The sequence below is a fragment of the Botryllus schlosseri genome, chromosome 13 (assembly GCF_051294905.1).
Source record: "Botryllus schlosseri isolate E-star chromosome 13, Bs_hap1, whole genome shotgun sequence".
NCBI lineage: Eukaryota > Metazoa > Chordata > Ascidiacea > Stolidobranchia > Styelidae > Botryllus > Botryllus schlosseri.
Window position 1 is genome coordinate 6831812 of NC_137248.1, and position 72089 is coordinate 6903900.

The following is a 72089-nucleotide window of genomic DNA, read 5'->3' on the forward strand; positions in this document are numbered from 1 at the left end:
GACGACACATTTGGGTATGATCACAACAATTATGGGGCCCAAAATTGACAAACAATTTTTTTAATGAAAATATAACGACACGTTTGTTCCTTTCTATCTAGAAGCTCATCTTGAAGTTATTATGGAAAAATGATTAAATAGGCCTAAATCACAGTTGAAGAAGGATTTTTGTGAAAATTTCGAAGTCACTGTGATTGACTTTACTAGTCCAACTATTTATTTGCACACAATACCCAACATAACCTCTATAAAGCAAAATATTTGTATCAGTTGGCTATTGGCAATTTAGTAACTAAAATGAGTCTTCACGGCAAGATATTTCATCTCAGACGGCCATTCTGTTGATGTGAGTTCTACTAGTCATGAAGCAAAACTGGTTCGTGATTTTCCTAATTTAAAAAATACAAATTAGATAATCAACTATTTTGTAAATTTGCAGTTGCAATTACAGTGCATTCTCGTTATCGTGTGTTGGCCTAAACTTCATATATTTTGGTGAGTCGTGATGCGGAAATGGCTGACGCCGAAATGGCCAATTCAAAAACCATTGATCTCTAAATCGCGCCTATTTGAAAGAAGTTGCATAAATTTCCAGAAAAATACTCTATAATTCGAGCTCGCCTCCCAATTGGGGGGTTTGGGGTGCGGCAGTTACGGTCCTGGGGATACTATAATAGCGTTACCATACGTCCTCTTAGGATTTGTTCTCTTTTTTGACTTTTTTGAAAGTGTCCTCGGAGGACGTCCTTTTGTCCTCTTTTTTGAAAATTTAGGTCAGATTTAGAGCAAACTCCGATCACAAAGTGGGAAAAATTCACCGGTTTTTGAGAATTCTCCTCCGGTTTTGCAAGTCTCAAATTTCTGAAAAAGTGTCCTCTTTTTAGATTTCCAAAATATGGTAAGCCTATACTATAAAGCTTATTGTCTTGATAGCTGGTTTCCCAGACGTGTGCAGCTTGTCGAAATGGCCTTGCTGTTGAGCTAAGCTTACAGTTATTCCGAAATTCGACGTCTCTTGATCGAGTGTATGTCTTCGTGTTTTTGTCATAGAACCGATTTAAAATATATTCTTTAAACACGGTGACTTTCTCGGCACTAACTCATAAAAAGAAGGGTGGTAAACATTAAACAAATATTTAGTCCTCCGAACCATCTTTGAATTTAAACTTTCGAATTTATTTTTTTGACATCCTTTATGGGTGGTGATATACTCATAAAAATCATCACGGGCACTGTTTGACTTCTTTTAAGAATTAGGGATTTGGAAACGCATCACGTAACAATTTGAAACAAAGACCGTGTAATGCGTAATGTAACAATGGCAACAAAGAAGGTTTGGTGACTTTAATTGTAATGACTAGGGCGGTTTTTTTTGACATGTCAAAATTTTGTCAAAATTGTAGCGTTAGGTCAAAGTTTGTCAAAATTTTTCATGAAGTCAAAAAATTTTTGGCGTCTGCATTTTGTTTGTATCGTAGATTTTGCACTGTCGTGGAACTTATGATTTAATATTTTACCGCTGTTAGCCTATTTTATAGGCCTACCGTTGTAAACGGCTAATCGTCTGCTCATTGTGAATCATAAACGCGGTCAAATAAAACAAATAATAGGTAGACATGGTGTTATGGTCAACGTACCGCAATATCCTAACTGAAGAAACTTCTTGTGCATTGCATCATTCTTATATTAAGAAGCGCATGATGAAAAACTGTGATGTAGACAACATTGTCAGAATGAAGCAACACGGTGTGTCACCAGCACCAGCAGTGTACGCACAACTTGAGTGTTGTCAGCCAACAACTGCTGCTGTTGAACGTCCTTGGCAAGCTTCTTAGTAAGGACGTGCACTTTCTACCCAATAATGTAGGAAAGTATCTCTCGTTGTACTACAAAATATTTTAATTATTTCTACCATAATACATATTGTAACCACTGGAATTCTTCATAGGGTCAGATTTCGTTAAAAAATTGTTTTTTTTTTCATGTAAAAAGTTGCCTGTTTCTAAGCCAAAAACGCTTGTCCAGGCCAAACTACTTCGTTAGGACAGTCAGATCCAACCAGGAATGAAGATAAGTGGTACAATTTTAACATTATGTGGGAAAACACCTAATTTGCATACGTTAGGTCAAAATTCAGTTTTTTTAGGTAAAAAAAAAGTCAAAATTTGGATTTTTCAGGTCAAAATTTTCTTTATTTTAGGTCAAAAAAAAAACGCCCTAGTAATGACATAATTTCCTACATTGACTTTACTTTGAATCTGGATTAGGCATGTGGGGCACGTATGTAAGATGCGTATTTGCGGCATGTTAATGAACAGGCTTGATGGTAAATTTTTGGTTCAGCTTATACATTCTATGGTTATAGTCCACGCAGCAACATTAAAAAGTAGGTTTTATATTTTCAATTTCAAACCTTTCGCGGGCCGCACAGAAAAGCTCCACGGACCGCACTTTGCCCAGGCCTGCCTTATAGTCATCACTGTGACCCACACCCGTCTTACCCGATTTTTTGCGAAAGTCTTACGTTCCCAGTATCGAGGTCAAGTTTTTTATCGAATATTAATACGTTGTCTAGAACAGTGGTTCTCAACCGCCGGTCCGCGGACCGGTGCCGGTCCGCGACGACATTCCTGCCGGTCCGCCGAGTATATTACAATTTTATATCTTAAATTCAAGATGCAATGTAAAAGGCTTTTCCATTGATAAAATAACTAAAACATCAAGTTTTAAACTGATTCAGAACTTTGTGAGGTAACATTCCGGCTGGAAACATGTTCGATTTGACTTAAAGTTCCAGACGTGTCATTTGACGACATCCGAGCGACATAAGTATAGACCCAGTACGAGTTGACTCATCGCTAAACAGCGCAGTTTGCGCGAGCATTCATCTTCAATTCATTCATTTTGTGCAGGACCGTAGCCGGGGCACCCAAAACCGCCCAATCGGAGAAGGGCTGAGCTTGAAAATAGCCCGGAATTATTTTGTAAATGAACATCAGGGTTGTAACCAAGTCACAAGGTTCCGAGTCGCAAGTCAATCTCACTTTTATAGTTTTGACTCGAGTCAAGTCGAGTCATTTTCAATTCACCACCGAGTAGAGTCCGAGTCTAAGTCACTGAGTAGACTGCCGAGTCCGAGTCATCGTGTTTTGACTCAAGTCCGAGTCCAAGTCATTGTGTGGACTGTTCAGTTTCGAGTTAATGTCATGTGAAACCCACTTTTCACAATTCTACTCGGTGATATTGAATGCTTCTCATTCATAATGCCGTATCCTCATTTCTCTCATTTTCAACAGTTTCTGGTAGCATTTTCAAGTACCGGTACTGATAGACGAAATAATATCAGTGTGATAACTTTACTCTTCTTCGAAATTACAATGAAATGCCTGTCTTGGTAGACCCAGTCTTGAGTCATATTACTAGGTCCGAGTCGTACGCAATGACTCGAGTTCAGGTCGAGTCGAGTCGAGTTGAGTCATTTTTCATTTGAAAAAAAAAATGACTCTCGAGAGTCATTACAACCCTGATGAACATAAATCATAGCGTATTTTTTTGAAACTTTTTCCAACATTTTTCAATTTCTTTTCGTGCTTTGCACAATTTAGTGTCACTAAATGTCTTGCTTATTAGGTACCCTTCTCCGAGAAATACGCATGATTTATAGAAACAGGCATTTGGGGGTCAGCCATTACCGCGCCACGACGTACCAACACATAATAATGAAGATTAGGCTAACATCTACGAAAGGCGTGCCAAAAATTTGGCGGCGAGAAAACCGATTGAGTCATGAATGATGGAAAATTTTCGCTATTGGTGCGACTAAGCTACTCAAACTCTTTGCATACACTGAGTACAACGAATGTCTTCACAAGTACAGGTGAAATATCCACCCAACGGTAGGGAAGTTTGGCTTATCGCCATGAGGAGACCAAGACCAACGCTTTTTCGGCAGGTAGCCTGCGGCCGGCCTAGTTGCTGTAAGGTGTTTTCTGGCGTCACGCATTGTATTTGTAGTTGCCAGAGTAGTCTATGCGTCTGGTGGCAGTGGGCAAGGAGCAAGGTAGCACGACAAGGTGCTTGGTGCGACTCCGAAACGCTTCTTGTCTCGATATTGTCAAAGAGAAGAATATAATTCGAGTTGGCGTGGTCGGGTAAGCCCACAGACTTCGATGCGAACGACTGTAAACGACTCTGGACGGTAGCACGTTTATCTGGACAAGGGCATTTTACATCGACTCAGCAGACTGACTACCATAAAATCACATGGATGGTATCATTATCGAATGTGACTAGTCACATTCGATAGTATCATGAAGATAATTATTTACGATCAAAACCTTCTAAATGTCACTCTCTAGCACCATATAATTGCAAAAAACGGTTGCATGCTTTACATTTTGGCTTCATTTCAATTTTGAAAGTTCACCGGTCCGCCAGACATTTTTTGAAATTTTGCCGGTCCGCGAGGTGAAAAAGGTTGAGAACCACTGGTCTAGAACAAATTCTCAAAAAAGAGGACATTTAGAAGTCCTCCGGGGACACTTTCAATTTAGTGAAGAGGACGTATGGTAACCCTAGTAGTAATTCCTTACTTAGCCTGGTGTGAAGAATGTGTGAAGGAGTTTTAGTTATCCCTGCTGGCGCATGCTTCTACTCTAGGCTTACCATACGTCCTCTTTTAAGAGGATTTGTCCTCTTTTTTGACTTTTTTGAAAGTGTCCTCGGAGGACGCCCTTTTGTCCTCTTTTTTGAGATTTTGTCCTCATTTTTGAAAATTTAGGTCAGATTTAGAGTAAATTGCGAGTGATATGCCGCAAATTAGCACAGAAATGAAGCTCCGGCGGGTATTTCGGAGTGAAAAACGGTGATTTTAGCTCTGAGCGAAAAGATGACCTTTTTTTTTTTTTTTTTTAGTCATCCACCTGGCAATGTGGAGAGAAAAACGGTATTTTGAGATCTGAGCGGGAAAGATGACCTTTTTTTTTAGTCAACCGATCACAAAGTGGGAAAAATTAACCGGTTTTTGAGAATTCTACTCCGGTTTTGCAAGTTGCAAATTTCTGAAAAAGTGTCCTCTTTTTAGATTTCCAAAATATGGTAAGCCTATTCTACTCGGGCGGATCATACAGATCACCGCCCAATCACATTCCGTTGAAGTTCAGAAGTATATTTCGAGAAATCTGCAAGCATCCCGCAAAAAGAGCATTTACAAGCAACTGCAATCCATAGATTGTTAATAAATACTCACCACAGAACAAAACCTAAACACCCACAAAACATTCGAGTCGACCAGAGAAAACATCAATGTAGTATCCTTACCGAGAAACGAATTGGCACTTTCTACCAAAATAGGCAGGACATATTTACAATTGCGCAACCTTACGGGACTGCAGTGGACAACGTTAGAATGACAAGCAAAGCATACATATCGTGAAGGACACTCTTCAGATACCGAAGGTGCAGGCGTTCAATATCATCACTCGGATCGAACTACGATCTATGTGGCTGTAAACATGAGCCACGCTTGCAAGCGAACAAAGCAAAACAAGCATCCCATTCCAGCAAAACTTCGCACTAAACAAAACTGATTCTTCAATAATAACCGCATATTATTACATTAGAATATCGACAGGTCCTTCAGATCTCGCACAAATACCTACGCAAGAGGCGACAACACAAAGATATAACCTGCGGACCAGAGGGTAAAAGAATGTTAAAATTAGGAGTATGACAACAATAAAATAAGGACGATCGTCTCCCCCGTCAAAGGAGGACGGGTGTTAACATGGTTCCCGGCCAGACAGCCCAGTAAAATCGAGAGAAGAATATATAGAACATATCCCACCCGTTAATGTAACACTGAGTGGGCCACACAAAAAACTATTTTCCTGCCTGTAAACCCGGTACAACTTTCCGCCGGTCTAGCAGCTCATAAACGTCAGAGTTAGTCTAAATAAGTGTAAGAAAAGTCATGTATCAGGGTATATCAATTGCAACGCTCGATCGCCTAGTATGCCGGATTAGGGCCTTTAAAACGGTAGGCAAAAATAGGAACGAAAGCAGACCGTGCATTCGAAAATACGTCGGATATACACCCGATCAAGCACAATATTATTGTAGATCTCAATTGAGTTCCGAGATTCCGTTCCGGTTAAGTGTCTCCGACTCTTCGTCGGGCGGCGGAAATTCGTGCGTCGCACCCTGGGCTCGCCCCTAGTCGATCAGCTTGAGAACTTTGCCGATGGCGATGGTCCTGCCCTCGTCGCGGAGCGTGAATCGGCCCATTTGCGGAAATTTCTTGAAAGTCTCCACGCAAATCGAGCCCGTCGTCTGCAGGCGCGCGATCACCGTTTGATCCTGAAACAGAGAATCATTTCGTGGACCGATGAGATGGAAATACGTGTAAATGTGCGGTACAAAATAATGCTTGATCGACATATAGATAATTCCAGCTTTCTAATCAAGACTTAATGGTCTGAAATGCCCTCTGTAGTCCAATGTCCGGTGTTCCTGAAAATGCTACAGGAGAATTGGACAGTGCAAAACGTGCCAAGTTCGGGGTACATACGATTTCTATTCTCATGCTTATCAGGGTCACCTCGGATTTGATATGTACCGAACTTGATTTTTCTTTGTATGTCTTTCCTACACAGAATTTAATTCCTATCTTTCCAAATTCAATAATACTAATTCATTATTATAGTTTCAGTTTAGTCCACTGGTTCTTAAACTGGGGGAAAGAAACATCTGAAGGGGGGCGCGAAACTGCGGTTAACTGAAAAAATATTTCATTCATCATTTGCATCCAATTCATGCTTGTTACTATGTGTATAGTCAGAATTTCATATTTAAGAATTCTCTCATCCATCAAACTATCCGTTGGGATTGCCAGCGTTCTGGTTGCATTTTGTCATATGGCGATAGGGTGGGGCTGGGGGTGCGACATTTTTCACTATCATCAAGGGGGGCATGTCGAAAAAAGTTTGAGAACCACTGCTTTAGTTCAACTCCCGTATCAACGATAACCAGAGTACTTGATTGTTCAAACATCATAAAGCCATAGAGTGAGATATGATCTTCATATAATTTGATGAATATATACGTACAGTACCGTAATACAGTATTTTGGAAGTGATTTTTTTTCAATACAGTACAGAAAGCTACTACATGTTTCGCATCTAAAGTGGAGAGCGTAACGGTAGCGGAAGCACCGACAACTAGCACCCTAAACAAACCTGCTTAACAAATTTCGGTTTCCCTTTCACTCTCTCTCCAGTCTTTCGGTCGAGTAAACAAATCAAAGCCTTGATTTCGACTTCTTCTATGCACCTGGATCGAAAGCAGTAATTACAAAAACATCGGTCATCCGTAGCTAGGACACCGGTTTATTAGATTTGACATCAAAGGGATATCTGTCAGACAGTACACGAAGACTTACGTATGAATATGAAGTATCGCCGAATACCCAGCGCAAATGATCGACTTGTATTCAATGATTGCGATTTGTGCGTCAAAGACGCTGCTGGTCGAGCAGAGACTGTCTGCAGTGCAAAGCACAAAACCCTGAAATTCAACAAGCTCGTAATCGAATGCTATTTCCTGTGCGAAAATGTGATGGGAATTCGATATTTGTCGTTATTCCCGGTAAGAGCGATACACTGAAAGTGGCGGGAGATACTGATTATACATAACGAAATCAATAGTATAACATGAGGAACTTACAACGAACACCTTTAAACCGATAGGATAGTCAGACCGTGTAAAGTGAAACCAAAAAGATTACTGAGGACCAGATAAATACATAGTGTGCACTGCGTAGTGACCTACAAAAACGACCAAACGTCATTCAAAAGTAAAACTTTGCTGCATCAGCAGCAGGCACTGTTAAATGCCTGACCGACTACCTGACCATTAACTAAAATCACAGTTTCATTACAAATGAATCTGACGAGTGCAAGCGAGTATCGAGCTTAGGATTTTCTTGGGCTGTACAGTCAAGGCAAAGGCTGACATGTACAAAAAACCAATACACCGATTCACACATACATGTCATATCGTGTCGACTTATGCTTCATTTAATGATCAATATTTGCTGGTATACACCACACTGTCCATTGTCTACACACACTTTCGCATCTATATTATATCACAACGAAGAGAAACTGGATCAATTACCTTTGACACTTCCTCTTCTTCGACATTATCGAGCCTTAGTTTTACATTCTCTCCTGCGATTGCACGGTCCGTGTCCACATCATCCGACCAGATGCTCAACACTGAAAGCACAGCATATTGCAGTCGAGAAGGTAACGAGAACAGTTAACATGCGATACCTTTCACTTTGCGTTTGTTCGGCTGCATGATCAAATGCATCGCCTTCGATATGGAGCCCGATTCCAATTTTCCTAACACAATGGTGCCCATGTCCTTATACTTGTCCACGATCGGTAGCCTGACCGGTCCGTCCCCTGTCCGCTTCATAGAAGGCAGTTGGTCGAGATACGGGATGAGCGGCAGACCCTCGTACCAGCCCTTGTGGTGGTCGTCGGACTTCATCAGGTTGGCGCCTAGAAAACCAAAGCGCCGACGTTACAAACCTTCAAAAAAGTTCTACAACAATACCGTCTGAATATAATCATATAAAACAAGTCCAAAACTACCAAGACCGCCATATAACGAGAATTTCAATCATGAAGTGTCAATAATTATAAGCTATCTACTTATTATCAACATCTTATAAGTCGGATAAATCGATATGCTTTGGTAACCACAGCGCCTTGAAAATGACAGAACAAAATTGTTGACATGCACTGTCACCTGACCATCGGTTAGTTGACTAGGTCTACAGAAAATAACGAAAGCCGTGTATACGATTTCTCGACGCCCATGCTTCAGTGAACGAAACATCGACCGTCCCAGAAAAATACTCTTCAACCGTTCTTGCTATTCAGTGAACAGTGTTCATAGGAATAGAATGTTACATATTTTAGCTCTTGATGTTTTTGTATTATATCCTAACTAGTGCTAACAGCAACAAATTGGCACCCATTAGGAGGTGGGTACTCAAAGTAGAATTATAAGTGACATCGTAAATGTTTACTCAAGTACAAGTAAAAAAAATCACATATTCTAGGCCTAGTTCAACTGAAAACTTTTGAGCAGAAGTAGTAGCCTGAAATTATAACCATCAGTGAAAAGTGCAACTAGGCAAAACCTACTTGAGTACTCCGGAAGATAGGAGTTCTTAGCAATTGATCACCTCAACCAATTATTGAAATTACACATTGCTTACCAGTCAGTCCAGAACAAGGCATGTAATGAATATCGGTCTTTGGATTGAATCCAATCTTCTTCAAAAACGGCGTAAGCTTCTCCTTACACTCCTCGTACCTTTTCAAGCTCCAGCCCACAGTGGAATCGTCCATTTTATTAATCAAAACCACTAAATGCTTGACGCCGGCCGTTTTCGCCAACATCGCGTGCTCCCGCGTCTGCCCGCCACGCTCAAAACCAGTTTCGAACTCGCCCCGCCGAGCGCTAATCACCAACACCGCTACATCCGCTTGCGAAGCTCCGCCGATCATGTTGGGCACAAAGCTACGATGCCCGGGCGCGTCCAGTATGGTGAAATGTTTGTTTTCCGTTTCAAAATATGCACGGCCGACTTCCACCGTTTTTCCCTTGTCTCGTTCTTCTTGGTTGGTATCGACGACCCAAGATAGGTACCATGTTTCGCGGTTCTTTTCTTTGGCTTCACGTTCGTACTTCTCAAGGGTTCGCTTGTCCACCATCCCTGTAAGATACATTATCTGACCGCCGATCGTAGATTTCCCGGCGTCTACATGACCGATGAACACTACGTTCAAATGATCTTTTTTCTTCTCGTCTTCTTCCTCTGGTTCACTCTGCTTGACAGGAGCTCGGACCGGTTGTGGTTTTGTTTCCTTGACAGGCTGTGTAACTACAGGCGCTGCCGTTTCTTCCGAATCTTTTTCCCAATCATCCTGCTGGCTTGGTTCTTCAACTTCACCGACCTCATCAGGTTGGTCTGATTCTGTTTCCGTGTTATTAACGGGCGTGGCTTCGTTTTCAACCTCTATCTTTTCAGGGGTTTCCATCGGCATCGCAGTTACTGTTTTTTCAGTTGGCTGGGGGGGTGATGCGGGTTTCTGGAGGAAAGAGGGGACGAACTCGGCCGCCTGTACGTTGGGTACGAACGGTTTGGCGTTTATGTTCAGCGTATCTATGTTAGTTTCCCAGGACTCGGGTACACTTGCACCATTCATATTGCGGATTTTGTTGGAGTATTTGTTTATGGCAATAAACTGAGGTAGTAAGTACCAACTATATATTCTGCATCAAAGAATAATAGTATTGTAATATTTCAAAAGACTTGAGCATGGCTCAAATACTGCTATTTTTGCCTTATTAAAAATTTCAAACTCACATGAACATACATGGACAAAAGGACCTATAACTACATGTTTATTGACACATCGCCAAATTACTAGGTACCGGTAACCATACTGGAATCTCAGTACGTTTAGCCTAATATTACATGTGAGCCAGAGTGGAATTGGTGGCAATTGTCACGCGCAACTTTCCGTTTAATTCCTTAATTATTCTATGGCAGATACCCTTCTGTCACGCGCAACTTATTGCCGAAAACAACCAGTGATTCCAGTCTGGCATGTGAGCAGCGATGATTCTCCAAATTAAGAAATATAATTTTAAAAAAATAGAAATATAAACATGGTAGTGCGAGGTGTGAGCACAGGTCACCGACTCCATACAGGCTCGGTAACAGAGCCATGGTGATTATTGATAGCCGTGAAAGTTCATTGAACGTATTTGCTGCGAAAACCAAGATAGCGTAATGGTGAAGCGTCCGGCTTCTTGATCGGTAGGTCGTGGGTTCGATCCCCGGCCGGGTCAGACTAAAGACCTGATTAGTAACCCTGGTATCCATGACTTCCCTGCTTGGCGCTCATGCATTACTGGGATAGCATGGAGGGGTGGTGCATGACTTCGAAAGCCGTAAACGCTATATCTGTAAACTTCCTTGTCCAGCGGCATATGCACAATTGCACATCATGCACTCATGGTATGCATATGCACAGATAGTGGGTATCAGGGTATGTGTATCATGAGCCGGTGTATATGCCACAAGAAACAGCAAGGAAAAAAATACTACCGTAAACCGGGGTAACTTTGGACAATTTTCAACAATTCTGCTTTGTATCTCGGAAATGCTGGGGTGTAGGGGGGGCAAGTTTTGTGTTTTTTAGGGGTCATGGAGCATAGATTAGAATTACCCAATCCAAAATCTTCATGGTCATAAATAAGTAGGGCCTACCATATTTTTGTAAATTATCCGTGTCCAAAGTTATCCCTGCATGTGGGGTAACTTTGGACAATGTAGTTTTTTGTATGCCAATACACTCAATTGTTTATGAAACCTCGTAAATGAGGCTTATTTGGTAAGAGTTGATGAGAGCAGTGGCAAAAACTGAAACAAAATAGTATATGTCTGGCCTATTGCATGATATTTACCTAATCCCCCCCCCCAAAAAAAAAGTATATAGGCCTGGTAGTTTATGAATGCTAATGGACTCTTATCTCAATTTTCCCTCATGCCTTCGCCAATTGGAACTTATAAATAACGTATGGTGATAAGGGGTATCCCACTGGCAGTGTCAGCAATCGACAGTGAACGTTAATGTGATTTATTGCCGATTTCAAATATATTACTGTTCTTTAAAAGATACACTTTCCCTTTCCTATCTCCTCTGATGGATATATTTGTCGTAATTTACGATATCCCATATTTAGCAGGCGCATCTTTAGGAGTATGTGATAAGTTTTTGAAGTAGCTTACACCGGATTACAATCTCTCAGCTCATTGCCGACCAATTTTTTAATATTTTGGGAAACTCTTATTTATTAACCTTCTCATTCCATTTTAAAAAGCCATCAGACCGGTAATAAGGAATATAGTTGACCATACACTTTGACACAGATGAAGCAGCCACTTTCCAGAGCTCTAAATATCACATTTTCCATTGTCCAAAGTTACCCCGTTCTGATAAAATTTGACGGGGTAACTTTGGACATCACATTTTCTTGTATTGATCTGAGGATGAGCCCACTGAGATTTTTGCCATGGATTAAGACTGCTTAGAGGTATCTGCTACCAAGTTTTCAATCGATGAATCACATGCTATCTATGTTTGGTTGTAAGAAGTTTAATGGTCATTAATTTTGATGAAATTGACCCCCGCCATTAATTTATCAATGTTGGGTCAAGTTTATCTGGTAGTGAAATGAATTCACCTTCTATTGAGACTACTTGTGGTACTGTTGCCACATGAAAAAGAATTGGACATCCAACGGCAACCCTTTTCCATCAATAACCATTTAAATCTTTCACTGCTTAGTGTCCAAAGTTACCCTCAAGTCCAAAGTTACCCCGGTTTACGGTACGTCCTTTCCTTTCCTTTATTTGGCGAATAGGCCATAGTATGGTAATTTACCATTCATTTATCGGAAATAAAAGTGGCTCAGATGATAAATGACAAGACCATTCACAACAGGTGATGTGACAATGGTCAATGACATTAGCGACGCCATGCCGTTGCAGATAAACATACCAGCGGTACCATATACGGCATACAGCAGATTTCCAAGGTTGTGATGTAGGCCTAGTATCACCTCAATGGGATAATTATTCAATAATAAGAAATTAAGAATGATGTCCTACTATATAAATCTACAATAAATTTCCCTGACAACGACATTCATTCATGAATCACATAAGCAGCCTTGCTCTTGATAACATTCTCAAAATATGCGATATGTGGTACCGTATATATTGCGATCCTTATTATGCTCAAATTTTCATGAAAGTTTGATATCAAAGTAAATTGAAAGCTGCATGTTTGGTTTTGTTTGAAGAAAACGTACGGTAACATACGGTAATAATATATATACATATGCTCACTCGAAGTCTCAACATCCATATTAATGGAAAAAAGTCGCGTATAGTGTAGTTCATAATCAAGTAATTGGACACGTAATATGCAATTATAAATACTCAACTATTCGACAACACGATAGCTGCGCAGCTTTGCCTGGTAACAAAACGGATTTTGTGAAGCTACATGACTTCTACATCACCCACCATAACCAACTTGCCAAGTCAACAACTCGAGCATGCATTGAAGTGACGTAGAAACTTAAGTATTAACTCACTAGAACTCCCTAAATATGGGTGGAATATACATTATTACCGTAACCGTCACATGGCCCTTCGCCACACGACATGTATGTGTATCCATATTGACGTAACGTAATAATCAGACCGTATCCAAAGGCGTTCTCAACTCCGGGTAACTGAGAAATAAATACCATTCTTTTCGGCCCATTTACATTGGTTTAATCAACCCCTCTCTCTCTATACAGGTTAAAAAGCTCGACAGGAGCCGAGATATTTAAATGATCAAGCTATAGCGATATAATGACATCAAAATATCGACTGCTCGACAAGTTCTTAGCATGGAGGTCTTGCTAACGTGAATCACGATTCTCGTCACATAATTTTTTTTTAAATCCATGCTGGCGTTTCAATTTACCCAATGATTTCACACGCCGCCTCATTTATTTCGTAATTTCACATATTTGAAGTCGCTCATCTTTTCATCCAGATGTTCATCCTCTATATTCCAACCTATCTAGATCCCTGGCACTTATTTGTACACACCTTGGTCAAGTAATCATTGATGACTGTCAAGTACAAGTAGCTTTCTTGAAGACATATCAAAACTATTTGAAGCATAAGACCCGTGGTATAAAAGTAGAGGTAGATTTGTTTCAATGCGTAATAGACTTTGTTAGTCAGCAGCCAGTGACAGCATACGCAAGAATCATCTTAGCAATTAGCACTGACAGAATAATGGCGTCACAAGTAGGTGCAATTCTCCAAATAATATTTTGTGACACAGGAGCTTCATCGCAAGATTTTAATACGAGCTTCACTCCAAAAGTAAACAAAACGACACTTTCTACTTGAAACTATGCAGCGTAAATTGGTGAAAGTTGTTTGGCATCAAAAACCGCCTAAGTAGGCCTAGATGTAGAAAGAGCTAGGCCCGGGCGAGCTAGAAATTGCCAAGTTTATGTATCAGTTCCATTGCGGTCAATGTCCCTCAAATTTCAACGACTACTTCACCTCGGAGACAAAAGCGCACAAGTACAGCACACGCGCGTCATCGAGGAACAACTACCATATGATCAGGACTGAATACAAGAAAACGCATTGCTCTATCAAGTATCTCGGACCCCAATTAATTGTGGAACAGCATCTCGCCGGCTATCCGACAGTCGTCGAGCATGTCCGCATTGAAGTCGAAATACAAGCAATTTCTTCTAAATCAGTACTAGCCAGTATCCAGGATTACCGGACCACGACCTAACATCGACCTCGCCCTCCGCCACCTCATTTTGTCGCTGGCGTCTTATATTCTCTGCATTACTTTTCATTCAGTGTGCATGTGCATCTGCCTCATATTTACTTCGCCTAGGCTAAGGTGGGTGTCTGATCTCTATGGCTACTCAAAATTGTTTCGACACCTTCCTATCTTCTCATTGTATTGCAGTCTTGTGATGTTTTGAAACATGAAAATATTAATAAACCTGATTGATGTAAGCGTAATCTGAAATCTTCACCACTTGAGTAAGAAGTGCAGAACCTACCTGATTAATAACAAGGTGTAGTTCATTACTGAACTCCTGTCTAGGTTGAACAAGTAGCATGCTTCGAATTTTTCGCCCTGAATTGGTGAGAAACTTGAACGAATGTCCGCAGTCAACGATTTCGGTATTCCTAGAGTAAATTGATGACTGCTGAATGCTAATATTGCAGCATGCGTACATGATTCCCGTTTCCGCGAACTTGCCGAACTGTCCCGTTACCATTAGACTGGAAGATAATCCGTTTCTAGAGACGTTGAAAAACTCAACACCGTCCGAAATAATTTCATCATGTCTGATTTATTGCATATACATAAGTTAAATAAAATGATCAGCTAGCTATAATACTCCGAAACCAACACAACCCATCACAATGCCCAACCGCATGATGTCACTAGAATATCACGAATCAAGGCACATTCATCCAAATATCACAATGGATACATATTAATGTACATCGCCGGCATAAGGAGCTGCCGTTAATCTCATCAAACACAAATTCAACATTAGAACGAAAAGAGAAAATAATATTACCGCATCAGGTAACGACAACGAGCTAAAGGCAGTCTGCGTTCTGTTATCTACACTCTCGAAAAATGTTTCATATCAAAAGACGTCCACGGCAGGGGAGGGTGAACTTCTAAAAATTCCATTCAAAAAGTAGGTAACACCATACAGACACAATGTAAAGCGTATGATAAGCAATAACCCTACGTAGGGCGCCGAGAAACGGCCAACAGGATGTTATATCAAAATAGAATCGGACTGTCAGAAAAATAGCGGGCATCTACTGTTAGATATATGTTACAGTGTAAAAGAAGTTTGAACACAGAATGCATCAACTGCGCCGCATTGCGTCATATTCCTCTTGTGTTTTGGTGTTAGCGTCGTGTAACTGTGGATTAAAAAATACAGCGGCCCCATGATAGCAAAACATTACCCAACGCAAGAAAATATGAATAATAATGAGAGAACACGATCTTTGTGGTACACGCATGAAGTTATGTCTAGTGTTTGCGACCTGATATGCAATAAGTTCAACATCAAAGGCAATGGCATAGACATCGCAATTCATCAATTCAGAAATAAAAAGTGAAACTAGGCCTATCGACGATCATGAACTGTTACTGAGGAATCAATGTGACTACGTAAAAATAAATCGCGACGCGCCCGCGTTTAGGCAGATGCACTTTGCACTTATAGTCCTGGGATCGTAGAAATAATTTGGGCGGAAGCGAACGCGAGTTCCCGTTTGGAGCAACGCCGGAAAGTGCTGAAGTCAGAGCGGTGCGTCCAAAGTATGACCGGCCCCCTCAACTTTGAAGATGGTCTTCAAGCTTTGTCCTCGGGGCCAGAATCATTGGTTGTTATCGATTCTGCGATGCAAGAAGATGTAAACTGCACTGAACAATATTGACACACCGGCTAGCAGTGCGAGAATAAAACAACGTAAGATGCAGAAGTAAACGGAAAATGAGTTTGAAAACGTAAAAATGCTACAAATTAAACTACAGAAATATATTGTGGATGGTAAAATTAACTACGATCTACCGAAACTGAAGATCATACCCATGCAAACATTGATTTGTGTGCTCAATGAAATTCAGTAAGAGAAAGTACGAATTTATGGTTCGGAAACCAACGTAGTTCACATCATCATTGCAGTCATGCTTTACAAATGTGTCTCATATCATCCCATCTACACTAATCTTCAAGTCATTAATCTACCATAATCACTCAGCGATTGGCTGGGACAGCGTGATTTTGTTTTGCTACATAACTTACATGGTGGAAGTATCTTGTACGATTTCTACCTAAAGTGATTGTTGTTGAACATGAGTTATTCATATAGGGAAGACCACGAAAGCGTGCAATTATGAAATCGGTAAGCCACAGCCCACTACGAGTAGAGCAATGTGGGGTTTCAAACAGATACGGCACTTAACGTTATACAAATTATACTATTTAGTATACGTACATCGTGATATGTATCGTATCAGAAGTTCCAGTTAAATTTTAGAAAATGTGAAAGCAGGTAACAAACAAGTCCACAGATCAAACGGATAAATGCAATAAATCAACAACAGTGAGACAAGATTGGGTGCATTGGCGATGTAATTTAGAAAATGACAATATCATACCTGACTTTGTACAAGGATGGGCTAGGACAATCCTTCTATGGCGGTTAAGTGGGACGCTTATAAAGATACCCACCAATTTTCAAACGCTAAATCTAACAATGTACAGAGACCCCATAGAGACAACTTGAAACAGCAGCAAGGCACCATGTGAAATGGTATTGGTATTGTCTCATAAATACAAGTGAAAAATCAAATAAGTTCATAGCCAGCGAGTTGTTACCTCAAAAAATACCAGTTACTGGCAGACATTGGAAGAGATGATTGCAAAATATAATATGTGACAATATAAGCAACATTGCACGTGAATAACCATACAAAACATGGTGAACCAATCGATTATTAAAAATATCCAATCGATAAAACGGTGTTAATTATCGCAAGCTTGGCATTAAATCAAATTCTTGATAAAATATACAAAATACGTTGCTAGCAACGCGATCATCATCATAACATATCTTGTTAGTCACACAGCAGAAGAACGAGGAATAGTGACGAATTGTTATTGCAGACCGACAGATCTAATCCTTAGAATCCGTCAGTAATCGACAATACGGAAGTCAATGATGTTAGTACAAAACAAAATTACAAACTGCGATCGTTTTTCACGCGAACACGTCAATTTCCAGACTCGTTCAGAAATACCTTTCGTGTTTCAGAAACTCGTCTCCTGAACGCCTGTAACGAAACCACATAGATGCAACAAACGTCCCGCAAATCATTCGATTTCAGACGACACCGGATCAAACCAGGATTAGTTCAATAAAAACAAAAGCGCTCAAAACGGAACGGGAGAAAAACGCTGGTGCCGGGCAAGTCACCTAAGTTTCCGATACGGTCTCGGACCGAGGGCAAGTCTCCGTAATCGACAGGCGGCCTGTCGTCGACGCTGCTGCTAGACGAGGACGATGACCCGGTACTGACCCGCCTCAATTTCACCGCCTCCAAATCTGCCAGCTCCGGGGCCGGTCGGTTCATGTGTTTGGAAGCCTTTAAAATCGCGGAAGGAAGAATGGCCTCCGCCAACAACCGTGCTGCATCGATTCTGGCCTGGTCCGGATTCGCGCCGCCTGTCCCGGCATTTTCCAATTCTTCCTCCTGATTTTCCGATCCGGGTACACTTACGATTTTCTTTTCGTCAGATTCACTTCCGGTCAACATAGATGCAATCGGTATCACGCTCGGCGAACTTGCCTCGGCCTGGTCCGGCATTATGATCCCGGCCGATTCGTCTGCGTCCTTATCGCCAGCGTCGTCATTTTTTTCAGTGACCGAACCTGAATTTTCTTCGAAATCTTTGTCATCTCCTGACTGACTCGACTCGACGCTTGCTATATCGCACGACCCCCTTTTTGAGACCGAATCTGTCTTTTCCCCGTTTTCACTTTCTTCCGCGGTGTCACTTTGGGCCGGGCTATGATTTTGCGTCACCGCTGACTCGACTTTTATCGTTTTGACTACGTCGACGTCCTCCGTGGTTTTATCACTCTCACTCTTTGCGGTATCCTCTGTGTCGGGCTGATTCTCTTCTCTCTCGTTCTCCGAGATTTTTGTGGTACTGATAGATTTTTCTGGGGGTATATGGACAAAATGTCGCACCGATTGAAGGAAAAAACAATTTCCGCACGAAAAATTTGTTCCCGAAAAATTTCTGTAATAGTTTTTCCAGCCAGGACGAGCCATTAATTTGGAGCTTTTCGATTACTTAACAACATTGGATCCCTTTTTTTTTTTTCATCGCCCCCGTATTAAGTCGGACATATCTATCTCCTATCCCTATCTACATGTGACACTTACTAAATGCAATTATTTTGCACACTGCTTCAACTTCAATAGTTTTTTGACGCTGAAAACTAATTTAAGCATACTTAATGTTGTTAAGGAAAAAGTAGTTTTTGGACGCGCTTCAATGACGCATGGCTACGAAATACAGACAGAGAAAATCCATATCAAGTTCAATCGGTGTAATGTGAAGTAAATCGTCCCGATACAAACCTATTTACCTCATGCAGGGCGGGATGAGTATAGCATTGAGCTGCTATTCTATCAACGTCCATCAATTATTATAAATTGAACTTGGCAAGAAAGCAAATTGACTGAATGTTCCAATGTTTTCACCCTCAATCACCCCCTTCGTTATTTTGCGCTTCCTTTCTCTCAAGACAGAATACCAGGTGGCAATGTCCCTTTGAAAACCACTGCTGAAATTTTCCTCCGAATTCATTGTTGGCCAACTAATATTCGAATCGAAATGATCAATTTTGTTGGACTACCAACTAATATATTAATGCCAATATATGAAGATCGGTGTTTTCAACATTTGGCCAGCTGTTTAACGCCGCTTTCAGGGTCCAGTTGGAGTTAAAAATGAAATACACATCTCAAGACAAGACGAATGATCCCAAGCACATAAAAATAGGGGAAAGCGTCTCATGGACCTCTACTTAGTGTAACAGCACACCGTGACTAATCAACATAATCGACATCTAATTATAATTCAAGCCCTAAAACATAGGTCTTTCTACCGTACACAGACATGATGTGGATACTTGAAAATGTTCATACCCCGCGTACTAGGCATGACGAGCAAGCATGCAAATGCATTGGAAACGCAAACATAGCCGCGGCGAGGCCGGCATGAGAATGATGCATAGGACGCATACGCAAGACCATAATTACCATAAGGCTTAACGATAGCTATAACTCCTGTAGTCGTAGTACGGCGACGATCGGTAACCTGACAGAGATGCATTTGTTACCTTAGAAAGCGTCTCTAATTGTTAAAGGGGCACCAGAACTGGGTTAATTCACCGGGTTAATGGATGGAACATGGAAAATATTAGTTATCAAAGGTCTAACGGAAGCGGAGCGAATTATCCTGAAAAGCACCGTACACATAAAAGGACAACACACTTTGAACCCGATTATGACATCATCGACGATATAATTACCAAATCGTGTGAAGAAACAAGGACAGGTGCTTTTCGGCAGTACTACATCTAGCAGGCTTCATCGGCAAGGAATTACGCCACGACAACGTCAAAGACACCCACTGTGTATCTCAACAGATAATGTGTGGAGGAAAAATCACAGGCCTGCCACATGTAACATCTGGTTATCTGGATCTGGACGTAACTCGGCCAAGGACTCCAAATACACAAAACTGTATCTTAAATATCAAAATAGTGCTTGCAACTGAGGCGACCACAGGCCACCATACATTCGGTATGGAATTTCCTACCTGTTTACACCCGCATTGTCAGAAAGCTTTGTGACAAGTTCACCGTTCAAAGCATTCAAAGCGTTTATATAATTGGTTTCGCACTCGGAAAGGTAAGCTACAAATCTAATCATTCCCGACATTTACGTAACTACATTTACTGGCACTGCCCAGTGCCCAGAATCTCAGATGGGAATGAATTTGTCGATTTTAACCAGTCCTGATGGTTGGTTGGGTAGAATTAGAAAACGTGGTTGCCTTACCGTCGTCTGAAGGCGATATAAGAGCGGGATTGACGACACCGTCGTGTTTCGCATCACCGTTGAATTTTGTATTTTCATAGATGGTATTTTCGTAGATCGGAGGTCCGTCCTGCAGATGCAGCAATTTGAAATCCTTCGTAGCGGAGCGGCAAAGTAAACCAAAATACTTTACCTCATCTTCCGAGTCATCGTCGTCAGAGTAAGCGTTGCTGTGGACGTCGGCAACCATTTTGTGGATTAGGACGTACTGACCCTGAATGAAATCACAAAATGCTGATATAAACGGTGTCGCCTTATCAAAGACATAGGAGGCAGTAACTTTAAAAACTGCGTCAATTTCAGGCTTTCGACACAAAGTTATGTAGGGAAATGTAAGTCAACAGTGTCGAATCTTTGTGTAAGACTTGTGTTTGGACTTTTTCCTTTTATTTTTGGAGTACCAGCAATCGTCGGTATGTAAAATCTTAAATTAAGATTAAGATTCAGCTCTAATCTGAGCATTTTTCGATCCAACTAATTGTCTTTTGTATTCAGCTTGGGGACTCGCTAAATCTTTACATGGACCTGGCCGTCTCCAGAAGATAATGTACACGCCAAGCACGCAAGAACCATCAAATCATATTCACGTACCTCGGTCTGCACCATGAATACTCTGTGCATTCGCATTTGATGTACGATACCAAAGATATCGACGTAATTGTTTGAAGCCATGTGTTGCAACAGTCTGTCCATTGCTATGAACGTGCCAGTCCGGCCGACACCAGCGCTGTAGAAATGTATAACTTGCTATTAGTTTCGACCAAATGCGCCACAGATTCAATGTCCAGAACGAATGTTAACACCGCTACATTTCATAGATATGAATTTGACTAGATATGTAATTGAGAATTAAATCCAAGTCCAAATCTGCGATCATCTCTCTGCAGTAGACCATCAGGCAAACTCCAATCCTACGCGGCTCAAAACGTAGATCATTGAGCGATACACTTCAAATGGAAGAATGCAACATATCCGACCTGCAATGGACTACAGTGGGCCCCGTGTTCTTTGCCTCTTTGTCTATAGATTTTCTAACGACCCTTATGAACTTGACTAGTGTCTCGGCTGTTTCCGGCACGCCGTGATCGGGCCAGACAGTGTAATGGAATTGACGAACTCTCCGAGTGTTGGAGCCCTTTTAAAAGAAATCAATAAATTATAAACCCACAAATAACGGGCATTGAGTGACGGTTGATTATGTGCACTAGGGTTGTTCAAAAAATTACTGTCAAATTTCACTGGCTACTTGATAAAATTGTTGAGTTGCTTGAATAACGCTGCACTCCAATTTTGGCGCAATTCCAACCTATATAGAAGCATTGCTAGAGAAGGAAACAGTTTTGGACTTATTTAATAAAAGTAAACATTGTTCAAATTTTACACGCTACCCCTTGAGATTGTTAGGTTGTCTGAAAAAAAACGAGGCACAACCAATTTGGCTCAATTCCAGCCCGTAGAAGCGAATATGTCTGCAAATTGAAAATTAGTCAGATTATGCGGGCTCACAGTAAATTGAGAGCCATATCAGTCAAAGAGCCTAAAACAATCAAGCATTAACCCACAAAATTTTAAATACTAGGAAGTCAGGCCCTTATTCAAAAGAAACTAGCTAATACTTGACCTACGATTCCTTCCATGGAAAAGCCTATATCACCTTTCTACAGTATAGCTAACACCACCTTCCCAAAACCAAAACACACAGTCAACTATCCTATTCCACACGTTAATACCTTGAAAATATTTTTCAACATCCTTTTCTGTAAAAAGATCAATCGTTCCAATCCAATGTACAATGCGTAACTAATCGTTTCGCGTCAATGAGACGTTCGCTCAACACTCACGTGCGTCAAACGGAATTCCCTTGTCGTCCATTCCGGCAACATCGACTCGGACACCATCTGTACGCTGACGTCGCCGGAGACGACAGGTTCATTATCAAACGGCCAATAATGGTCGCACTTGATCTTCCCTGCAAATAAATTGTCAGAATTGAAACACGAGTAGTGGAGTAGGCCTATTCCACACCGCGGGTGTTATATAATGAAGATTCGAAGACAGTACTCAAGTTGGTAGTTGCACAAAGTAAACAGCCAACGCCAACCTTTCTCGACGGTCTGCGTCAGCATGATGATATTCCTGACGTTGTGTTCCCACATCATCCTCCAGAAGTCGTCCTTGGTGCCGGGCAACGGACCCTGCGCCGCTATGTATTCCCGAATGCCGTTCACTCCCTGTAACATAGCGAGGAAAATGCTGACAACTACACAACGCACAACTTCAGTCACGAGTTCTCAGTAACAAAGTTATTTTTGCTTTTTCAGACAGACAGACAGACAGAAGTTTATTTTCATGTGTAAGAAAGTAATGCTGTGAAATGGTGGCCAGCGATACGACCTTCAGGCCTTCAAGTCAGCTGGTCACCTCATACATTAAACAGACAGTCATATATAGGTCAACATGCAATACCAATTACATATAACCCATATATGTATATCTATAGTCAGTGATTTGGCATATCACTGCTGTCAATCTAGCTATATAATGACAAGTAACTAAACAGTTGGTAAAATAACAAGTAAACAATACAAGTAGAACATTTGCACTACTTACTTACGTGATTATAGTTTCAAACTACTTCAGATTTTCAGGCAAAACTACACATTTTCTATTTTGAAATTTGTTAAGCATAAAAGTATGGGGATGTTTGTATAACCTTAGTGTGTGATTATAGTTACAAATTGCCAAAATAGCTCCTGCATCACTGTAAATGAATCTATTTTGGAAATTTGCATCTATTTGTAGCGTCATTAGGCTTTTTGCATTGGTCAGTTAGACGTACTTTGCAATTTAGGAACTGGAAACCTACGATTAACCGCGAAAAGTATGCAATGGGTACAACATTGTCGTAGTCTTACATTACCATCGAACCAGTCAACGCTGACATGCAGAACAAAACGCACACTTAAAACACATCTCACCGGAACATAATTAGCGTTGATATAGTCCGATCCAGGTTCGTCGTCGATGTATTCGAGCTTGACACGAGAATCATCATCTACGTTACATGCAAATCAAGATAAGTCCACAAGTTGAGATGACCATTGAGAGCTTCATCAAGATCTTGTCATCAAAGCATTGCAAAGCGTCTACCAATATGTGGTGGGTGGCGTGAGTCGCACGGATTTAATGGACATGTCTTTTCAGACGCTTGAAAGACTTGGAAATGGGCGGGGTTTAGGAAAATATATTTTATCAACGGGATAACTCGCGTCAAGGATAGAGAGCACGGTCGTTTATGTTTAATCATAAAACCATAGCTAACATTTGCGTAAAATAGTCACCTGCAAACTGTTACTCACATGGCAATATATTGGTGTATCTGTTCTTTCCTCTGTTTTCGGGAAGGTTGGCCGCGTTCGTAGACTGGTCCCTTCCGACCGATTTAAACTCCTGACAAATACAAGGAAAACTGGTGGTGGTGGTGTCGTAGTATAGATTAAACGCAGATGGAAGACATCTGAATTCAAGCGAGCAAATGTAGCAGACTCTACGACTCTGCGACAACTACTGCCACATTATTTTACAAAGGAATTGATTGCACAATAAATTCACTGTTTTCCACTTCAATAAAGAGGTCACTGGGAACTTGACAAGGTCGAATCCATACAAACAAGATCTGCATATGGTAGGGGATATTAATATTACAGAATCTAATGTGCTGCAAAAGTCCATGAAGTATCTGAAAAGTGTAGGTAAACAACCAATAGCGTGTCTGTGGCACACTAAATATGTGAATACGGCATAGCAGTCGTACCAGTACATGAAATAATTCTTTCCAAGACACCTATTTTCCAACTGAGAAAACTTGCTGAAAAACTGCTGCAGTATCAATAATCTAGAAGTAAATCCAATGAGTATCATAAATTGAGCGGCCTATACAATGACTCAAAAATGTAGGAGTATTTTGTCAATGGCACAGTAATCATCAAGATGAAAGTTCATGATCTGTACAAGATTTAATTTCCATAAAAATAGATCAGATTCGTGAAAATATTTACAGTAAATTGGCCTAAATACAAACCAGGTATTCCTGAGAGAACTTATAGTCCGAATCTGCCCTCATTTGGTCGAAATGGCGAGCGAAAGCTGAGAGTTGGATGGGCCTGAAATTTTTTTTTCGAAAATTAGCGATTTCGAAGAAAGTAATGAGATTTCAAATAAAAAAGCCGGCATAAAAGCGCCGATACCGTCTTCGAAACGCCATACCTTGACTTTTTCTCCCTGGAAAACAAATGCCAGAAATTAGATACCGGGTCGGGTAACTAGATTAGCTATGGCATAAGAAGAGGAATAGAAGTTGAGTGAAGATAAAATATCCAAAATTCAAAATTGATATGGTGCTCAAATGTGCGTGGCAAGAAGCGAGTTGATGTCATCAACAAATTTGGCATGCCATTCTCCAACAAAATACCAAGTTATGAACAGGCGGTCAGTAACATAAAACTTCTACTTTTCCGGAGTACTTAGCAAAACCTCATACATATTAATATGATGTTGGGCCTACTTCTAATTCTACTCAATACAACGATTAGTTTGACAAATTGACCATGGTTGCCATGTTTCTAAACTTCAAATATCAATCGCCACGCCGAAAGGCCGGCCACCAGTTAGCAGGTGATGTAAATGGGAGTCTTCAAACAGAGTAATGATAGGGTATTATCAAGACTGACTCGGTACACAAAATATGTCGGATCACAATGGACAATCAGAGACCAATCCATTGGCCGTATTGTAAGAATGGGTTGATAGACAGTGAAAAGTAAATATGGCAGTATTGTCACATCATTTACAGTATAAACTATGGCTTCGTCAGATATTACCGAGAGTTACTATCAAATGCGTATAAAAATGACAGATACCTTGTCATTAAACCCATGCCCGAATTGTTAGCGATAACGACAGGTTCAGATGCACTGAAAACAAAACGATGCATGCAACAATTTCGTGTGAAAATGAAATGAAAGTCCAGAGACACCTCCGCGGAATCTACATGGCAAGCGTCAGAGATGAAAACGGATTCGGAACTGAAAATTATGGCCGTATTCGAATTTCTCAACGAGTTTCTCAAAAAGTTATTTATAATGTTGAATTTGGCATTTGGATGAGAAAATATCACATCAATTCATCTCTGCCGAACATGTAGGTCCATCAGATTATTTCAAATTACAGACCAACCCTTTGTGGATGTACGTACACACACACAGAGAAATTAATATCACAGTCCTCGATAAATTGATAACACACCAGGTGATAGAATCCGTGTCACAAAACCAGTACCCTGACTTACAAGGATACTACATTCAAAGTATCCGAAAACAAAACTGGTAAATGAGTGAAAAAAATCGGAAATCAAATACTGCAAGCTTGAATAATTACATTTGCAGCGTAACGAGTGTAGGATCACCGCTTGTCGGCCTAAAGTTGAAAGAATGAAATCATAATTATGATGAAATAAGATGGTTGCCACCATAGAAATCCACAGATAAGCCAGAGCGCAGATTACTAATTAACGGATACCGTAGCCCGTACACTCAATCCACACAAATTGATAACACCAGCATCACTTCGCATAGCAATTACGCTTCATTAAATAATTCCCAGTTACAAATAAAATCAATTATCGCTGATGACAGTGGTGCATTTGGCGTGACGTACGCTATATCACACATTACGTTATTGCTCACATCTTCGTTAAAAATCGGTGTCGTGAAGAATTCTGTCCGCGAATATATACATTAGTGGTGAGCACATCTGTGTTGACACCAAGGTACGTTGACGTACGTCCTGGCATCACATGGGTTATAAATAAGGCGACACCAGCGGTACACACAAATTTATAGCAAAATAGATTACATTCAATTGCCAGGGAGGGATCCGTCAGTTATGTACATTAGCAACACGGAAGAGAACTTTTTCAGCTATCATTTTTGCTCTGGACAAGAATGGCAATCTGACAAACTGAAATCCATGTATCTTGAAGCGAAATTTAACCAGATCTTAAAGATACAATGTCTATAAGCTAGAATTCAATAACCTTTATAAGGCTAAAACGATTCTATAATTTTGAATGGTTACTTGACTCAAATGAGCCACAGTATAAATGCAATGACCTTCCAGATACAAACTAATTACCATCGAATTGATACTTACAATCTTTCTAATCAAACAGGCCTGTTACAGATTACACCTGAAGCAACACCTGTCCGAACCATGATCATATAATCCAACAGGTATCAATTGGATTATTTCCAAATTTTCCAGTTCACCGCGCATCGAGAGTGGGTCAATGGCCCTCACAAGAAACAATGGCGGTATCAAATTGCAGTGTTATCGGACCCTACATTCGTTTTGTTATTCTTTCGAGAGGAGGTAACACAATGCCAGTCCTTTGATCTATCACCAAAGTACGGAATGACTGTTGCAATTAAGGACAGAGTGCGTTCCTGTATAGGTTGCTTGAAGTAAAGTGTAACTAGCATCAAATGCGACACTCTGCATTTCGGCACACTGTTTAGTAGAATGATTCACACACGTGGGCACGGTGCGAAATTTCAAGTGATATAATTCAATACCACATTCCCTGCAACGTAGCTTATCAACATGAATAACTTGAATTGGTATGCCATACTTTGCCAAATTGGTTGTAGCTTCGTTTATGCCTGTAGCTGTGCCTTACCTTTTGATAAGGGGCAGGGGGCATATAAAAAGTCCTATAATGAATGTAGTCTTGAAAGCACTATTCAAGTTTGGTACAGGAAGTCACCCATAAATAGATATGTATTTTTAAACTAATATAGCCTACAAATTAGATACAAATGTGATGCTAAACTTCCCAAGAAACTTATTTGCAATAACACCAGGTAGAGTAGTATCAATCATCCAAAGCCAGGCTTCAACCTCCCACTATTATTGCACACATTGCCCTACACCAATTATATCAAACTAACCACGGTACTGCAAACCATAATGGTACAACCACTAGGTCTGGAAAGCTTGGTTTGTAAATTGAAATCTTGATATAACAGGCTCAGTTACTTACAAATAACAAGCAGTAGACCTCCCTTGCTCATACACTATATCTTCAATTCATCATAAAAATTCGACTGCTCTCTGATTCACATACATTTTTTATGACAATATTAGATGACTCACTTGTCATATTTCTTCAACTTCTTTCTTCTCATCCAGCAAATCACCAAGATGAAGATGAGTACTATGCAGGCCAAAACCCCGACGACAATGCCGGCTATTAAACCGGGGTCTACACCTTTGAAAGTCAAATAATCATGTTATATCCCTAGATTTAAGATGCGAATGTTAGAACTTCAAAGTGGTATTGATTTCGCAACTACAAACGAATCAATATCAACCAAGCAAAATTCTATTCTGCAATAATCCACTTACAGGTGATGGCTTGTGTGTATTTATGCTAATCAGCACGGCCTATAACAACAAGGCTTTCTACATAACTAGGAAAATCAATCTGAATCGTACAAAATGGATTCGATGTTGCGTATGTTGTATCTTCAGAATGATTCAATGCTTTTTCAGCGTTCATATTACACTACGTGAAAGTCGATATGAATCTCTAGAACTATGCATTCGCAAACCAACTGTAGGAGAATAGGTGAGAATATCCCGACCTTTCTTAGCAAGAGACCTCAACATATCAATTAGTAGCACCAGATATCAAGCGAACCAGTCAAACAATTTACAACAAATCAATCGCGAGCAATTTCTTGTCAGTATTTCGATCGTTACAAATTTGGCTTATTAGAATTTACAAATTGAATATGCGCTCTAGCATGCAAGCGAGTAATTACAACAAGTAAAATTGAAACGGCACGTCCAGCAGACAAACTGATTAAAATTAATAAGTAGCCTGCAAATGATTAGGAATTATCTTAATTCGTGTCGTAACCATGCTGGAAAAACACAACTCATTATGAATGCGAAGTCATTCGTAGTTTGTAATATACGATGTAATCACAACAATTTTAGCAAGAAAGACACGTTAACGATCCATAAATTTTCACTGCAATCGTCATTAATTGTGAATTAAAGAGGTTGCAGTCAGCAAGACCGATATTTACCATTATTTTCTGAATCTGTAAGCGAACATGGTAAACATAGTAAAAATAAGAGACACCAACAGAACACCAAATCATTAAATGAAATGAAGTTTCATTTAATATCATCACAAGGAATTTAGGAAGACAGACACATTAATGATGCATTCATTTTCATTGCAATGAGCAATCATTGTTAATGAAAACACGTTACAGGCAGCAGCACCGGTATTTACCTTTATTTACAGGACCTGTAAACGAACGTTGTGCGAAATAAAGTAAAAATAATGGACGGAATCCAGTACGGTTTTAATTGCAAACCGTTTTAAACCTACTGCCAAGAAAACATACGTGCCGTTACAAAAGTAAAACAGCGGTGAGTACGAGAATGTTCACAACAGCAATTGTAGCAATCATGTAGACGGTTGGTCATGAATAATGCGCAACATCTTCTCAGTCACGTAGACGACATAACTTATGAATGATAACAAAATACATGGCTCGGTGACTAATAATTGACCAGCAGCCTAATACGACTTCAAGTAAAATTGGCTCAAATATTGGTTTACCATATTTTAGGATCCGAAAGAGGACACTTGTTACAAGTTACATGAGATATAATGGCGAATGAAATCCTGGAAATAATATCGGGTTCACTAAAAAAAGGCAATTTTTCCAACTCTACCCCCGAAAGCCCCGGTTAGCGTTGACCTTTATTTGTGTTTAGTTAACCTTGCCGTCACTGCCGTCGAAATACATATTTTGCGTCATTTATGGTGTTTATCAGTTATTCGTGTACATTGTACAATCGCTTGCCTCTCAAAGGACGAATGGCCAACAAGGAGGATATTTTGGGCGTCCTCGGAGGACAATTTTGACTTCTTAAAAAAGCAGGACAAATCCTCCAAAAGCAGGACGTAAGGTAACCTAGTGGAAGTGAAAAATGAAAGGTTGAAAATGTATTGAAGATGTTGTATGTTGGCAACTAACGCAAACTCCCCACTAATGACACTTCACATGTAGAATCTTCGAAGATATATTCAGTTACCGCGACGCAAAGCCTATTTCACGAGATACTCACGACAATTTCACCCACAAAAACGATACAAAGTTATTCCAAAACTATTTCTTACTCTTCAAATCAGAAGTTGAAGTAATACAATCTGGTAAAACATAGTTAAGTACCACGAAAAAGTACTTTGTCACAGACCACTTCTAAGTTCTAATGCACAGCATCAAACCTACTACAGAAAGGCAGCAAAGTTACATTATAAAATATCTTACTTGTCCGGACGACCTTTGACCAGTTTAGCGCGCTGAGTTTTCCACCGGCCACAGCACCAAACGATATCTTGTACTCGGTGTCTGGCTTTAATTTCCCGTTCACAAATTCCCGACCGTCGGGCGACAATGATGTTGTCCCGTCGCCGATGTTAAACTGAGAGATAGCATATGAAATAGTGTGGATTGTGGAATATGGAGATTGCACATCAGCATGACTCGACAATTGGCTTTTCTCAAAGTACTTTAGATCGGAGATAAGCAGACTTAATATTTTTCAAATCTAAATCCATATATGGTAACTAATGACAGTTCTTTTCAAAAAGTCACATGGTAATTGTGAAATATTGGAATTTTCACGTCCAAGTCCAAATCGAGCTTCAAAAATATTATAAATCAAAATTCGATTCTTAACCAGTACCATATTCACTTGAAAAATCCATATCCAAACCTTAACAAGTGCAGTTCCAAAAACTTATTTTCCAAATTTCACTAGCTGAGCTAGCTTTCACAGCTTGATTTGTTAGGTTGCAAAAAAGTGTGGCTCAATTTCAATTTGAAATTTCAGCCGTTTTGTAAACTGATTTCCCAAAGGATTGAGAAGCCATGCCACGTGACCTCAATACCACAGAGATGGAGGGAGTGGAATGGTACCGTTCGTGAAAATATTGTGACCGCAGTATGAAGACGGTGGATTTAATGAAGGCTGCTGCTAAAATGAGTCGTGTTACCACATTATTGGTATTTCGTCTATCAGTCCTGAGACTTGGAAAATAGGGCCGTGAACTGTTAGAACTGTGTTGAAACTGGGGAAAATTAATATCATTATGACCGCGAGCCATTCTATATCACTCGAGCAGAGTGGAAAACAGTGGGTTGGACAGGATTGAACTGAAAACTGAACAGAGAACATAACGACTTGGACTCGAGTCACAATACTATGACTCGACCCTGCACTCGCTGACTTGGACTCGGACCCGACTCGATGGTGAATTGAAAAAGACTCGACTTGACTCGAGTCAAACTAGAAAAGTGAGATTGACTTGCGACTTGGTCACACACAACCCTGGTTCGCAGCCTGAAAAATGGTATCAAACTATAATTGTCGTTGATAAATTTACTGTCGGTGCCAAGGAGTATATATATTTTCAGTACTCGATCTCTGATTACAGGTTTACAATTTACGTTTTCAGCTTGATTTCCGGTCGGATTATTCACGCTTCTCTTCTTCCGGTTGGACCCGGCCGCCTTGAATTCGCGCCACACGGCCACCCACTCGTAGCTGCCTCCGCTGTTGTAAGTGTTCCACGTCACGTTCTTGTCCGTGTCAGGCGAGAGCTTGGCTAAAAACGCAATATCGGAATTCGAAAACGCAATCAAAAGGAATTCGAGTTGAGATGTTCAACAGATTCAACGTGCCATTGCCCGAAAACGTTTGGCGTTACAAACCAAAATTTATGTTGCCTGTTGGATTAAGGTATATGTAGAGCAGGGCTCTTCAAAAATGATTTTTTTTCACAAATCGTACTGGCTACTTGATAAAATCGTTAGACTACCTAAGTTGAGCCTACACACCAAATTTGGTCCAATTCCAACCAGTAGCCGCATTGCTACAGGAGAAGAAAGTTTCTATTTATTATATAAAAATAAATAGCAAAAAATTTGAAAATTTTCTGTTCACCCCATGAAAGTGTAAGGTTGTCTATAGAAACGATGTCCACCAAATTTGGTTCAATTCCAACCAGAGGAAGCGGAGTTATTGCCGTCGAAAAATTTGGATTTGAATATAACAGTATTTACGGTGGGCACCACTATAATAAATAATTAAAGATTGGTCACCGTAAATACTATTATATTCATAATTCAAATTTTTCGACGGCCTTAACTCCGCTTCCACTGGTTGGAATTGAACCAAATTTAGTGCGTGGGCTTAAGTTAGGTAACCTAATAATTTTATCAAGTAGCCAGTACGATTTGAGAAAAAAAATCATTTTTGATGACCCAAACTGTACAGTTTCGCTTTTTTGTTGACAAAACTGGGCCTCTCTCTATCTCAGGTGGTTATGTTTTAATCTGCTTTCACTTTCAGTTCTTCAGACAAAACCACGTGATGTTTATGGACTGTAATTTCCGAAGTAGAAAGCAGTTTTGGTTTGGGATGTGTTTGTGTCACACGTTTAAGAAAGAAATTGTCATAAAACTGTGCTAATTAACCCCTTGTGTCATGGTAACGCATCCATTTGTAGAGTCGCAAGTCATTTTGCGTCGGTAATTGACACTTCGACAAAATCTACTTTTACAAACTACTCAATCGAGGACTTTTCAGATCTTCCTTTTCCACTTCCAGTTTTGACATGTCTTTAAAATAGTTAATTTTACTTACAATGGAGTAAAAATTCACGACGTTACTTCTAATTCTACCGAGCATCAATGTTCGCAATTTAAACCACCCGTGGGTATTCTCTCGCCACAACATACGACTGACAGACTGAATTCGCCCAGCGAAGACTTACGGTTTTCTGCACTGGTCACCAAAAGACAGACGTGCGATATCGGTCCGTTGCGGTCTGTAAACGTGTCCTCGGGCAGGGTGACGCTCAGCGTCTCGACCGAGACTTGAATTGACCCGACATTTATCGAGCCCGTCTCGATAACAGGTGCTGAAAGACGGAAATTAACCAATAAATGAAAACGAAAAACTGAGCAAAATTAACGATGCTACCAAATAACAACAGTACTTAAGAGAATAACAACTGCAGGCAGATATTGGCGAGAATGGGTACAGCTAAAAAGGATAACAGTATCGGCTCACATCCTATCGCTGTCCTCACGTTGATTTCCACTTCATCGCTGTATACCACCATCTTGTCAACAGCAGTGATAGCATTGCGTATGCTCACTGTGTAGTTGGTGTAAGGGAACAGCCGCATCAATGTTTGCTCCACATACGAATCGCCCAGAAGCATTTCCTCCTTCAAGCACAGTTTATCTTTTTGTCATGGTGTAAATAACGTAAGCCCAGCATTTGAGCGCGGAACACAATAAAAAAACGACAGCTAAACATACTACACTTGAGCATCTGACTCCATAACCCTAAAACTTTCCCTAACCTCAAAATTAACCCTTACCCTTCTGTAAGCCAAACCGAGCATGGAAATTAACGCTAACTTTATCCCACATATTCAAATGTAGCATGCAGTCGCGTATTGCAAAAATTTATAAAATACAAATTCGAATCAAATCCTACTGGAAATTCCTGATTTGTAGTTTTTTTTTTCGTTTTCCCTGTCTTGACAGCTCAGTGGATGTATGGGCGCATTTGCATACTAGATAGCCACCCCACCCACGCCATACACCGGTGGACTACGTGCCAAATGCCACTGCCACATATCAACTGCCAAGTGTGTGCGTGTACCATAGACCAAATCTACTTATAAAAACTGATGACTTTTCCACGATTTTGCACTTTCACTCGATGCAGTTTAGACAATGCTTAGAAATTGCTACTTCCACTTGTAATTGCGTACAATTTTAAGGCTTCAATTCTATTTCTCACTGAGTAACAACACTGTCTACTTTGACCACTTCTGGCAATGTATCGTTCGAAGGGAGCATCACATTCGCGACATAGATACTTTCGCGATTTTCCGCTACAAATGACTTACTCCATATTTAGCATCTGTAGTGTTCTTCCAACGAAGCGAATACTGCCCGACGTTGCCGTCCGGTTTCCCCCAGTTCACGGTGAAGTCATTTTCGTTCACCTTGCTGGACTTGAACCCGTCTGGTTTCGCAGGCTCTGGAAATAAATGGCAAAAATATCGTGTCTATTCCAGAGAGGCGGCTGTTTGATTTCTTTCTGATTATTTCAAACAGAAAATGCGACTTTGTTCCCAAGATTTATCCGACAAATTCTATCGGGTGTCAGAAAGCTAACAAACTCCATAGCGGGAGGAACTATTCACCGGCAAGTGGGGGGTCAGCACTTCTACTTTTTCGAAATACTGGAGTAGCTTTTGCCTACTTGGTTATGACTTCAGACTACTCCTACTTGATAGGTTTCGTCTTTTTGGGCAAAGCTAGGCCTGAAATACTTACTATTTGCTTGATTCTACTTGGGTAGAAATGTATGTTACTTTTACTACTACTACTTGAGTACCAACGGTGACTATTATTCCCACTTCTGCCTGTAATTGGTCATGCATTTAACAATCCTATCTAAAACTATAGATTCGATCCACGATTAGCAATGCATTTGAAAAAAATTGTACCAATTGAGCTACGTTACTCTGAAGGACTTACTGGTATTTTGTCTGATGTCGGCAGAGGCATTGAAAGTGCCGCTGATTGTGAATAATGTGATAGAATAATTGGTCCCTGGACGCAACGATTGGAGGATTTTGGATCGCGTACTACTGTCATTGATGTAAACGACTTTATCTGTCGCGCCATCTTCCATGTAGTGAATCTAGAAGAAAGAAAGATGTATAACTTGCTACCACGCTACCTTCAACAGTCTTTGAGTAAGTGAGTCCTGAAAGAAAAGAACAGAGCAAAAATGCCCTATTGCACCAACGGAACCTGCAGACGACACATCGATGTCTTTCAAATAACTGGGCCGCGGTACAGAACTTGAAGATTGCTTTAATCACAACATCAATAGCAAAATTACATTTGTAATGACTCTGAGACTTTTCGGGTGCCCCTTATCAAAAGTTATCTGCACACTAAAGGGATTTAAACAGATTCGAAAGAGAAACCAATAAGAGAAAGTATGACTTTTCACTTTTCAATTTCCAACAGACAAATGGCCTAAGCAAGCAAGCTCAGTGTCATTAGAGTTGATATTACGAAAGTCACACCAATAACTGAGTGAGAGATAATGATCAACAGGTTTGACTGCAGTACATTGGAGGACCCAAATGACATCACCCTCACCCAATGAAAAGAGGAGCTAACCTTTTCTTCACAATTTGCAGTGGCCAAGATAGCTGGGACTCGTAAAACTCCACTTGCGTTTCTTTTAGGAGGGCATGGTGCGCTACAGAGTGTGCTGACTAGAATAATTGGTCCTAAGTCCTATTATGTGTCACACTCATGGAGTGCCTTTATTTTGTGCTAGAAACTTATGAAATTAGGAAACTTATGAAACTTATTAACTAAGGAAACTTATGAGACTCCATTTTGTACAAGGAAACTTCTGAAATGAGGAAACTTATGATAGGATAAGTATCATTGGTGTGCGCGATGCCATGCGTTAGAAACTTATGATAGGATAAGTATCATTGGTGTGCGCAATGCCATGTGTTAATATCAGACCTTCACACAGCACATATATGCAAGAACACGGTACTTAGGGTTACCATACCTCCTCCTTTTCAGACAACGTAAAAAATATTGGGAATTTGTCACGATTCAAAGTTTCAGAACTGTAGTAAGCCAAATATCGAAATTTTATTAGGATCTAGCTCTTGATAACTTGGTTGGTTACACAAATGATATCAAATTTGTAAATCAGAATCTTTTAGAAAATTGCGAGTACTGATCCGATGCTGTATTCGAAAAACCTGTCCTGCCCAGTCCAGTCCAGTCAGAACCACAAATTCCGATTATGTATGTCTCTACAGGTGATCAGTCCTGTCCAAGTAACCAAGTCGTCCATCTCAAAATATCTCAATATGTTTTACAATGACCACAACCAACCAACTCACTTCAATTTTTTCGTAAGCACCGTCCGGAACCCAAGTTACGCTTATCTCCTGTGTTGGATTTGCGGAATTCTCCATCGCTTGAAGACTCTTAACAGGGTTCGGACCTGAAGTACATTCGACATCGTGGTTGGATCCAAGGTTTTCAACGGGATCGACAATCAATTTTCGTTCTTACGTGTGAACATAGTTTGCGATATCGCACTGCTGAATTCGCCAGCAGCTGCTACGTCGTTTGAGGAGTTGGATACGACTAAAACCTCGATCAGGTACTTATTCCCAGACTCCAGATCTTCTATCATTTCCGTGGTTTCATTGGCACCGACGGTACTGAGTATAGATAAATACAGAGGTGATCCAGGTAGTGACTTAGGTATTCAGGTATAAATCGAATTCATGCAGTGAATTTTCACTCAAGTACCCGTAGAACTAATTCAAGTTAACAGGCAACTACGAGGCAGGATTTACCTAACGGTAAATGGAAATTTGGCCCATAAAAACGCGCATTTCACCGTAAGCAACCCAGTAATGGGAGCAATGTTGTAATGACTAAATTCGAAAAGTTGAAAGCATTTCAGCTTTGAAAACTGCTTGATCGTAAGTGGAACAGGTATAAAAAGCGAAAATACAAAATCTAAATTCAGCAATGCCACCACATCCCGATTGACATATAGCACTGAAAAGGGCGCCTTTACAAGAAATAAGTTAAAAATGCACCAAGGGCTAAAATAGGCTACACAAAAATTGCAAGCTACCACGAAAGCATAAAGTTTGGCAAAAAGGGCATGCTTTGCGACAGGCGCATAGCCAGCCGAAAAATAAGGGGGGGTGAAATAAAAGGGGGGGGTTTCGAATTTTTCCGAAATTAGTAATGTAGCATCAATTCATTAGGGTTAAGTACATGCGATGCGTAAATAACGATTATACAACATCCCCGTGTTGGCGATTATAGGCGTGTGATAAGCTTGTCGACGAGTCCGGAAGTGCTGTTAATTAGCGACTCCCTGATCTGTCGTCAACAATGAAATACGCACGCGTCGAACATTTGAATACGCGCGCTTATCAACGCGTCGAACAATTAAATACGCCCGCTTGCGTCTTGTGTCTTACGTAGCCTCGGCGACGATTTGCGCAAGTCAAAATGTACGAGTTTTTATGGAATATGTGCCATAATGAAGTCGATTTCAGGTGGTTCAAAACTTACCTCTTTTATAAATCGAGCCTACTGGACTATAACTCAAGACTAGTGGAAATCAATTACGCATGTGTCGCACATGATTGCGGACATTCGATGTCATTCAGTTACGAGATGTCACTCTTTAATCACAACAGCTAATCAGCATATACTTGATAGCATTTTATCCAAGCCATCAAGAAATATAGGAGCCGAAGCATGGTAGGCCCAAGACGCGGTAGTTAGGCTAGCGATATCTTGAGTACTAGGCCTATTGCGGATGCGATTGTGTAGGCCAGCGAAGATATCGTGCGCACCAAGCCAATGCGGATGTAATTGTGTAGGCCAGCGACGATATCGTGCGCACAGGGACTATTGCAGATGCGATTATTCAAGCCAGAGGAATTAGGCTTGTTGGAGACGCGGTAAATCAGGCTAGCAACGATTGCCGCGACAATGAATGACCTAATTTCGTAATTATCTCAGCATGAGATCGTGTCACGTTACATTGTGCAGTGCAATGCGCACCCACGAATCTCGCTAATTGGCAACACGCCTTTCGTTAATTGGTCGCGCGCAATACTGATAATCCGACTTATAGAATTGCAACCGAGTATTACCGTCAGAGCGGTCATTTGAAAAGGCCGGGGCTTCGCGTTAAAGGAGGGGGTTTCACGTTTCTAAAGGAGGGGGTTTCGACCCCCCCGCTACGCGCCTGCTTTGCGACCGTGCTCCACTACCCGTTTCTAAACCAGATACACTTCATAAACTTAAAGAATTGGCGACATATTTCGAATTATAAATGTAGCTAAATTACAATAGAAAAAAACACATAGCGATTTATTGCAATGCCAAGATTTCTGTTCCTGTTTTTAATAGGCATAATCACTGTGCGTTTGGCTCGACTAAGCATCAAATATGATTGTTCTATCGTTTTTTATTGATAACAAAGATGAAAAAGTGTGTTCCCACAATTACGTTGCGAAAATTTGGAGCAATATTTTGATAGCTACTCGTGCTGAGCACATCCGTCATCTGGATAACTATCCCTTACTCTTAATGTTCTCTTTAAAGATTTATCCATTGCATTACAAGATATCGACAATAATTTTAGTCAGCTGAAAAATGTCAGCTCCATCTTCGATACCAAGTGGCAGCGCGTGGCAACCAAATGTTTTAAGGTCCGCTAGTATGTGTTACGTAACAAAAAGTTTCGCCTTGGTACCATGGTACCTCTAGCACCAGTTTCAAAGCATTGACCTAGGATACGGATTAGCAGGTTTGGCTGCACATGAAACAATGTAGTTTAGTTATTGGTCGATAAGGAAGAAGTACCAGCAGGAAATGCAAATGCCGCTTGCTGGCCGAAGCGCGTCACTCAGATTAAATCACACTTACATTTCCATAGCTTCCATTCCTGCTTTCGTGTAGCGCACGGTATACCCAGAAAACACGGCGCCAGTACTTGTTGCAGTCCACGACACTGTAATGTTCTCATTAGTGCTGCTGATGAGCTGCAGATTCGAGGCCGGAGTTGGTTCTGCAGACAAACCGTGGAAATATCGTTACAAAATTTACAAATAATTGCGCTGGCAGGTAGTAGGTACATTAAGTGGACGGAAAAATTCATATGCATTCAACGCTTGGTACATCTGGACGCGATTTATGTCTTCTGGTAAAATACATTACAGTTAGTGCAACAAGTGGAACGATTGGGAGATGTGAACATCAAAAAAGATGACAAATATCTTACTTGTACGCTGGTATAAGAACGCGGGCTTGCTTTCCGTTTGATTACTGACAGCGATAACCGAAACGCCGTAAATCGCACCAGCGGTAAGATCGCTAAGAACGTAGCTTGTACTGTTTACTTCCAGGCTTACATTTGTCGCATTCCCAGTCGGGTGCTCAAAATAACTCAAAATCTACAAAAAATCAATTTGAGTGACACGAAATCGCCCGTCACGAACGCTCAAGACTTACAATGTTATCCCGCAAAGTATTACCGGCGGGTAGGCTCCAATTAAGTTGCAAAGAAGACTCCATGCTCTCAGCCTTGAAATTCTCCAGATGCAGAGGGGCTGTGAATGAGCGACAATTAAATAGCAAAATTACGTAGCAGTGATGAAAATGAACAATTTCAGTAATCATCACAGGGTTGTAATGACTAGAGTCATGATTTTTTGGTGACTCGACTTGAGCCGAGTTATTTTTTAAATGCGTAAAATAACTTGACTCGAGTCAATTTCTGTATGAAGACGACCCATACTCGATTCATTGTGCAAGACTCAAACCAAGTCATATGACTCGAGACTAGGACGGCCGAGACAAACATTTCATCATAACTTTGAAGAATAGTTGAGTCACCACATTATTGCTGTTTCGTCCTGATACTTGGAAAATAGGGCCAGAAACTGTTAGGACTGAGGAAAATTATGATTATGAATGCGAGCCATTTTATATCACTAGAGCAGAGTTGAAAAAAAGTGGGTTAAACCTGATTGAGCTCAAAACTTAAAAGTGAACACAATGACTTGGACTCGATTCTCTCCTAGCTGACTTGGACTTGACTCGGTGGTGAATCCAAAATGACTGGACTTGACTCGAGTCAAAACTACAAAAGTGAGATTGACTTGCGACTTAAAACCTTGCGACTTGGTTACAACCCCGGTCATTACTAATTTCATGATTAACATTGGAAAATAATGATCAAAACTGTTGGTAAGACAACAGATCGACTTGACATGGAATATTTCGATAAGGAAGAAGTTATTGGATAAAACCGAGCCTGCATAATAACAAACCCCAGTTTCGTTCAAGAACTTTACCTGTAGTTATGTACTTGGTACTGGACGGAATGCTATAACCCTTGGAGTTCTTGGACTGTACGTATATTTTATATGTTGCTCCGGGCGCGAGGTCACCAACTTCAGCAGGACTTTCAGTCACGTTCACATTTCTACCCCCTAGTTGATTAGAATAACTTATCATGTACGAATCTGCTCCCCCGCTCGGTATGTCGAAAGTTGCAGTGACCTGTGAATGTATAAGAGAGGACTCGGGCATAAAGCAAGATAACACTGGAGGAGACTGTATGGCAAGAGCCAGTCAAGGATTTGCGAACTATCAATAGGGGCAAGCAAATACATTGAAAAATTTAATGAATATTCGAACAGCATCCTTGTTGAATAACTGATAACTCTTGCTAGCGTGGTTAAAATACAGTGTTGGATGGAGTATTTTCAGTATTTCTATTTTGGAGTATTCAAGGAAGTGCCACCAATTTTGATTCCACTCTGCAAAGGAGTAAAAATTTGTAACATAGAAATATGATTTCAATACCTTTGCATTTTATGATAAACAATGTTATCACCACTGATCAATTCAGCAATAATGACCACTGAAATCTAGAATAAATTTTGCAATTTTGAAAGCTGGTGAATAATGAAGTAGCCTACTAATAAGAACAAGAGCTGAATTGTATACTTTTCAGTCGAATTTGCACTCGATTTGGTCTTGTTTGAAAAGCAATCATTGTGTGACTACCTGAGCAAAGATTTACAACACTATTCCTACTACATTGTCTCACAAGACGTTCAGTTCAAAAAGAAGTTTAAAATATACATTCATTACGCTTGTGTGAAAGTGAGTTTCCTACAGAAAAACAGGTCTACATTATAAGTGAGCCTAAGCAGTAAGCATCTCATACTGTCACAGGCATATCATGAAACCTTCGTGCAGCAGCTGACAAGGAATTGAGTCACATCTGAACCACACCTTTATTCATATCATTAGACTGCACGAACAGCGTATGTGAATATGGAGTGCATGAATCACACAAGGAAACAATACTGCTTTCTTCCGCCGAGCAACACTATCGAGATTGATACAACAGAACAGGTGACATTTGTTGGTGACCAAAGATTAGGCCTACCTACCAGTGCTAGAAACAAAGGACGTTACGCAATGAGGAACCATCAGTCACGCGCAAAATACTATATCGAATTAGAGAAGACTGTTCCCGTACCGCACAAATTTGCGGCATGACACGGACAGCATTGACCTACCGCTATAGGAATATTACATGCGGCATATGGGCGCCGATCAAAACACTGAAATTTGAGCCCATTTTATCCGGTCCAAGTATTTTTTTGACTCAAAAGAATGATGTAAGCGAAATTTACTGCAGAGAGAAATCGAATGTGATTTCATACATTTCATTCTGTGTGCAGTTGCTTATTATAAAGATTAATAATTTCAAAATTCTATACCGGTGTAAGGCTTTATACACAACTCGGCAGATGCGTGATAAAGATAGGAACTGTAAATTACAGTAACTCTTGATCCAATTTTCGTATTTGGCACTGTACAGCACAGATATACGAGGACTGTATAATTTAGAGATAGAATACATGCATCAAAATGACGGCCAAATCCACTTCAAGCAGAAGAACAAAATAGGTGATTTGAGAAGTACACGAGTACGTAGGCGCAAGAACCTAAGGCTGCAAGGTAGTGCAATTTAAAAGGTAAGATTTGTCATTGTGACATTGGGGTTGCAGTTTTCTACCTGTTGGTCTTCATGATTTTATATGGAAAAATGACACATATCCACCCACTAACCACTTCCTTTCAAACAAATTCTTCGAAAACTATCAAACTGAAGCAGAATTAATCTGATGTGGGTAATATGATATAAAATATGAACTTGGTTTAGCAGCGTCACAACAGATTTTCAATTTATGAATTAAGGAACAGTATTGACTAGACCAAACAACAATTGACCAGCGTAAAATACGGCTAATTATTGAAAGTATTTTCCAGCCAACCACATACCTTCGTTGTGTTGTCATTGTCAGCAAGCTGCAGATTCAAACCAGTGGGAGGTCCTGGAACTGCATTCAAATATAAATAATAAGTAAAAATAAATCGTTCAATGAATCATGAAAGAATATACAGATAATGCGGCAATGATACATTGCTAGTGCAGGATATGTTGCTTTGCCTAATCACAACAAAGGCTTCATAAATTCCTGCAGGTTTGGTTTACACTGCTGCAGCAATGTTATATGATCGCTAATCATCATCACACTTGGCCAGACTTCAACGGCAGTTTCCTCTCGCCAGATTGCGCATATAACGAGCTCAAGTTCGTTGGTTGTTGAGATAATCACCCCTACATCATCGAAATAATTAAGGCTGTTTGGCGTGCTACTATACTCGAGATTGATAGAATATCGAGATTGGTCAATATACAAGAGAAAAATATAATTCTTAATTCACTACAATGTGCAATAGTTCTTCATTGTTTCACAAAACAAAAATGTTTGAAGTGTTTAACTGAAATTTTAACACCCGTATGTGGCATTCTTTGGTCCTACTGCTGGTGGGGTTTCTGGACCGAAATGCAAACCTTTAGTTCAGCTTGTGGATGATGTCATACAATAGAACAACCTTCTGGTATGTAAAATTTCAAGTCACATTTTGTATCACAGAATTCACAGAACAAATATATGCCAGTCGAAGAAAATTTGGAATAGTAGGTCGTCTGTTTCTCATTACAACAAAAACTACAGGTTTCAGTGCATAGTTGTTAACGACAACTCAGAACATCATAACATCACACGTTGGGAGCTAAGAATATAACAAAAACATCGGATACTTACGTGTGTACGAGCTGTTCACCTCTGGTTCCGACTCCTCCGTAAAATTAGGACCGGATACCGTAAAAAGGCTGATATTGTAATTGGTGTTTGGTTCAAGATCAGTGATCATGAATTCCCTTGTATCAGTAACAGACAGCTGGTCATCAGATTGTTCATTGCCATTCACCAACAGTTTATAGTTTGAAAATACAAACTCGGCGGCTTCAAAACCCCAGCTAATTTTCAGCGTGGAATCAGTGGCGTTGACGACGGACGAAATGGCAGGTTTCGGAGGTTCTGAAATTGATCAATTGTTGTAAAACAGCACAAATAGCTCCCACCGAAAGCAGACAATTTCATTTGTAGTCTGCCTATGGGTTGGCGCGAGTTCTAACTTTCGAGGATATAGGGAGCCTTCGAGCAATCTCACATACATTATTTGCAGACTTATTGTTGTCTTAATTAATATATGCATGTTTCTGTCACAGTGGTACTTAACCGAGGTTCGCTGAGTCAGTCTCTCTCAAATCATATTATAATGGCATTTTCTAGTTTCAACAGTGTTGCACCTACAAGTTTTCTATAAAAATGTATCAGATGGGCTTTTTGTGAATTACCGAAATTTTTGGGTTCGTCTTTGAAGGCAGTGGTTCCCATCCCGGGGTTCGTGAGCAAGCATTTGTGGGTCCGTGATTACCTTGACCTTGATTACCTCGCTTACGTTGAAAAATTTTCAGCATGGCACTATAGGTCACCTTTGTTTAGCAAAAGGCGAACACGTCCAAACAGTGTGAGGCGCAACTCCTTCTAAAAACCTTTGGCCCTCTTCCCCTGCTGTGCAGATGTAGCACGTTGGTCGACAGCCATGTATTCATTCATATATTCCCCACTTTTATCTAGTGTTTTTTATTTATTTCAGCATTATGGGAACTGTGCATTCAATTTAATGCCAATGGTGTATTCAACTTTTGTCCTTACGCTCGTTCAAGCTGTTGCTATTTCTTTCTTTAACAACAACAACAATTTGACACATAGTTAAGTAGCAGAATTATTACAATAGTCAATATTATGTTAATTGAGTTTCAGGCAAAATTTAGGCAGGGGTCCGCAGAATTAATAAGTTGTCTAAAGGGATCCGTGACAACTGACAACGAAAAGGTTGGGAACCACTGGCCTAAGGCTTGCAGAGCAACGTAAGGGTTTGCCAGGTTCATAAAGGTTAAAACGCACCGTTTTATGATGTTTGAGAAGTTACTCACTTGTTCGCGCGAAAGCTGTCAAGGATTCGTCGCCCACGTTTTCGCTGTTGTTAGCGACAACAACAGCAGAATACAATTCTCCAGGAACCAAATTTTCGGCAGTGAAATTTTTAGCTGAAATTGGACCCGATTTGCTTGCAATTTCATTAGCGGAGTTGTTAACCGTCACAATGTAAGTTATATCCGTATCGTTTGTAATCCATTTGATAACCAACTCTGTCTCAGGATCCGTGGTGCCATGGCTAATTTCTACATCAGCAGGTGTTTCTGGGTCTGAAACTCCACCATAAAGTATCGACGAAATAAAGGCATGTTAGTTGGGCGGGTCTTCAACAACAGGTTATGTATTTGCTACCATGCATTACATCAACAGTTCATCATGCATTACAACATCATCAGGCATCATTTAGTTAAGGCGGGCAATCCATTGTCAGCCAACAAATACCGGTAAATGTGAGAAGAGGATAAATGTGAAGTTGCTATTACTTTCTATATGGTAATGAGCTAATCCTCTCGAGCAGCTGAGAACACCACGCCCATATTTAATCTAGTCAAAATATCCTTAATACTAACACTACCTTCATTTAAATATCCACACTTAATAAGTTGAGCCCTGTCTGTACAACAGGTAATTTTGTTGACAATACCAAGAAATATTCCAAACATCACCATCTTGCAGTCGTCGCAACCTATGCTTACATGCTTAGGTAGTATAATATACAGGGTATTGTTGGCTCCTGCATGACAATAATATTATGCAGCAAAGTTCCAATATGATGCCTAGTAAAGTAACTACAGAAAAATAGCAAGTGAAATTTCAGTACCAAATCATTTAGATAAACCCTCTCCCAAGTAAGTCGTACTTACATGTCGTCACACTGACGTTCTCAGACGGCACAGACTCAATGCCGAGCTTTGACACCGTTTTCAAACTCAAGACGTACAGTGTATTAGAGCTAAACGCAGACAGAACCGTCGAGTTGGTGTAGGAATTATTGATAGGTGAATCCAGCGCAGGGTCAAATCCCCCGCTCACATCAAGTTTCAACTTAGCGAACGTGCCCACTGTCGGGTTCGTCCATAGCAGACGAACCTCAGATTGAGACTGTGCAGTTGCTTGCAGATTAGTAGGAGGAAGAGGCGCTAAAAAAGAACATAGCACACTCGAACAAGCAGTCGTAAAGACGATGCAATCACATATTAGTAGGAGCAACTACAATCAGCACACTGCAATTACAAGTTCAGAAAGAAGGATGCCATACATAATTCAGTGCTATCAGAAACAACAAGTGGTAACATATCCCATCGTAGTTTTACAGAAACTATCAAAGTGCAACTACATGCATAGAAACTGCAAATAGACAGGCTTGGACGAGCACGTGGTTGTTAAATACGTGCTCGAGCCTACAAGATATTCAGTTTCAGTATAGGTGCTATTATTAGAATTATTGTTCGGGAGCATTATCTACATATCTCAGTACTACCAATACAAGATGCATATCCAGAACATTCAAAGTCCTTATCAGCAAGAAACTGATGATACAAAGTTCTTGTTATTTCATAACATACAGAAGCACTACAAATTGCGTAGATATGTGTTTCGTGCAGTCAATACCAACAATTCATACACACATAACACAACAAATCAAGTCCTTGAAATATCCGTTTACATTACATCGTTAAATATTTATACAGTGATACGTAGCTCCAAGTTGACAAGCCGGTTTCATATTCATACATTGGATACTAGCACATTAACATGGTCTCGGTAGAGATTTTGTGATTAGTAAGAAACACATTCAGCTGTATACTGATAGCCTATTCCTCATGTTATCCAGGCATTAGCACATTCAACTAAGTGAAATTCCAATTGAATCAAATACATCATAGTTTAGGCAAAAACAATGCAGCCAAATTCGCTTGTACGAAGGAGCAGACAATCAGACATGGGGTAATCAAAATCGATTAGGCTACTATTACAGCATTTTCACGCAATCGTAATTCATTATAATGTATATATATATAATCTAAATCTAATGCTTTATAAATGGACGGTTATTCAAGTCTTTCATTTTACAATAACTATAAACATAAACTGAAAACGGAGTCATTGTGAAAACTAGCCTTATGTGATTCTTGATTCACGTGCTTGTACCACCATAGGAGAATGAAAAGTCGAAAAGTCCTGTTCTGCTTGAATGCAATGCTTTATAAATCATATCTCGGCAGCATCAGTGTTGATGCTTGACAGGTAAACGATTATCAACAAGGCAAATAGTAAGCGAACCACACACAACTTATACCCAAGCTGTTTTTTGTGTTATTGTAATGGCGACTCGCAATATCAGTATCACATGCATTTCAGGTATACTTATATTGTTACGAGAAGCATTACTAGAAGAAGAAATTTATGTTCATTGAGTATTATTCTTCTATAGTCCTACTTCAAGAGGCTGACAATCGTTATTTCAAAATTCTCTATCTGACGTCTGCCAACCGCATATGATAGATAGCATGGGTCACAGCCAAAATCACACACTGGATCTAGGTTGACTTAACAGGAAAATGACATCAAAATTTTCAAAAATATGTTCTCTGATGATGTAGTCTCATCTCACTCGTCTTCAAATACGCTTCCAAGGCTCAAGGAAGCAAAATAACTGCAATCAGTGACTAATCATGATTACTTTTCCATGTAATCGTAATTAGTCCACTCCAGGATTTTACTGTAATCGTGATCACAAATTTCAAAGGTAATCGGAATCGAACTCGAACTCGATTACAATGATGCAGTAATCGCCCCATGTCTGCCCGTGAAGTCTTACTAGCAGCTACATAGGCTAATAATTGTTAGTAGAATAATTTCAACAAGGTGAAATAGCCTATGGGTGATTATTTGAAATCATAATGTTACCTGTTCCTCCCGTAGGACTTGAAAATGCTTCTTCAGACGGAGCACTTCTCTTATTAAGTGAAATCACGGAAGCATTGTAACCTTCACCAGGGGTTAAATCCTGGAAGGTGTGCTCCAGCGACCTCAAGGTGAAACTGGCGATATCATCACCCTCTCGTATCAATGTGACAATGTAGCTGTCCGCGCCATTTTCGTGTTCATCGTAACTCACGATTACAGAATGTGTTCGATTGTTCGGGTTGGTCGTCACGTTGACATTGGATACGGCTCCGGGTTCTTGAAAACAGTATGCGTCAAGGAACATTTAGCAAGACTCATGAAAAGTCAACTTACTGGTATACTGATCGAAAGAAGCTGGCTCTGAGCGATTGCCTAGTTCAGAAATGGTATACACTTCCCCGATATATAAACTGTTTGGAGTCAATCCGCTAATGATAGCAGAATCATTTGTGTCTGTGATGGTTATGTTTCCAATAGAGTCATTGAGAAATTTAACATCCAGGGAAGCGTAGAGTCCCTTAGGTTGAGTCCAATTCAATGTTATGGTCGTTGTGGTCGATGAATTTGCATTCGACGTCAAGTTTGTAACAGGAGCAGGATCTGGAAGATATTCAAGAATATGAAACTATAGCATTATAGAGAGAAAGAGAGACGGTATCATTTTGGTATTCTGCAAAACTGATATTCCATCAATTAACCATAGGCATTGATTCTCATAAAACAACATGTATTGGCATGGAGACCAAAGTGTAGATATGATTAAAACAGACATAAGCAAAATGGAGAGAGCGACTCGCCATGTCCCTCTTATCCATGCCAATTGAGCCTCTAACCAAGGAGGCGTTTCATTCATGTCTGCACCACACCGACATTAGATAACATACCATATCAGAATAAGTAGTGATGAGAAATGGAACCATGTAGGTAGATGTATACGTGAAATAATCTTAAAAACTGAATACATCAAACGCCTTTATTGTGAAATATGTGTCATCTCCAATCAGCGAGCAATCACGTACGTATCAAAATTTAATAATTGTAATAGGAAATGAGATATATTTGCCTCTATCTCACATAGTTTTGCCGCCATCTCATAGGCTACCTTAGTCACAGCTAACGTAAAGTCAGAAGTCAAAGTGGAGGTTTTAAATCCAACTATGACGCAATATTGACATCTGAATGCAACATGACAGCATATAACTTATTCACAGCAACACTGAAATTTACACACACAGATAATTGGCTAACAAAAAATTTAGTTCCAAACGAATCATAAAACAGCCATTTCCCGAAAGATATTGTGATAGTGCTTTAGAATTGAAGACATCAAAAAAGCGTACAAAAAATGTTTACGAAAGCAACACAAAATGAATTTCTCCAGTTCCACACCAGAATAGAAAGAATCCACACTGCATTTGTAGTAGCGCGAATTACCTGTTCCTACAATACTGTTGGACTCCACCTCATCAGACTCAGTACCATTTACATTCACTGCGATAACAATGGCGCCATAACTTTTTCCAGGTATTAAACCAGTGAACGTTACATTGTTTGATTGCACTTCCGTTTGGTTGACATCGTCTCCGTTACTTCTCAAAGTGACCTTGTAAGTATTGGCACCGTTTTCATGCAGTTGATAGTTAACGATGACTGAGCCCGTCCGATCATCTGGATTACTCATGACAGCAACGTTTGATACCGCGCCAGGTTCTTTTAGACAAGAACAACAATATTGTCAAATTTAATTTTGCTAAACAGGCCATTTTCACTTACTTGTGTAGACATACACACTGGAACTATCGGACACCAATTGTGAGACAGAATAAATTCGTATGTGGTACGGAGTGTTTGGAACCAATCCTTCCACAGCAGTGGATAGGACATCGCTGGTGTTAAGTACTGGGTTAGTCTCGTTCCACAAGACATTGTTGACGTCAATTCTCAACGACTGATAATTTCCATCTGGTTTAGTCCAATCCAATGTGAGCGAGTTTTCAGTTGAACTCACCACACCGAAATCAGTGGGGGGAAGGGGTTCTGAAAACGCAATAACGATAGAAACATCATTAGCGCACTTATTCCTAATATATTCATATGTGATGTCCGATACCTTACGTTCTCGAACCAAGAGCAAAAATATAGAGCAAAGGAATTGCAATACAAAATCCCATTAGAATATGTGCTAAACCGTGGATGGATAGATTTTAGTGCTAAGAAATCAGAACAAGCCATACATTCAGATTTCTAGTCCATAGAACTCATCTACAGCTTCACAAGCATTTTCGCTATTGTCATGACAAATTCATGAATGCTATTCGAAGTAGCGGAGCTGAATTCAAGCAGTTGGTTCATCATAAACCCCATCCATTAACAAATCACAGTGTGCGTTTAGTAGGAGTAACAGCAGATATCCTACTACTATTGTAATAAAATTATCTATGACACTATTTTTAGTGGGCGTGTAATAACATCTTCCAAATTCCAGAGTCAGAGCAGAGAGCGTCCCACGCACCCTGCGCTTTTCCTGTATAATCGGACGGAACAAGTGGGAAACGGAAGTCACAACAGCAAACGGCAAAATCTTCGGGCTTCCGCAACAAGCGTTTCGGTGTATTCCAGGCGTTTGCCGGATACATTCGTGCAAGCAACGTATTAATGCAGTTTGTTATCCTTGGTGCAATTACTGTATATTTTTTGAAAACATACTCCCAAACAAAGCAAAGAATGTTTCGAAAACATCTGCACAGTCTGACAGCCAAAGAATCGTTGGTAAAGCCTGCAAGTACCGACCAACTTCAGTCTATTAAGAGGAATTTGTATACCAATACTTCCAAGTATACCTAGCAATACGAACGTACGAGAAAGGAGTCGGAGGCTGGACACCAGTAATAAGACTCACTGGTAGAATTGGGCTTCAGACTGAATGAGCTTCGTCCTTTCCCACCCATGCTATTGTACGAAGTCACAGTAGCAAAATAAGCTTCTCCCGGAGTCAAATTATGGAAAGCGACCAACGGCGAGGATACGCTTTCGGACGTGATAGTTCCATTTTTATCGTCCAGCAAGGATACGTTGTACCATCCCACCAAGCCGTTTTCGGGCTTGTTCCAGGTCACCATGATAGAGTGGGTCAGGTTATCGGTGTCACGGAAAAGTACGACATCTGTGACAGGGTCGGGATCTAAAAGCAATGCAGTTATGAATGACCGGCATGGGGAGATGTTACCAATCCCGTAAATTATTTTTCTTTATAAAGTGTGCAGATATGCCATGATCGAAGCTTCTCCAACTTTTTTACTTACGGCCTCCACGCAAAATAGATATGAAAACAGCTAGGAATAAAAATAAATCACCAGACTTGTTGCAATGTGAATCAAACTCGGTGTGCAGATGCAGTTTCTACTGACAAACTGAACTGTCTCATTTGCCAGCACTCTACCATAAATAAAATGAATGTAGCACTCCTACAGTGATGTATGATCAATCAATCACCGCTATGTATATCTTGAATCGAGCTTGAATGACATCAGGTGGCCAGTTGCCTACAGAGTGCTGACCTTTTCAAAAGAGACTTAACGTCACAACACACAATCGAAACACAAGTAGGCCTACATGTCACGAAATGTAGTAGAGGGATTGGTTCATTTGATAATATCAAGCTCAACAAAACTTTGGCCTGTTCAATTTTCTTCAACATCCAGCAACGCAAACACTTACTTGTGGCAATCAGATTGCTAGGTGCTGATCTTTGGCCTGGTCCATTCAAGTTGGACGCAGTGACATCAGCTGTGTAATTTGTGCCTGGGATCAACCCGGAAATAGTATACGGGGCCATGTTTGTTTCATAACTCTCAGGAGTTGATCCCCTGTTGAGTGTGATAGTAAAATTATCTGCACCATTTGCAAGATTCCATGAAACAACAATTTTTGTGGTAGAATCGTCTTCAGCCAGGCGTAGCTCTACATCCTGCGGAATTCCAGGACCTGAACACATGGACAGATGTCAGATAAATTATACGAATAAAGGGTTTAATCAATTTTACTTACTGGTGAGAATCTTGTGAACTTCAAATAGTTCTATAGAAGTATCCTCTTGAGATTTTACAGCAATATTATATTCTGTATTGTGTGTCAATACAGTCTCGGCACCAGTAGTTTCCAATGTTGTGACATACTGAAAAAGCATAAACTTGCCACCTCTGTATGTAAAAGTATGTAATGCTGTATGGGTATGTAATATGTTATTTAATATGTTATGTGAGGTTATGTGTGTCACTGCATCTACATCAACATATTTTTCCTTTCAACGTACAGGATCTGTAACTCACATCTCCCCCTCGGACAGATTTGCAACACTGACGCTCGCAGGCATACCGGTCATAATTTTGAAAGTCTAGGAAAGCCAGCATTGGTCACAGCCTTTTATATTTTGTGACTGTAGTTGTAGTCGTTAGTACTATTCATGACAGTCACCATAGGTCAATGCTCAATTGCTCATAGGTACCGTGATACGCCATTCCCCAGAACTCAGTCACTGGCAGCAAGCCAGCACCGGTCCCAAGCCAGAGTAAATGGGTCACAGCAGGAAGGGAAACCGCAACCGGCGTAAAACCTAAGCCAAATCGTGATGCAGACCATTGAGCAATGCTCCGTTGTGGCAATCCCACACACGGGAGAAGCCAATAGAATAAATCTCTGTTCCACTTCTACTTGATGCAGTTTCTAATTGTATTTCGAGTAGTATCACTCGAACAAAATACTGAATTCGATGCCAGGTAGCTGACATGCCATGGCATGGCTTCAATTGCTTGTGGCCAATCCTACAGGCTTGATAATTAGGGAAAGTTGTGATACTCTTTAATGTACCTCTGTTGTATTGGTGACCGTCTGACCAGTAGAATTAATAGTGATATTTTCACTCGACACAATGACAGTGTAGCTATCAGCATCTGTCACAGAATTCCATTGGATTGTGATCGTCGTTGAGTTCGCAGTGATATTCTTAATGGTCGGTTGATTAAGTGCACTGACCACCTGAAAAAATAAAATATTCATTTTAAAAGTTGCTGATTATCAACAACATCAAACATTGTTGCTATATAGCTAGATGCTTCATATTCATTTATCTTCGGTTTCGGATACAATAGGCCTACATCGTCGCTGTAAAATTGGAGTAGGCCTTTCGATTTTTCACACATTAAAAAAATCTGGTTATTGTAATTATTTTTTTTTTGTCATATCTTGGCAATGGTCATCTTTGTTACATTGTTTCAAACATAGCATCTGATTTCACAGCGACGATATAATAGAGGGTATTTGAACATATATACTCAAACAAGTAATGCCAAATGAATATTATCATTGCAATTTTTTTCAACAGGCAGAGGCTGCCTATCAAAATAAAGACAACAAGATGTATTCAAATAAGTTCCATTCCCGATGATCAACTACTGCAAACTACACGGTATCAGCCTTCAATGCATGTTTTTTTATGGATAAAATATTATACCAATCATGTCGGCCCAAGGATCAGTTAAAAAATTATTACATGTTTTATGTGTGACCCTGTATGCGTTTGATAACTTATCATTATACAGTACGAGATGTTCAAGAAAATGAACATTTTTAGGGTAGTTTAGAGCAGTTCATCAATTGACACAACACTTTTGCCAGGGCTCTGCACCATACCTAGAAATACTTACTGTAGGCTACCATGGATAGATGAGGAAAAAGATGAGTTCCTATTAAATGTCTATAGGCCAATCGTAAAAAATACATTTTATTCTTACCGTTATAGAGAAGCAAAGAATTGAGATGATGAAACACCAGCCAGTCTTCATCTTAGCAATGCAGCATTGTTGCATAATTATTGAAAAATATTCACAATCATTTGTAGGATGAAAGCAGATGATAATAACATACACTAATTACAGATATCTGCAACAAAATGACAGTTGAACGCATCCAGGTCCAGTGATACTTATGCTAATACAGCAACGCCGACTGCTAGCAACCATACCAGATTACCAGTCATTGTATGATTTACTGATTTCCTCGGGTGTGAAGTCATATATAATAATATTTGTATGATGGTTGACAATGAGGAAATAAAGAGAATTGTAGGCCTATTCATGTGTAAAACAGTCTACCAGAATTAGTGACACTGTAAATCCATGTATTACAGCATCAAATCAGGCTTTTGTCACCAAGGCATTATGGCCTAAGGCTAGGAAGATTAAATAGAAAAATTAGAAGGATATGGGTCATTTTTCTGACATCATAGATACCAACCAGTTCAATACCTAACTGACTAGGTGGACAATTTCAAGAACGAGTTTTCAGTACTGTACATAGTCTTTGGCACTAAGAGCAAACTTTTTACCACTAGGCTAATTACAACTGAAAATATTTCAAGAAATAATAGAATAGTCGACTTACAGCTGCACCTATTGAATTGATATCCACATATTCATCATGTGATTATAATTGTATGAGTATAAGCCATCACTGAGCAAGCCAGGCTAAAAAGGATGCAATAATAACTAGTTAGCTTTCGAAGAAGGAAACCGACGCTAACTCTATGATTTCAGGACTATATACGTTGTCCAAAATGCATGATGCTCACACTTCAAATTGCATAAATGCATCAACAGCAAAAAGACAAAAAGCACAAACAACGCCCTGCTTTAGGAGTAGGATCTTGAAGCATCAAGTGGAAAGTATGTCATTTATGACATCGGCAGTATTTATATTATGAAGTAACAGAAGGCAATGTTATGCTCTTATATGCACTCAAGAGGATGTTACCATCAACACACAAAATTAACAAATGATTGGCATGTCCTTCAATGATTACAGATAAGGGTTTTTCACATACCAGATTGGGATTTAAACTAAGGTCAGTCCTTAATCCATGACTCAAATTCACTGTATTTATAGTAGCTGAATTATTCGAACACAACTTGTGTCCCTGACAGTCAAATGTTTAATTTTTATCTCCATTACTATCAGAAATTCAATCCCCACTCAAACTCCTGAAATAATACTCAATATCTCCAATCTTACAAACAAGTTAAAAGTTAATCAACCGTAGCTTGCATAATATCAGCATTAGGCCAAGAGAGGCTTAGGAGACCAAACAAGATTAATCATAAGAGGTGCGACAGCGTATGCTACTTTTGTGGATGGTTTTCTGCAGTAACATTGATCAAGTCCAAGCACCAAAGAAAAATTGTCATTGAGACCGTAATGCTTTTTACATATCAAACGTAAAATTTACTACAGAGCAATAAATTCGTTGCTCACGGTAAATGACTTTAGTATTTTGAACATGCACGATTCTGTCTAACACTTGTAGTGTAATTTTTAATTGGCAGCATTAGAGTTCATTATAGTGTTACGACTGTTGATAAATTTTTCCAAGACCTCAATCAACCAAAATAGTTCGAGAACCGTTGATACAACATCTATAGAAAACCATAATATATCAAACTAGTGACCATTCCGATACTAACTAGCAATCTTACACCATACTAGCCATACAAATCTACGAACTGAAACTCATGGAAATTGAATAGAAGAACTGCAAAACTTACCCTAGCACTCAATAGGCCTACACCCTAATCTAGCCTGCTAAGATCAGTACTCCAGGCCTATTTTATTTCTGAAGCTTCATTCAACAAATTTGTACCCTTCCCTACTGAATTCACCGAAAATAGACAAATCTCTATGCTTTTAAGAACAATAGGCATGGCAGATTACGGAATTTCATTGCTTCAATAGAGAATAGGCACATGGTCTCATTCAGGCATGCGCCTTCGAGGGAAGCAATACAGAGCAATTTTACGTCGTCACATCCTGCTACAAATCATAAAACAACATTTTGAAACTAGTGTTGTTGGCCCAGACCGCGGAAGCGGGAAGAGGCGGGAGCATGATTGACATTGAATTTTGAAACCAAAGTCTAACAGGTAAGTTTGGCATCACACACAGCCGAGTGCTGACGAAAATTCAAGTCAGCAGAGCAGTTTCGAGGAAAATGGGATTTCCTGTGCGGTTCTAAACTGCAACTAAGTAATATGCATGCTCAGTGTCCTTTCGACTCAAATCTAATACTTCAAAATTAAAATTTGACAGGTGATAAACTGAAGGCTTATTAGAAAATAAGCTTTTCCATACAGTAATGCTGAAATGCCTACTGCAATCTGGTTCAGATTCATTACCACAATGAAGCAATTCAAAGTAGTAAACAGTGTGAACCAAGGCACTATTCAAAGGCTCGATCAGAACAGACACAGTTGGCTTGAATTCAAACCACTAGTTATGAATATCTAAAAGAGACGCTTAGGAGTACAGAACTTCATGACACATTTGAATAAAATATTCATTTTATTCCCGAAGCTTTTCGGCTGACGCTCGTCAGGGGAATATCGTCAGCAATAATGCGAGAATTCGAATAACTATGTTCAGCAACAAAATATATCGCTAATTATGACGTCACACAGACAATATACAAAGTTGGGAAAACGAGAGAACTGCAGCGTTGGCATGGAGATAGCGAAGCAAAACAAGTTAATGCGCGATTTTCAAATGATACACAAATTCTTTCTGTTGGCATAGACTAGGTTTGCTCATAGTGATGATCGTGGACTCAAGAACAGACAAATGAAATAAATTGCGACCCTTAGCCAATATAGAGAACATGTCCTCGTGATAGTTAGCAGCACACGTATGATTTTCTAGTAAATGTTTGCCTATAGAAGATTTTTGACCCATGGCCTGGTTATGTTCAAGAACAAGCGGATTGTTAAGCTGCGAATTTGAGATATAAGATTTGACAGACGGTGGAATGTGTTCTTTGATACGGTCCTGCAACCGTTTGGAAGTTCTCCCTACGTACCGACAATCACAGTGGCACTTGAATTCATAAATTACGTTGCTTTGTTTTATAGCGGGGAGAACGTCCTTTCGGGTTGCAGGAAACATTGGTATCGTGGTAAAAACAACATTGGTTTTCACCGCTGGATAACAGCGGTAGACTGCTGAAGTTATCTGTTTCTCAAATCGATAAGAAACCGGGCCAAGCCAAGGAAGATGAATGTACACATCCCTATTTTCACGAGAAATTACTTCGGGGGTTTCTTCTGGTTTGGTATCATTCCAATGACTTAACTTTTTACTTATTGTCCGCTTAATAACATACTCTGGGTATCCGTTGTCAATGAAAATTTTACGGATGTAGTCAAGTTCATTATTCAATTTGACCTCGGAACAAATCATCAACGCCCGGTGAACCAAGGTGCCGATTAAATTGATTTTACGACTTTTTGGGCTGAAAGAGCTCCATCGAAGGTAATGACCCGAAAATGTGGGCTTCCTATAAACGGAGGTAAGGAATTTGCCATCCCGTTTCTCCACAAGAACGTCAAGGAATGCCAGGCGATTGTTAATTTCTTTTTCCGACGTGAATTGCAATGCTGGATGTAGTTTGTTTAAATTTTCCAGGAAACTATCACAGTCAGATTCATTATCGAATATCACGAACGTGTCATCGACATAGCGATGGTATGATAAGGGCGGTTTAATACAAGAAGAGAAGAGCTTATCTGTATACTGTATACTGTATACTGTATACTGTATACTGTATACTGTATACTGTGTATCTGTATATCTGTGTACTCTTGTATATCTTCCAAATGAAACCAGTACCAGCTTATGCTGGAGAATGGGAAGATGCAATGGGCCTAAATATTATGTTATAAGTTAAAGTAGGTAGTCCTTGAAGACATGTACTGTGCCGCCGAATACATGGTAATTGTCCCAAACTGAATAATAAGATCCATAAGGCGTATCAGATGATTGTCAAAGACATATTATAATTTGCATGAGGGAACACCCTTCAAGATATAAAGTGACCGTGATTTCAAAGTGCACTAATCTTATTTCAAAGGCTAACCAAGGACGAGCACTATCAATAATTAATACGAAATGAGATGAATTTCACAGAAATTAAATCTCATTTTGGCTCAAACATGGGAGACACTATTAACCCTCTCCTTCGGTTGAAGTGTTAGAAACAATCATGGTCGTTTGAAACCATAATAGTTTCACCATTGGGTTTAGTTTTCCATAGCAAACCTTCCATATCCCTTTCAACGTTTCAAGGTTCAATTACTATGAGAGACAGATAAAAGACCAGTCCCGTCACTATTGAAGTAATATAAATAGAATATAAACTGGTGACAATCAATAACTTTCGGGCAAACGGTATATATAATTTCCATCCTCACTGAAATAGCTTCTTAGAATTACTGAAGCAAAGGAATCACATGACACAAAACAGTACCACCACACCCAAACTAACATGACATTCAGACTCAAGAAATCTGACACCATCAAATCACAATATTGAATATTGAAATTGAAGTATGGTGAAAGCGTGACATAGTGAGCGTATAATGTAAACACAAGAACTATGATTTGTATAGTTGAGTAAACCTTTCTTACATTACCTACTTTCTCATGACCAGGTCGGAAATAGGCCCCATACGATGTCAAATAGAAACATAATAAAACAAACCAAGGGCAAAATTTGTGCCAAAGAATTCATAAACTAGCCATTTTGTATAGATCAGTGGTTATCAACCTGCGGTAGACTATGTGTAGCCTACCACTAGTCATACACAAAGTCATTTGAGGTGGTACACAGCAGACTTGGGGTGATTACTTCATGAATGTAATCGATTGCGATTACGATTACTTGAGAATCCCGCGATTACGATTACGATTACAGCAAAATCAGGAAGTAGTCGATTACGATTACGATTACATTTCAAAAGTAATCACGATTACTCTCGATTACATTTGTTTTGCTTCTTGGAAATAATTTCAGAAGATATATTAGAAGACGATATAGGGATTGCGATGAAAAGGTCTGATGAGATAACAACTTTCTTTATAAATCATACGTCATTTGCTTCTTACGTCATAATGCACCCATTGCCCAAGTCTATAGGGGACTATTCATCGCACCCAACGAATTGCCATCTCGCCAGGTCGGTAACTGCCGCACCCCAAACTCCCCAATAGGACCGGGAGCGAACTCTACGGGGACTCAAAAGTATTTCGTTAATCAACATAAATTATATAGAGTATTTTCAAGAGAGTTAGTTGGTTGGTTGAATACGGGAAAATTGGTGCACCGACTACGAAGTCATTTCGCACCGTGACTCAAGGGTCCATAATAAAGCCCAGATTGTCAAGCAATCAGATGGCTCGCCCGGTGGCTTTTATAAATTCCACTACTTTTAGAAACATTCTGGGGTCAGATAATAAATTGTCCAGTAAAACAGATGCCTAATTGGTCGGCGGCTCCTTTTAGCGAAGTTCGATGGCCGTCATATCTGCTGCACTAGAGAGTTATTTAACTTGAAAATTTTCTTCGAGCTTCGCGATTTAATGTCTCTAAATAGCTTGATTTTGAAATTCATACCTCTCCCCCTCAAGAAAAAAATGCATGAATAATTCATAGGAATAGGCATTTCGGTGGCGGTCATCATCCCGCCACGACACACCAAAAGACATGTGCAATTTCGGCCAACATGCAACTCCACAAAGTGTGCTACCAAAGAATGACCTTGGCCGAAACTTTAAGTATGTGTCCATTATCAATAGCCCCATAATGCAAATGCCACCCGGGGCACCCACAGAGGAATGAAAACATGAAAATTTGTGTGTGCGTCTCAAAAAAGTTTTTCTTTTAGTCTGCTACGTTTGGGCGACTGCAGCATCTTTTGATTATATACAATACGGGAGGTCACGAATTAGCAACATACATTTTTGGTGACAAGAATTGACTCGAATCATTTTTTCAAATGCGCAAATTGACTCGACTCGACTCACGTGACTTTTTGTATTTAGTCGACTTGTACTCGATTCATTGTGTATGACTCGAACCAAGTCATATGACTCGAGACTAGGACGACCAAGAAAGACATTCCATGTAACTTCGAAGAATAGTAAAGTCACCACATTATTTGTATTTCGTCTATCAGTCGAGGGCCGTAAACTGTAAACTGATGAAAATTACTATATTATGAATACGAGCCATTTTATATCACTCGAGCAGAGTTGAAAAAAGTGGGTTGAACCGGATTGAAATGAAACCTAAACAGTGAACATAATGACTTGGACTAGGACTCGAGTCAAACACTATGACTCGGATTCGACCCTATACTTAGCTGACTTGGACTCGGACTTGACTAGGGGGTGAATTGAAAATGACTCGACTTGACACGAGTCAAAACTATAAAAGTGAGATTGAATTGTGACTGGGAACATTGCGACTCGGTTACAACCCTGCGAATACCGACGTTTGGAGTGGGGGCATGAATTGCCTTTTTGGTCCTGATTGTACCTAAAACCCACGCTTGGTGTATAAGCGGATGAATATGGCGACAGGTCCAAATGTCGAGAAAAGAATTGTGAAATGGCGATTGGCGCCCGTTTCAAGTAGAATCATATGGGAGTACGATAAAGTGAACACAAAATTATACCTTCCACTTAATACAGATACTGCAAGCTGCCGTTACGAGAAACGGCAAAAAAACGGATCGGTTATGATATATATCAGCAGCTGTTGATTTTAACCATCGTAATGTGTTATTTGACGAGTACAAAATTTCATATCTTTGTCCAGTGTACGTACAATACGAATACATACGTACTACATAGGCATACTGCTCGCAAAGCAGCAACGGTCAAACTGCGTTTAACTAAGCATAACCAAATATCAATACATAAGTTACTATTTGAAACTAGGCAGAGTGGTGATTATTATCTTGCTGCGAGATAGTGGCGTTTGGAGTATATTGATAACCTGATATACAGCATGGCTTACACTGTTCTTGCAATCACACAACAATGTACATCGAATATCTATTTACTATATGTGTGGATACTTCTTACGCAATGAAAAGCAAAGCTAATACTTCTGACGTAATAATGAACAGTGGCGTTTGAAAATCAGACGTTTTCGGGATCAATAACCTGGTAATATCTCTTCCTTGTTCACGACTATTCGGTTATGTCATAGTCCTTGTAAAAATAAAAAGTAATCGTTCTTTCATGAAGTAATCGATTAGGTTTGTGAAGTAGTCGATTACGATTACGATTACTTTGGATTTTTTTCGAATCTAATCGATTGCGATTACGATTACTTGAAAATGCTGTAATCGTCGTAATCGATTACGATTACTAATCGCGATTACCCCATGTCTGGTACACAGTAAAAAATGCACTTCTTTATAAGTAAAATTACAGTTTTGACAAATAATTAACATAATATTTTCTATTGTGAGAAATGTCTTCATCGAATGCATAGATAAATACTATATGCGTGATTAAACTCCGTTGCACCTCGTCTAGATCAGCTCGTGGAGAAGAAACAATTGCAACCATCACATTAAATTTTGCCTTATCAGTCATGGTTGGATTAGCTAACTTATTTGCTAATCCGCCCATGTTAATAATCATATATACATTTCGATTAAAGTTGAGTTTTTCATTAATTTGTAGATATGCAACAAAATCATACAACCTCGAGGTGGTACGAGGTAAGAAAAACGGTTGAGAACCACCGGCGTAGATCAGCTCGCAACAAAATATTTATATATTTGAAATTACAATTCCAAAAGGAATGCAAATTCCAATCAAATGTGATGCTATGAAATGACAGGAGTATTATTAATGGTATGCGAGAATTGCGAGATACCAGAGACTGTTGAATAAAATTTTGTCAATCAATCAACACAATGAAACGTACTATGATTCAGACTTGCGGACATGATTTGTGATATGAAATTATATTCTTAAGGCTATAACAAATATGAAACAGACAATATTCTTGTTAATGTTAATGTCCTGTGGATGGATCAAAGAGAAATTCGTAATTCTTGATATGGTATAACTTTAGCCGCTGTATTAATCAAGGAAATAACTTTATAAACGCTTCAATCACATAATGCTACATAAAAATTCAGTAGTAGAGTGAGTAATGAGCAGTGACAAATTTACTACAGGCTTAACCATAAAAAAATGCCCACTGGTTCCATGCCAATTTGCTCCCTGTTCATTACAAAATTCAAATATTACAATGTCAGCTTTTACAGTGGTACTGAGTTTTAATATCATAGTGGTAGGCCTACCTTCATTATAATACCACATATTATCAGTAATTTCAAACACAACAAATTACTGCAGACCTAACTTCCTTATTTTAATTATCACCACCAAAACAGTGACCAGAAGTATAAAATCCACAATCAATCGATAAGTATAATTGGAAATTTCGCCAGGTGGTATCAGAAAATATCTCTGCATAGTGTCATAATGCAAAGTTTCGGCTATTCAAGCAAAAATCCAAGTCATAATAGTGTCAACACTTTGAGTAGCTCTAATTGTAAAATGTACAGCACGATATTCTCTTGCATAATAGCTATATAATTGACTGACCACTGACCTCAAATCCTAAATAATCATTAGGAATATAACGATAACAAGGAAACCGCAGGGTTGCATTGGTTTTGGTGGCAACGTCACGCACTATTTTCCCTACAATTACCTAATTGTCCTATGCAAGAAACCTTTTTGTCCAGTGCGATTTACTACTGAAAACAACTACTGTTTCCAGTCTGAACTGAAGACAATTCAAATGAAAGCAATCTTCTCATTTAAATATATTTAAATAAAATTTAATTTACATAAACAAATACAAATCAGGATATGCAATATGTATAGAGTAGACCGGTATGTGACATCATTCAAGAAAATACGGTAGTATCAAATATCTACGGACACTATCCGGATGCCTATTCATATGTTAGTTGCCAGTACCAGTACTGGACCTGAAGATATAGATGAGTTAGCTTTAAACAAACTAATTTGCTGCTTTTACGTGACAAGTAGGCTTTCTCTATTAGAGATCAGTCTTAACTCCACCAAAACAATCTTTTTTGTTGTGCATCTGATTCTGATAACAATGCTCTCACTTCTGTAATAGATATGTGGAATTATAAATAATAATGTCAGCTTTCTAGCGCCTCCTAGCGGTGGTCAGCTATGGTGAAGATTTATGCCGGTCTGGCTCCACTCTCGAACTAGATTTTTGTGCAACATCCATTGAGCTCAATTCAATTCAATTCAATTTATTGGTAACAAATTCATCATTTCCATACACCGCAAAACAACGATACAGTGAAAGATAGGAAAGTGTCGAAACGACTTGGAGTAGTCTTCGAAATCAGACATCAAACCTGACCTATAGGCGATGAAGAAATTTGATAAAGCAAGTATCAATCGAAAGCTGACGGTGGACTGATTACGAAAATATAAATTATATTCCGCTCATGGCCCTGTAACCCCCACAATCCACCTCAAACTTTTCAGGGTTATCCATCTCGAGTCACGATTTTCTGATGACTCGATGACTTGACTCGAGTCATTTTCGCAAAATATGGGAATGACTCGACCCGATTCGAGTCAGTCTGTGTATTGACTCGAGACTCAGACGGCAAGGACCGAAATGTCATTGTAATATCGAAGAATAGTGAAGTAACCAGCACACTATTGGGATTTCGTCTAGGTACTGGAACTTGAAAATGCGACCAGAAACTACTAAAAGTGAGGAAAATTAGTATATTATAAATGCGAACCATTCGATATCACCAAACAGAGTTATAAAAAGTGGATATACAAGACTTTAACTGTAAACAGAGAAGTCAACACAGTGACTGGGACTCGGACTCAACCCCCAGCTGCTCGCTGACTTGGACTTGACTCGGTGGCGCGTTGAAAATGACTCGACTTGACTCGAGTCAAAACTATAAAAATAAGGTTGACTTGTGACTCGGAGTGACTTGGTTACAACCTTGCTGAATCACTGCCCAGCAAACACTCGATGTCCAGTTGACTTCCGGTGGAATTGCCGGCAGGACATCCGGTAACTTACAGCCGTCACCTCCCTGGAGTGAGTTTGTCGACAACTAGAGACGTCCTGTCTGCCCCCTGAGTACGTCCGCAATGACGTGTTGTGGACATGAAACGACTCCTCATGGACGCGGCTGACCTAGCCTGGACGTCACGTGGTTCCCTATGGACGCGCCTGACGTACTGTGGACGTGACGCCACTCCCTATGGACGCCAGTCCACGTACTGTGGACGTGACGCCACTTTCTATGGACGCCAATCCACGTACTGTGGACGTGACGCCACTCCCTATGGACGCCAGTCCACGTACTGTGGACGTGACGCCACTTTCTATGGACGCCAGTCCACGTACTGTGGACGTGTTATTCGCCCCTGTTCGAGTCCTCAGGATTACCATCTCAGGACTCCCTGTGAAATACTTCATGATCTCCATGTTTACCTCCTCCACTTTGATACCTGCTCCAACTACATGGAAACCAACATCATATAAGCTCACAAACTGTTTATATTGGGTTACTGGAAAACGACAATTGCAAATTACAAGTAAAACACTAATTAAGGAACTCTTATTATTTAACAAAGTTGAGGATTAAGTGAAAATTCGATCACAAAATTACAAATATATGAAATAAATGTGTCACATGAATTTTGGAAATATCAGCTAGTTCTAACTAACTAACATGACAAACATTCCAATTGAGGTGCATACGAGAAATTTGAAAGAAACGTGTCAGAGGAATTTGACAAAGGACAACTGCAAAGAAAATTAAAAACAGATATAAGCAATCACAAGTAGAAACTACCATTGCAAGACGTAAATCGATGCATCGGCTGCACCGCATCATGTTAAGAGCGCGAGCGCGTATTCGTCTTTGGCAATAAACTCTGGTTGCAACAACAGGTTTCTTCTCAGTCCTTGTTTTGCCTGAAGCACAGAAAACAATGTCAGCAAATCGTATGTAGATCCACTCTTCATAGCACATGAAATATGTATCAGAACTGCATTATATATTTCCACTGGCATTAATTGTAATATGTCTTGTAAATTGCTACTTCTATTTGTACTTGAGTGAAAATTTATGACGATACTATGACTACTGCGTCTACTTGAGTGTGGAGAGCTTCTGAACTAGCGATACGGAGTATGCAATCAGCCAATCAAATCAACTTGTGGAAACACCCAGGGCTGTAATTGTAATGAGTCGGGTTAGGATTTTCTGATGACTCAGTCATTTTCTCAAAATTCGGAAATGACTCGACTCGAGTCAATCTAGGCTATGTAATGACTCGGACCAAGTCATATGAATCGAGACTCAGACGCCCAAGACCGATATTACATTGTAATTTCGAAAAAGAGTAAAGTAACCACACTATTGGTATTTCGTCTAATGGTAGCGGTACTTGAAAATGCGACCAGAAACCTTTGAAGGTGAGAAAAATCAGTAGCCTATATTATAAATGTAAACCGTTGATATCACTGAACGGAGTTAGAAAAAGTGGATTAAACAAGAATTCAACTGGAAACTGAGCAGTCAACGCAATGGCTTAAACTTGAGTCATAACACCATGACTCGGACTCGGCCCTATACTCGTGGACTTGGACTTGACTCGGTGGTGAATTGAAAATGACTCGACTTGACTCGAGTCAAAACTATATTAGTGAGATTGACTTGTGACTTGGTTACAACCCTGGAAACATCTAAAGTACATACTTGAGTACTTTTCAGAAATTATACTTTCGCATGAATTGGTTTGGACAAGCCTTGTAAATCACTGCTTGTACCGGAGGGGAAATACATGGCGTTATTACTAAGTACTCTATTGATGACACAACAAATACTTCTACTTGAGTGCTGAAAACAACTACGTTTTTGACCATCTCTGTTCAGAAGCATGCACCTACGACTTAGGGTTGTAACCGAGTCACAAGTCAATCTCAATTTTATAGTTTTGACTCGAGTCAGGTCGAGTCATTTTCAATTCACCACCGAGTCAAGTCCGAGTCCAAGTCATTGTGTTGACCGCTTAGTTTCCAGTTAAAGCCTTGTTAACCCACTTTTTATACCTCTGTTTGGTGATATTGAATGGTTCTCATTCATAATATAGCCTACTAATTTTCCTCACTTTTACCAGTTTCAGGTCGCATTTTCAAATACAAGTACCAATAGACGAATTCCCAATAGTGTGGTCGCTTCACTATACTTCGAAATTGCAATGAAATGTTGGTCTAGACCGTCTCGAGTCATATGACTTGGTTCGAGTCAATAAACAGATTGACTCGAGTCGAGTCAAGTCATTTCCGAATTTTGAGAAAATGACTCGAGTCGAGTCAAGTCAAGTCATCAGAAAATCGTGACACGAGTCGAGTCATGACTCGAGTCATTACAACCCTGCTACGACTACATGCAATAAGTCTCGACATTTCGACTATGTCCAGTAGGGTTGTCCAAAATTTGGAAAATCGTACAAATCCTCCGTTGTAATGTCTTATTCTATAGATTATTGATAAAAAACTACACTGGGCCTAAAAGAAACTCACAGGAAGGCCGTTAACATTTCGTGCAAAGCGTTTGAAAGTAGCTGCCGAAGAATGGGCGTGCCTCCGACCACAGAACGGTGAGAAGACTTGTAATCACGAAACCACGGCTCTTGATTGGCTAATTGGCTATGCTTCAATGACCACGACTGCAGCAGCTTGATGATGAGGTGATCAAGGAGTCTGCTACCGGCGGCGATTCTGAAAGCGCATTGTATTTAGGTTGACAGATACTGATTTAGGATTGATTCAGGGTATGTTGAGGTACGAAATACATGATGTACAAACAACAGCTGCTTCACAAAAACGTCTAAACCATGACTGCTTTATTGTGTAGGAAACCGCCGTAGCCTATATGCCTTGTTTTCAACCAGGGAAAGCATAGGCGCTCATGCTAGTGGCGACAGATTCCTAGTTTCAGAAAGGCTATATCATTATTGAATACAAATATAAAGCCTAACAATGACACTTTAATTTGTGTCATCTTATTGGGCTCAGGTTGTAGTACATAGTTGAAGTTTTGAATGATCTAGGGATCGGTTAGGCTTGGCACTTATCAGATGTTTACAGCAAATTGAATTCACTTGTAAGTGTTTTCAGCGTCCCTAATGATGCCGCAGAGACGAGGTGTAAATGTAAGCACGGACTATATGCTTGATATGATATAAACAATATGCTGGATACTATGCACTATGCAGCATTGTCTGTGCGTTGCCTTACACCCCTTTTCTGCACGATTATCAAGGACTTTGGCATATCATATCCAGCATAGTATGTGCTTACTTTAACACCTCTTTTCTGCACCAGCATTAAGGACTTTGAAAACACTTGCAAGTGAATACAATGATGTAAAAGCATCTGATAAGGGCCAAGCTATCCCGCTGATTCAGCCGATCCTTAGAGCTTTCAAAACTTCAACTATGTACTACAACCGGAGCCCAATAAGCTCAGACAGGCAAAGTAATGTCATTGTTAAGCTTTATATTTGTATTCAATAATGATAGATCCTTTCTGAAACTAGGAATCTGTCGCCACTCGCATAAGCGTCTATGCTTTCCCTCGTTGAAAACAAGGCATATAGGCTACGGCGGTTTCCTTCACAATAAAGCAGTCATGCTTTACACGTTTTTGTGAAGCAGCTGTTGTTTGTACATCATGTATTTCGTACCTCAACATACCCTGAATCAATCCTAAATCAATATCTGCCAACCTACATACAATGCGCTTTCAGAATCGCCGCCGGTAGCAGACTCCTTGATCACCTCATCATCAAGCTGCTGCAGTCGTGGTCATTGAAGCATAGCCAATTAGCCAATCAAGAGCCGTGGTTTCGTGATTACTAGTCTTCTCGCTGTTCTATGGTCGGTGGCACGCCCATTCTTCGGCAGCTACTTTCAAACGCTTTGCACGAAATGTTAACGGCCTTCCTGTGAGTTTCTTTTAGGCCCAGTGTCGTTTTTTATCAATAATCTATAGAATAAGACATTACAACGGCGGATTTGTAACATTTTCCAAATTTTGGACAACCCTAATGTCCAGTCCACTTTTTGAAACTTCTCACCCCAGTAGCCTACTTTTTCAGACTTCACTTTCTACTTATATTTGAAAGGTAGTTTGATGTCTTGTAAATCGCTATTGATACTTAAGTACTAACTACGACTACTCTGACCATCTTTGTTTGGAAGTAACCAACTACAATAACTAGGGCTGGCCACAATGATTCGAGTACTTGAATCTGAATTGAGTATCAATTCCAATGATTCGAGTCGAGTAAGTGAAAGTAAGTTTCGAGTACAAATATAGAATCGAAATTCTAATTCTCAGTAAATTATTATATATTTTCAGTTTTTCAAACTATACAATACTTTACCGAGAATTGGAATTTCGATACTATAAATCACTGCGAGGCCTTGAAACTGTGCGTGATGACCTTTATTTCACAGAGTAACCAAGGCTTTTATTAACTGAAAACGAGCACTATACGCAACACAGCTAGGCCAGTACCTATAAGGTACCAAGAAATGACAAATTAGGAGCGAGACAATATACAGAGGAAAAGACAGGTAACCAAGTAATAATTGATGTAACTAAATGTAAAGGACGAGACAATTGCGCACAAGATTCACCACACCGTGATTGGTCGAATCTCAGAATACGAAACACGTACTGACATAGCTACGCACGTTCGTGTAAATGACACATGTGTTGTCACATAGTACAATGAGCTAGGTATGATCGAAAATTTACCAAACAATCTTCGATGTGATGTAGAACTGGAAATTTTGTCTTGTCATCATTCATAATGTTGTGACGTCATAATGAGATAATCGAATCGAAGCTAAATACTCGATTCAGCATCGAATCACCCGGGTACTCGATTTTGCCCAGCCCTAATGACATCTCGCTAAAAGTATGTAATACCTCCAATAAATATAGTTTTGGAAACTTCTTACGTACATACTTGTGTAGGCCTACTTTTCAGAACTTTCCTGTTTCTTTTTGAAGTGATTTTTACAAGCCTTGTGAATCGCTAACTATACTGGAGTAGAAGTTAACAGCGTTGCTACTACTTCTACTCAAGTGCAAACAATGATTACTTTGATCACCCCACCAACTATTGAGTATGCAAAGGTCTGTGGACATACGGGCATGCGACACATGAGCATGCGAGTTAAATTACGGTTAAGGTTGAATTTAAGCTTGGGTTAGGGTAGGGCTTGGGGTCGGGATACATAGCAGTTGATTTCAGTGTTATGTTTCGGGTTAGGGTTAGTTTTGGGATTATGAAGTCACATACTGAAGTAACGCATGCTAAAGTGTTCCATGCTCAACTGTCGTTTTCCATTGTGTCGCATGCTCATATGTCGGGCAATCGTATGCAACACATCGACCAAATCTACTTTTTAAAAGTAATTACTAGTGCATATTTCAGAAGTTGATTTTCGACTTCCATTTCAAATAGATTTGACACACCTTGTAACTTGTGACATCTACGTGTGTATAAATTCCCAGCAATGACATTACTTCAACTTCAGTACATAAGATGATTACTTTGACCACCTTTGGTTTCCATATAATGTGTTCAACGTTTTTTACCTTCAATTGCTTTCTGACTTTTTCCCGAGCATGGCGCAGCACCGATTTTGTAGAGTAGAAGCAACGCTTGTTCTAGGTGGCAGTAGTTCTTCCAAACGATGTCGGCCCCAGTCTAGAAGGCATTCTTCGTACAGTCTGCTTGACGTTGTTGCCATTAATTGAAGACATTGTCGGTCTAGAAAATTTTAATGATTAGAATAGGTTTAGTGAAGGCATTTGTCAAGAACTCAAGCCGGGTATCCATAACATCCTGTTAAAAAACAAAAACAATGGTGTACAAGCTTGGCTATTCGCACATTCTACTCCCTAATCAGTAGGGCTGGGCACATGAGTACTCGAAGCTAAATCAAATATTAATTCGATTATCAGTGAACTCGGGCCATGGTGAATTCGGCCCATTGAACTCAGCCTACGGTAAACTCGGCCTTCGGAGGTGAACTCGGCCTAAACCTAAGCCCCTCCAACCCTAATCTTGGGATACACCGAATTCACCATGTGCGATCTGATCCTTGAAGTTCTGCACTCTTCGTCAACATTATACAGCTCCGTACGTCTAATATAACATTTTATACATCCGACATACGATACCCCCCCCCCCAGTGGGAATAACATTCACACAACATATCCACCACCACCAATTCGCCATTGCCTTCAATTAATAATACAATTCACGACATTTATATTAATTGGCATTGACAAAGTCACCATGGGCCCAGTTCACCGAAGGCCGAGTTCAATGGGCCGAATTCACTGGTGACCATTAGTTCTATTGATTCGAGCCAAGTAGATGCCTTTTTCAAGCCTTCTGAAATTATACGCTCTTTGCCACCAAGAGTACAGTTATCCACAAAATATATTTTTGATACCATTTTCCAATGTGGAAGTAGCATACAAAATACGTAGTAAAAAGCTATTCACTTTAGTGGAAATGACATATCTGTGAAGACATGATTAATCCACAACATAGTCACAAAGTGCAATGAAATAGGTATCGGTCGAAAATACACCAAATTATCTGTAATTAAGTGTGATGTAAAACTTGCATGGCATCATTGTATGTTCTCAGTGGAAACATAAAAGATACGTTTTCAACTTTCCATAATACTCATACTGTTACGAGTATAACATCATAATGAGTGATTTTGCCGAGCCCTACTAATCAGAACAGAAGTGATGCGGCCAACCTGAGATATCTATAGAAATGATGCATACCAGAATAGCGTCACTGTAAATTATGGCACACTTGGATTCAACGAAACAGCGAGTCGTAGAGTTACAATATCAAAATATCATGCAGCAATTTTGAGCACCACTGGCGAAATCCTGATCGGGAACCACCGTCACAGAGTCTATTTGCGCATCATTTATGACACTTTTTTCAGGCTAATAAATCGCTGATTAGCCTAATGAACATGAACAATCATAAATCATCACTCCAACTTACATGATTCAACTTCTTAATCCATGGACAATGCACGACTGCGATGCGTTGCTCAGAAGTTGAAAAGTACTATATAAAATTGCCCGTTCCATATTTAGACTCCTGCTAAAAATGAAGCGATGTTGTATACGCAGACCCAGGTATGCCCCTGCCTCATCCGCATGAAGAATCCATTTAAAATAAGGGTCAATAGTGTGCTTTCTTATTCATGACAACATGACTATCAGCAATCAGTCTTCCCTAGGGCCCATTTACTTTGTGAATGTCGCTGTCATGTAGGCAATGTTATTGCCGTGCAATATATTTTGCGAATGTCGGCACAATGTCTCCGTGCAATATACTTATTGGAAGGTAATGGGCGAAATATCTAAAGATCAATGTCAACTCAAGGTCCGAGAGGAAGTGAAAATTCAAATGGAATAATTATCTACTTTCACCAATTTTAAACTTTCATAATACATGACGAGGAACGTGCAAGATATCCAATGAGCTAAATGCGATTATAATTTTTGCGACTACTATTTCTTACCAGGGATTTCAAGATATTGTATAGATAAGCTAATGTAAATTATAAGTTATCTTTATATCGCAAGTTATAAGTAAGCATTTTAAGTATGTTGCACGGCGACATTGCAGACAACCCGTCTTCGGCATGAACATGAACATGTTAAAATCCATGTAGTTTATAATTGGTTTAGCATTGGGGTATTAGGCCTATTAAATTAGGCTGAGGTTAAAGTTGGGTTAACTATGATTGTTCCTAGAATATCCTAACATTAAACTAATAATAAAGCCATACATTTTGACATGTTCACCGAAAGCCTCGATTAGTATCAATTGTTATAATGTTGTTGTGGACACACACAACACAAAATTAAAACAAATACGATAATAAATACGCCAGTCAATGGGATGCTAATATTCATTAACATAGGTGCAACTATAGTTTTCAGCCACAAATTCAGCAATCTCACACTGCGTAAAGGAACATCCTATAATACACTTTCAAATTATGTAGCTATATAAACCTAGGCTATAATACATCCATCGATGCTGCATCTGTTTTGCTGGGGTGTCTTTGATTTGTACATGTCGCCAATGTCGCCAATGTCACCAATGTCGCCAATGTCGACGTCTATCTATTTTGTCAATGTCGCCAATGTCACCAATGTCGCCAATGTCGCCAATGTCACCAATGTCGGCAATGTCACCAATGTCGGCAATGTCGGCAATGTCACCAATGTCGCCAATGTCACCAATGTCGCCAATGTCACCAATGTCGGCTATGTCACCAATGCCGACATTGCCGACAATGCCGCCATTGCCGACGATGCCGCTCGAGGGCCGAGACTAGGATACTGTAATGACTCGAGTAAGGATTTTGGTGACTCGACTCGACTTGAATCAATCTTGGTATTGACTTGACCTGCACTCGGCTACTCAAGTACTGCGACTATCTCGCTACATACTACGCGATTCTTGACGGGAAGACCTGAAGATTGCATGGCCACAAACGCAAATTATTTATAACTAATCATATTATTTACATTATTAGGCCTACGTTGAATTGAATGAACGTCGAAGTCTTTATACATTCCAGTGTAGGATTCGCGAGGAAAATACACGACCGGGCGTAGGTACGCTGGCAAAAAAAGTACACTATTTCGCATTCCATTGGTGTCAGATAGTGCTCTGTCTGTGAACTTATCATTTGACTCCAAAGCCCCCAAATGAAGTGTGGACTGCGTCTCCCGAAGACACGAAACCTGTAACCTCGATTATTTTTCGAGCAAGCAAGATTATCTAACAAATGTTTATGGCATTTGCCTGTTGTGAGCGCGAAAAGACGACAGATTTCGTGTTGACGGTAGAGGCCGACTTTTATCAAAATGGCGAGTGTCAGCTGAAAATATTCGGGTTCATTTCAATATCAATTATTCATTTGGGAAGGTATTTAATTTGAAATTTCCATATCATCCATACTCTTACACAGAGGGGGGACGACCGAGGTTGGCTCCAGAATTCCTACGAAAGTGTTGCAGGTTTATCTAGACTCCTCGCTATTCCTACCTAATGCTTTGGAGGTTTATCTAGGCTCCTCCTCGCCATGACATTCGTGTAAACCAGGGGTGGCCAACCAGCGGCTATTGAAGGAAATTTGTGCGGCCGTGGACACGCCATTCACTTGTCCTCTCCATCAACTCTACCGTTGAATTAGTTGAGTGGCATCTTGAAACTGAATAACATCGAATCTGCGCGGTTCGCCTCAAACCGTAATTGGCGTAGGCCTAGCCTAATTGATATCCGCTAATGCTAAAACATAACGTTCAGAAGATGTGTGCCAAGGCTCGAGTTATCAAAAGATAAGAAAGGGCTGACTTGAAACTTGAAATCGCTGTCATATACAAAGCAGATTCCAATATAATTACTTGAATATTTTGATTTGCGAACATAGTTCGTCGTCGCCGAGATTGCGCCAAATGTGGCCCGCGACGCGATTTTGAACGGTATTAT

The 72089-nt window shown here is 39.9% G+C and overlaps 2 protein-coding genes and 1 long non-coding RNA gene across 19 annotated transcripts; all 3 read right to left on the minus strand.

The window, feature by feature from the left end:
* Positions 1-5146: 5146 nt before the first annotated feature.
* On the minus strand, positions 5147-10640 carry LOC145453898 (eukaryotic peptide chain release factor GTP-binding subunit ERF3A-like). The gene is made up of 6 exons (XM_080331865.1): positions 9293-10640; positions 8334-8567; positions 8176-8276; positions 7439-7563; positions 7236-7329; positions 5147-6357 (listed from the first exon to the last, which is right to left on the minus strand). The coding sequence occupies exons 1-6, from the start codon at positions 10284-10286 to the stop codon at positions 6214-6216; spliced, it is 1692 nt and encodes a 563-aa protein (XP_080187991.1). The 5' UTR covers positions 10287-10640; the 3' UTR covers positions 5147-6213.
* A 4389-nt stretch (positions 10641-15029) lies between these two features.
* Positions 15030-54638, minus strand: LOC145454566 (receptor-type tyrosine-protein phosphatase eta-like). 17 transcript variants are annotated; one of them, XM_080332557.1, is made up of 44 exons: positions 52308-53447; positions 51385-51552; positions 50566-50692; positions 50236-50502; positions 49418-49699; positions 48292-48555; positions 47953-48228; positions 46852-47118; positions 46519-46794; positions 44472-44747; positions 43605-43877; positions 42367-42642; positions 41537-41595; positions 39529-39736; positions 38684-38781; positions 38454-38625; positions 38099-38240; positions 35705-35856; positions 35530-35633; positions 34121-34286; positions 33484-33617; positions 32631-32790; positions 32332-32478; positions 31004-31161; positions 29822-29975; positions 28774-28788; positions 28562-28576; positions 27621-27735; positions 25845-25883; positions 25328-25381; positions 24675-24689; positions 24490-24571; positions 23768-23858; positions 23387-23463; positions 22510-22639; positions 22250-22377; positions 22139-22165; positions 21386-21543; positions 21000-21135; positions 20542-20622; positions 20370-20478; positions 19566-19623; positions 16534-16562; positions 15030-16124 (listed from the first exon to the last, which is right to left on the minus strand). In XM_080332557.1, exons 1-42 carry the CDS (start codon positions 52380-52382, stop codon positions 19574-19576), a joined length of 6003 nt encoding a protein of 2000 aa, XP_080188683.1. In that variant the 5' UTR covers positions 52383-53447; the 3' UTR covers positions 15030-16124; positions 16534-16562; positions 19566-19573. The 17 variants fall into 17 exon arrangements, with proteins under 17 accessions (XP_080188683.1, XP_080188669.1, XP_080188685.1 ...); XM_080332543.1 differs by lacking the exons at positions 16534-16562; positions 19566-19623 and adding an exon at positions 17708-18457 and having other exon boundaries at positions 52308-54636; XM_080332559.1 differs by lacking the exon at positions 19566-19623.
* Positions 54639-62454: 7816 nt separating this feature from the next.
* On the minus strand, positions 62455-70313 carry LOC145454235 (uncharacterized). The gene is made up of 3 exons (XR_013920084.1): positions 69579-70313; positions 68135-68309; positions 62455-63427 (listed from the first exon to the last, which is right to left on the minus strand). It is a non-coding gene; the product is annotated as an uncharacterized LOC145454235 (long non-coding RNA).
* Positions 70314-72089: the final 1776 nt, after the last annotated feature.

Excerpts from the sequence above, each read along its gene's own strand:
- LOC145453898 (XM_080331865.1), bottom strand. The coding sequence starts at position 10,286 with ATGAATGGTGCAAGTGTACCCGAGTCCTGGGAAACTAACATAGATACG. Across the intron at positions 8,568-9,292 it reads GCCTTGTTCTGGACTGACTG|GCGCCAACCTGATGAAGTCC; the intron begins GTAAGCAATGTG and ends TTGGTTTTCTAG. Across the intron at positions 7,330-7,438 it reads GCGATACTTCATATTCATAC|GTGCATAGAAGAAGTCGAAA; the intron begins GTAAGTCTTCGT and ends CTTTCGATCCAG.
- LOC145454566 (XM_080332543.1), bottom strand. The coding sequence starts at position 52,382 with ATGCAACAATGCTGCATTGCTAAGATGAAGACTGGCTGGTGTTTCATC. Across the intron at positions 33,618-34,120 it reads CGACATCAGACAAAATACCA|AGCCTGCGAAACCAGACGGG; the intron begins GTAAGTCCTTCA and ends ATTTATTTCCAG. Across the intron at positions 23,464-23,767 it reads ATACACCAATATATTGCCAT|ATGATGATTCTCGTGTCAAG; the intron begins GTGAGTAACAGT and ends CATGTAACGTAG.